Below are 51219 nucleotides of genomic sequence, written 5' to 3'. Positions count from 1 at the left end.
ATCCCCTCCCCTGGCAAAGTCAGAACCCTCAGACTTCAGGATCCACCTCCAGGCACTGCCCCAGCTTGGTAGGAGTGAGGTCTAAGAAAGGAAAAGGAGGCAAAGGTCTAGAGCTTGAGTCAGGGAAGGGCTGGAGTTGGCCAAGCAGGGTGCAGGCTATGAGGGGGAGAGGGAACTCCAAATTCAGATGGGAAGTTGAATTCTGTGTCCATCTCTACCACTAACCTCTCTCTGCTTGGATTCAGGACCTTCTTACTGCTGTGCCCTGGGGCTCTGAAGGCACCAGGCAAGAACACTGACCTGCATTTTGTGGATGTCTAAAGAGGGGCTGCCAGGGATAAGAAATAACCTTGAGTTGGAGTACTATAGAGTACCATACTGCTGTAAAAAAGAATGGGCAGGCTCTAAATATACTGATGTGGAATCCTGTACAAGGTATGTGAAGGGAAAATAGCAAGGTACAGAACAGGGTATAGAGTATGTTATTAACTAGAAGGATAAGTATATGCAAGTGCAGCCACTTCTCCCTACTGCTATTGCTGTAAGCCTGCTCTGAGCCACCAACATGTCTGGCCCCGATTGTGCCCATGACTTCCAAAAAGGTCTCTACTATTCTACCCTTGGTCCCCTAAAGTCTATTCTCAACCCAGCAGCCAGTGTGAGCCTTTTAAATAAAAAATCAGTTCATGCTCAACTGCCTGCAACAGTTCCTCAGTTTACTCAGCATAAAATCTCAAGTTCTTACCATGGCCTACTAGGCCTGCCTCCACTCCCAGCCTTAGCTCGACTTTCTCTTTTTCCATAGAACCTATCACCTAGTAACATCAATGTACTTATTTTTTAATGTTTATATTTTATTTTCTGTCTCTACCCACCAGAATGTAAACTCCATGAATACAGGGATCTATTTTGTTCACTGCTGTATTCAAATCAGCCAGATTGGCATATAGCAGATGCTCAATAATATTTGTTAAATGAAAGAATAAATGTTTTGCTATTTGCAACAACATGGATGAACCTGGAAGGTATTATGCTTAATGAATAAGTCAGACAGAGAAAGACAAATACTGTATGTTATCACTTACATGTGGAATCTAAAAAATAAAACGAATGAATATAACAAAACAGAATGGACTCACAGATATAGAGAACAAACTAGTGGTTACTAGTGGAGAGTGAAGGGGGAGGGGCAAGACAGAGGTAGGGGATTAAGAGGTACAAACTACTGTGTATAAAATAAATAAGTTACAAGAATATATTGTACAGCACAGGGAATATAGCCAATATTTTATAATAACTTTAAATGGAGTATAATCTGTAAAAATTTTGAATCACTATGTTGTACACCAGAAACTAATATAATACTGTAAATCAACTATACTTCAATTAAAGAAAAAACTAAAAAAAAAGAATGAATGACGATGCAGTATATGCATAGACTATCTCTTGAATGCTGTCCAAGAAACTGGTCACCATGGTTACCTCCAGGCTGGAGAGCTGGGGGATAGGTGTGGGAGGGAGATAATTTTTACTATCAGAGTTCATTAGGCATATATTACTTTGACAAAAAAAAAAAAAAAAAAAAAAGAAGAAAGAAAGAGAGAGAGAGAAAGCAAGAAAAAGAAAATAAACCCAGAGAAAAAGGAGTTAACTAAGAAGTCTGAGGAAGAGCTGGTCCCTGGCAGTGAGGGAGGGCCACATACACCATCTCCAGGCCAGTGTCCCAGGACAGAATGGAGGGGGGAGGGCATAACTGGGCCCCAGGGAATGCTGGGTAGAGATCCCAGGGACACTTTGGCTGGCTCTGAGGTCATGGGGGGCTGTGAGTGGGCATGTCATTAGGCAGGAGCAAGACGATGTAAATGGCTGGTGTGTACCTACCACTGGGAGTGATTCAGGGAGAGGATGTGTTGGTGGCTGCCAAGGGGAAGAGTCAATTCTGCTCATTCTGGCTGTTTGTGTCCTATGCACTGTCATAAGCCTGAGGGACCTGTGTGGCCACACAGGTGGCTTTCTCTTGCAGCTTTGTGTGTGAGCTAGAGGAGCAGGGCCGGACTTCCTCCATAAGCTGGGAACTAGCACCAGCTCAGTGCTTTCCCCAAGATCTTCAGGGCAGGGAGCTGGCCAGACCAGGTCTTCTATTTGGGTTCCCATCCTTACACACAGGGCTTCATAGAAGACCCCACCCAAGCTGGACTCCTCCCTGTCTACAAGTTGGGAGGAACCTGGCCTTTCTACCCAACGCCCTCCCCACCCAGGCACCAGTGAGTCAGGAAAACTGGCTTTCATTCTGTTCTATCCAGGAAAACTTCCTTCCCTCCTTGGTTCCCAGACTCTTCCAGTGCTTTTTCTGACTTCCCTGTAGACATTTAGAACTTTTGGTCTCAAGGCTTATTTATTGTACATACAGTTCAGTGATTCTCATACAGAGATACTGGGGGCAGCCCATTCCTGGTACTAAGAGGGTATGGTAAGATCAGCCATCTGGGCCGGTGGGCTCACTGTACCAGGCTTGGAGGAGTGCCAGGTGCTGCTGCAGTCTGACTGGGGTCCTAGCCAGCAGGCCAAGCTCCTGTGCACCAGAGGTGCGCTGGAGGTGGGGCCTGGGAATAGAGGCCCAGAGATGAGGCAGGTCTGACAGATGGCACAAACTCAAAGCAGGATCACACTTCACTCATCGTTTGTGGCCCATCCTTGGTCAAGCACAGCTGGCCCCAGGAGTCTTGATGGGGGTTGGGCTGGGTGCTAAAAAAGAGAATGGGAAGCTGAGAGGCAGGCTCTGCCACAGAAGCTGCAGCCATGCCTCCTGTCTGTTTGCCCTACCCTGCCCACCTGAGCGATGCTGGCCATGGTGCCAGCGGGGAGGAGGCAGCTCCCTGCTGCCATTAATCCAGCAGCTCCTTGATACACCAGCAGCAGAGGAGGATGTAGGCGATTTCCTTCAGGGTCCGCTGCAGGCCCTCCCACCCTGTGCCCATCTTCATGACGGGCACCCGGAGTCCAGTGTCTCGCAGAACTCCTCCAAGGGAGATGGGCAGGGCCTGGGCTAGGGGCTGTGTCCGGGACTGCATGTGGGCAGCAGCTCTGAGGAAGGGTGTGGGAGCTGCCTCTAGTGCCTTTTATCCACATTGTCCCCACCCCCTTCAGACCTCATGACTGTGGGGACAAAGGCCCCAGGGTCTAGCACAGGGAAGGTTCTGGGACCGAGAATGGGCTGAGTCAGCCCCTGTGCCCAGGGATGGTGGGGTGGGGTTAGTAGGAGGAGGGCCTGGCCACTCCATCTTTCATCCTCCACAGCCAGGCCAGCTCAGCTTCCCTTCCTCCAGCCTGGGCCTCGAAGCCCTGGCTGCCCTGCCCGGTTATCCCTTCCCCCAGAGGTTGGCACTGCTCCCTGCTCCTGCCCTCTGGTGGGCTCCTGCTGAGGCTGGCACTGAAAATCATCAATGAGAGCTCCTTTCCAGCCTCCTCTCTCCCCCGCCGCCCCAGAGTGAGCACTGAGGGCTCCGAGCTGCCAGGGCCTGGCCCACTTCTGCTTCTCCCGTCCCCTGAAGCAGGAAGATACAGCCAGAGCGACAGGCACAGGAGAGGTGGTTTATTGACAGGTTAGACCCCAGGATGGCCCCCTTCCCTTCCTCCTGGACAGGGCAGGAGTGGGAGGTCAAATGCGGGAGTTCCGCTCCTCGTCTTCGTTCTCAAGCAGGTAGGCTGGACGGTAGGTGGGCTGTCCTCCTGAGTTCGGGCACTTCAGGGCCGGGTTCCGCACTGTGTTCTCCCGGCTCCCCAGTGACGTATAGCTGGTGGGGCGGGGGAATGGGAATGGAGGGCACGGGTGAGGGTGGTGGGCTCGGCTCTCCCAGTCCCAGCACCCTCACATCTTCCACACACCCATCCTCTTCCCCCAAATCCTTACCCTTGGTCATACAGGATGCAGTATGGGACAAACAGTTGACGCAGAAAGTCCCAGATGTCTCTGTAGGTCCAGTCCTGGGAGGTCAGAGTCAGAGAAGAGTCACACATACTTTCCTCTCCCACACCTACCCACTGCCACCTGGGAAGGGGCCTATCCGGGACTCTTCGGCTCCCTTGGCCTCTGAGGGAGGGCCTGCTACCCAATTCTCTGGTACATCTTGCTCTGTGTAGGCCAACCAATAAGAAAGAGAAAGCTTTTATCCTGTCCCTCTCCATTTCTCAACCCACCCTCCACTGGCATCTAAGTTCCAGGAGGACAGGGAGAGGATATCTATGTCTGTGTAAGCCTGTGCTGTCCAGTAGAAATTTCTGCAATGATGGAAATGTTCTTTATCTGTGCTAACATGGTGGTCGCTTGACATGTTGTTAGTAGAACTAAAGAACTGAATTTTGAATTGTAATTTAATTTAAAAATTGAGATATTCACATGCCATGAAATTCACCCTTCTAAAGTATACAATTCAGTTTTTTTTTTTAGCAATTTGTATTTCATTTCAATTAATTACAATTTGAGTGTAAATAAATGGCTCATGGCTACCATATCAGACAGCACAGGTCTACGTCATTGTTCTGTCCACAGGAGAAAGCAGGATGCCTGCCGTTGAATTAGTGCTCGATAAAAATTGGTCAAAAGGCTGAACGAACAAATAGCACAGCCTCCCCTGGATGATGGGGCCGTTTCATCCAAGACCCAGGGTCTAACCTCCCCCACCTCAGGTAGCCAGGGAGCAGTGACTGATAGGGGACATGAGACTGAAGGCGATAAATCCCCTTCCCCCCGATACCAGTAGCGGGTTGATGCGCATGAATGAAGGCCACCCTGGGTCAGTGGGACTGAAGGGGCAGAGGCTGCAGGAGTAGGGGTCGGTGCGGCGGGTGCCCATCAGCACGGCCTCCAGCTGGGGGTGCTGTGCCCGCAGCTCGCTCAGGGCCTGCTTCATGTCACCCTCAGCCTCCAGCACCTGCAGACTGTACCTGAGGAAGAGCAGTGGGAGTCGAGAGTGGGCCCTGCCAAGCCCCTCTTCGAGCCCAAACCTTCAGGTCCCTAGTACCTCTTGATGGTGTCCTGTAGAAACTGCTCCAGCTCAGGGAAAGGGGAGATGCTGCGGATATACAGGATCTGGAGGGGCTCTTGAGCATCAGGGTATTTCCTGGGGAGGGGGCAGAATCCATTGGCTTGCGAGGATGGGCAGGGAAATGCTCTCCAGAGAGCTTGCCTTTTGGCCCCTGGGATGGACACACCCCACTTCTCCCCTTTCCTCATCCTTCCCATCCATCAGAACCCACTTCGTCTGGGAAGCCCACTCTGACCTCTTACCTCTCAAATCTGGAGCATACACTCCTGTTTCCAGTATGTAAGCCTTACCTCCCCGACAGGACTGTGACCACCCTGTTGTCGGGGATGGTGGCTTGCACGTCCATACCCCGCGCCAGGCAGGTGTCAGACGCTCAATAAATATGGTGGGGGAATGGAACTGAGAAGTCACTATGGCTACCATCCTCCCAAACCTCACCCAGACACTCCCTTTCCTCCCTGCTTCTTAGGATGGGGAACTAGAGAATGGGGCCGATCTATCTCTGGGGTCTTGCTTCCAGGGGGTTGGCTCACTTCTGCACAGCGGCATGGAAGAGGTGCAGGAGGGCAGTGCAGTCCTTGCCCCCGTTGAATCCCACGCAGAGCTGGGTGAGGCTGTACTGAGCCAGGGCAGTCTCAATGGTCTGTAGGGCACCTGCCACCTTTTCTCTCAGAGAAGACCCTGCCAGGCAGGCAGGGAAGAGGGCATCAGATAGAGACATATGGCTGTCAAAGGGCAGTGGGGGCCAAGCTGCCCTTGCTTAAAACCCTTCCAAATCTTTCCAGTGTTCCCCATGACTTCATCTGCCCACTCGGCCCTGAAGTCTGCCCCCAGCCTGTCATTCAGCCACACCTCACGGCACTCTTCACCTCAGTGTCTTCCCTCTGGAGGTCCTGGTTTCTTTCCATTCTCCTAAACCTCATGCTGCTTCCTTTCAGATCCTCTCTCGCACTGTTTACTCTTGCCCACCTCCTGGTCTGACCAAATCCTCCTTAGCACTCAGCTTATATGTCACTCGCCCAGAGAAGCCTTCTCGGACCCCACATCAAGGCTGATCTCCCTGCTATGGAGACCCCCCATCACTGACACCTCATGCACGATTACCTGTTTAACGTCTCCCTCTCCTGTTAAACTCCTTGTCCAGAATAAGGCATACCTCTGTCGAGTTATACCCCCAACAGCCAGCACAGTGTTGATGAAAGGAGGTACTCAATTGATATTTATTGGAAGAATGAATGAATCAGCTGTAGCTATCTTCTACCTTCTCCTGGATCTGTGGGAAGCCTCCAACAGCCCCTGCATTCCTGATACTGAGGGTGGCGCCAAAGGTCTGGTGTATGCTGCCCCTCCCCCAGGAGGCCCCTACCTGACTCAGTGAGTTTGTACACGGCCTCACTGGCCTGCTCCACGGCGTTGGGTACGTAGGGGACCAGCGATCCCTGGGGCAGACGGGCAGTCAGGTAGGCCAGGCATTCCTCCAGGGGCCCTTCTTCTTCCGAGTCCAGTGTCAGCTTCACCTGATAGTAGTTGCTGCCCCAGTCAGGGTAGGAACCCAGGCCAAGCCTGCGCCCAAAGTGGGCCTGGGCCTCAGCCAGGATGGGGGCGATAGAGGCCTCGTTAGCTGCCACATACAGCTCTCGCAAGTGGAACTGAACAGCTGTGTTTTGGAACAGCCCCTTTAGCCCCTCCAGCACCCGCCGCAGCAGCTCCGGAATTCCCGGGAAGAGGTAGACGTTTCGGACGGAGACTAGTGGGAATCTGAACGGACGGCCAGTGAGAGGATCTGTGCCATAATGTAGGCGGGCAGAGGAGGGCACCCGCGACAGCTTCTCCCAGCCCTCCCCCCCTAGGGCTTTGATGGCCCCTTCCAGCTCAGGGTGTGGCCTGAGTTCGTCCCCAAAGGCCTGTGCTACTGCCTCGAAGGTCACATCATCATGGGTGGGGCCAATGCCCCCTGCTGTAAGGACGTGGGTGAAGCGGCTGGAGAAAGACGTGACCTCAGCCGCGATGGTGGCTACCTCATCGGGTACGACAGAGACTCGGCACACCTGGACCCCCAGGGAGCGCAGTGTCCGGCACAGAAAGTAGGTATTGGTGTCCTGAGTGTGTCCCTGTGAGATTGGGGATGGGGAAGATGACAGTGTCAGTGCCGTAGGGATGAAGGGCAAAGGGGGAAGGATCAGGCTGCATCTGCCTGATGATGGGGCACTCTGCTCTTTGGGGGACACCACCTCGGGCTGCCCAGAAGCCCAGACTAGGCACAAGAGTGGGAAAATCCATGTGAATGGAGTCAGGGGTAATGTGATCCCCCTTGGGCCTTCATCTCTGCTTATGGATTCAATCATCAATTGTATGGGGACAACTCATCTACTTCCTCACCAACCCTGACAGTTTTAGTCCTCTGGCTCCAGGTGCTTACTGGGCATGTTCACCCTATCCCTGGCTGTTGTCCCTTTGGTTAATGGCATCTCCAGACACTGTCCACAACGTCAGGTCCTTCAAGCTGTCAATTCTACTTCTGAAACGTCTCTCCATTTGCTCTCTTCCCTCTGTTCCTACTGCCACCAAACGGGTCCTTGGCACCTTTCACCTGGACAGTGGCGGCAGACCCCTGGCCAGAATCCCAGCCTCCAGCCACAGCGCTCTGCCCTGTGCCTCCTGAACAACTTTCCTAACGTGTCACTGTGATTGCATCACCTTTGGCTCAAAAGCCATTTGTTGTTTCCAACCATATACAGAATAAAGTTCAAATTCATTTGCAGAATATTTGAGGCTGTGAGTCTATGGTGTGTGTCCACTCTTCTTTTCCAGCCCCATCTTCTTCTACTTCTCTACAGAGAGTTTAGTGGTTAAGGGTGGCTCTGGAGTAAGTGAGAATCAGGTTGGAACCCCACCTACCACTTACTAGCTGTTCTGTGGGCAAATTTCTTAACCTCTCTGAGCCTCAGCCTCATAATCTATTCATTGAGATTTATAATAAAAGTACCCACATCGGACTTCCCTGGCGGTCCAGTGGTTAAGACTCCGTGCTTCCAATGCAGGGTGCGTGGGTTTGATCCCTGGTCAGGGAACTAAGATCCCACATGTCGGGAGGCTCAGCAGGGAAAAAAAAAAAAGTACCCACATCATGGGGTTGTTGTGAGGATTAGTAAAATCACATATGTGATGTAATAAGCATACTGCCAGGCGCTAGTAAGCACTCAATATTACTATTACAAACCTGATGCCCACCATGACCTCTTGTGACTTCTCTGATTATTCAGAAGTGATTTCCCCCTTCTAGTACTTTCCTTCTATCTCACTTATCTACTCCGTGGAATGCCTTGGATCATTTTCCAAACAGGTTGGATATAACTCTGAAATAATACATGCATTGTCATTTCTGTAAAGCCACCCCTCCCCCTACCACAGTGCTTGGCAAATTGTAGGGACTTTGCTACAAGTTTTTCAACACAGTAATTGAAAGACTGAAGGTCACTTTTCCTCCAATATATTGAACTCACTCCAGGACCCTACTGCAGTAAGGGGGCTCCCACCCTGGTTCACCCTCCCTCAACAGAACGTGGAGCAAGCTCCGGAGGACAGGAGAACGCTGCCCCTCCCCCCTCCTCTGTCCCAGACACACCTTGAGGATCTCATCTCCAACAATGATGATGCCCGCCGTCACGCTGCGCCCTGGGGGAGGTTCAGAGGCCCTAGATGCCATGGTCCTGCCTTCTCTGCCCCTCTGCAAGGCCCTCCAGTAGCCACCCAGACCCCCAAATAGGGGGCGCAAGCACGCGGGGCCCGCCAGGTCTACAGGGCACTGGGGGTCATAGTCTGGGAACTGGGGTTCCGGGGTCGAGGGAACCTGGAGGAGCCAGAAAGGACAATGGGGGAGAGCAGGAGTGCAGTCTTCCTCATCACGCCCTTGACAATCGACTCCTTTATCCATGTCCCTTTAATAAACGTGTTCTCAAACCCTAGCCCATACCTCTTTTAATGTTTTCTATGCTCGGTCCTAGTCTCCTTAAAATGTCCTTCTCTCCCGAACCTACCACTTTAAAAGTCTTCTGTCCGTTGAGCTCGGCTCCTCTAGGGTCTGCTCTATCTTGGGCATCCGCACCTTTAAATGCCTCTTCTCTTTGGGGCACCTGTCCCTTTAAATGTCTGCCTTATCCTGGGCCTTGGCCCCTTTAAGTGCGTTCCCTCCCTCCACCCTCGACCAGAACTCTGCCGCCTTCTTCTGCTGGCTTCCGCACCCTTTCTAGCCCGGAATCCTGTCTCTTCCCGCCACGGTTCAGACTGCTGAGCTCTTCCACGTTCTCACCTGCCTCTTGCCCCTTCACCGGGTCTTTCCCTCTCTCCTTCCCTCCCGTGGTAGCTTCCGTACTCAGAGTCCCGCCTTAGACTCCTATCTACCTCGTATTAATTGGTCAATTTGGCCGTCGCTCAGACAACCTTTAAGGGTCAATTGGTGTAGTCGGCTATCGCTCTCGAGCTTTAGCTAGAGGGCGGGAGTAGTGCTGGGTTGTTATTGGCGACAGCCACGTGGTCACCCCTCGCCCGGAAACATGGGGGCCGGGCCTTAGCCGGGGGGCGGGGCTTATCTCTCAGAGCTGGACTTGAGGAGTCGGAAGTGAAATGACTGGTGGTGGTTGGAGGTGCTTTAAGGACTTTGGGGTGCTCCAGTCTCGTGCTGGAAGTAAAGAGAGGCTTGACTCTAACATCCGTTCTGTGTTCAAATTCTTGTATGCATATGCTGTTATTCATTAACCGTGACTCATTCTAAGGGGTTGGGGACTGGCACTGGTGTCAGAGGGGATTTTATATTGTAGCAAATGGAAGTTGGAGAGACAGCCAAGAAAAATTGTCAGCATTGCCTGGGAGGTAGCAAGATCCTGGAGGTGACCTTTTAGTGTATGGAACTTTCATTTGTCTCTGTTACAAACAGTAAAGCTAATTACCGAAACCTCTTTGACAACAAAGTCTTGCCCCCACCTTGTTCCAGATGGTGCTTTAAACATAACCTCTCCCAGTTAATTGGTCTTGGAGGTACGAGTGAAGGCAGCGACTAGGGAGTGCCACGTGTCCACTTTGGATTCTCACATTATCCTAGCTTCCTCTTATTTCACTTGCCTCTGGTCTAAAAGTACTTCTTAAACTTTAACGCTCCCACGAATCATCTGGGGGCCTTTTCATTTTTTTTTTTAAAATTAATTAATTAATTATTTGGCTGCGTTGGGTCTTTGTTGGTGCGCGTGGGCTTTGCTCTAGTTGCGCGGTGTGAGGGCTTCTCATTGCAGCGGCTTCTCTTGTTGCAGAGCACGGGCTCAGTTGCTCCGCAGCGTGTGGGATCTTCCCAGACCAGGGCTTGAACCCACGTCCCCGGCATTGGCAGGCGGATTCTTAACCAGGAAAGTCCCCATGGGGGCCTTCTTAATATGCTGTTTAAATCTACAGGATTCAGGCGGTTCGGGTGGGGCCTGAGATCTGCATTTAACAAGCTCTCATTGTTGTGGTCCTAACGCGGGTTGAAAAAGAATTTCCAGACACGAGGCAGGATGAAATAAGATAGAATTTATTAGAGGGAAGGGTTGCTGCCAGAACAGCGGGCCGACTTCCTAGTAGTCTGGAAGAGTCAAGCCCGAACATGTGCTATTGATCAGTTTTTATAGCCAGAAAACAAAAGAATGGTCCGGGGGGAAAATTTCGTTTACTGATTGGCTGAGGCACATACACCTTCCTTCTATCTGGTGAGAGTGGGACAGCCCAGATGCCTTTCCTTATTTGGGACAGGTCCCGTTGCCCAGGTGGGTGTTGCCCAGGTGGGCTCAGGAATTTCATAACCATCTCAACATGGTGGGGAGGGCGATTAAGAGTCCGGTAGGGGGTGTAACGCTGCAACTTTTTCAGGCAGGGTCGTTCTTTGTCCTTGAAGCATCATTGTCCTTGGAGCACCACATTCCTTCCCCCCTTCTATTTATAGGGCCAATTCCTTGGCCCTATTGGGTACCCTGATCATATCTACCTAACTGCCTAATTCCCTCTCAGGCATTCTGAAACCCCTTCGTGAGAAGGGGTGATGAACTCTCTGGCTGCTTCCTGCTGAGCAGGGGCATCATGGGGCCCTGGGTTCCAGTTGCCTGCTCTCTGTCAGGGTGTATCTAGGGAGGAGTGTGGGCCCCATGTAAAGTGATGGCGGCTTGTTCAAGGGGTTGTACGAGTGTTGTCTGGCCGGTGTTCTTTTTGCATCACCACTTGTATTCTGGAAGAGACAAATTTAACAAGGAGGTTAAAAATACATGGCCCGAAAACTGGTCTGGACCTTGCCTGATTGGTTAACCAAAAAACAGCAATCCTCCTTTAACACTGCACAAGTCCCTCCCTGATAAGCTGTTAGGAGGCCCTGAGCTCTTCTATTTTGTAAAACCACTCCTGTTAGAGAATTTATTTGTTCCTGTAGCATGTTAATTTGAGCTGCTAGGTTGGCAATCTGTTGTGTGAGTTCAAGAGAGAGCTGTTGGGCAGTGAAAATAGAGTTTAAGAGTCCTGCTGAGCCTGTTCCCATCCCTGTTAGGAGGATCGAGGAACAGCGAGTGGGACCAGAGAAGGAGGTCAGGGCTGAATACGTAGCCCCTGTGTCAATTAGAAAGGTTATATTAGCCCCTGCCATATCCAGGGTTACCCGGGGCTCCTCCAGTCTTATGGGGAACATAGGGTCCTGTAGGTTTAGCCTCAGGTACCTTCAGTCATGCGCATCCAGGAGCCCCAGATCTACAGTGCAATCCGGTTCTTGCTCCTGGTAGTCAATTAACACTGACAGGGGCAATTGGCTTTGACCTCGGCCCAGGGGGCTGGGACCCAAAATACCCCGAGTGTTGGGTGGTTGTGGAATTGGCCTACCCACTTGAGAGTGGCAGGGACAACTCCTCTTCCAATTGGCCCTTTTGATGACAGTAAGGGCACGGGGTATCGGGTGGTGGGGTGTGGCAGTTCCTGAAAGTGTGCCCCTGCTGACTGCATTGGTAGCAGGTCAAGGGTGGTTTCTGAGATGGGAGAGGGGCTCCCGTGGGTCTCTGTTGTGGGAGGGACTGAGTAATGGCAAGAGCCATGTATTGAGCATATGTCATTTTAAGTTTTCCTCCTCTCTTAGTTCTCATCTGTTCCTAGAAGCCTCCTCCCTATTGTTAAAAACCTTCAAGGCCGTGTCGAGTAGAACAGAAAATGGGGTCTGTGGCCTTCGCTCTAGTTTCTGTAATTTCTGTCTTATGCTTGGGGATGCCTGGCTTACAAAGTGAGCTGCAAGTACAGCCTGAACTTCAGGGGTCTCAGGGTCTAGGCTGGTGTATTTCCTCATAGCCTCTACTAATTGGGCCTGAAAAAGGGCCAGATTCTCAGAGGGTTCCTGTGTGACTTCTCTGAGTTTATTATAATTGACAGGTTTGATGATTGCCTTTTTCATACCTTCTAGTAGACAGGTAATCATGTAATTTCTCCTAGTGAGCCCTCCTGCTGGCCCATTTTTATTTTCCTGGTATCTCCATCTTGCGTCTGCCCATGGGACTGCCCCTGCCCCTGCTCGATTCTCACTAGGATTTCGGGCGTGTGCCTCATCTGCCCAGGCCTGAGCCATGGCCCCGATCCCGGCCTTTTCCTCGTGATGCAGCAGGTAGTTAGGACCACGTGAATATCTGGCCAAGTTAAGTCAAAGGCTATAGTTAGGGCCTGGAATTCCCTTATGAACATGGAGGGGTCCTGGCTAAAGGAGGCCAGTTTCCCTTGAATATGAGAGAGATCAGACGTGGGGAAGGGGACATGAACTCTGATAGCACCTAGGTCTCCGATAGCGACCTCTCGTAGGGGAAGCATATTGGGACTCGATTCAGAGCATTGGGCTGCTGGTGACCGAGTGTGGGGAGGGGGTGGAAGGTCTGCTTCTGGGTACAGGGGTGGGGGTTGGGGAGCAGAAGGTTGAGGAGGAGGCTGGGGAGATCGGGGACAAGAAGGGTCATCCAAGATATCTGATGGAGGGGGAGATGGGGAGGGATGAGGTAGTGAAGCTGAAGGTGGGGGGCGAGGACGAGGCATTAAAGCGGCAATGGAGACACACATGTGACAGGAGTCCCTCAGGCTCAGATTCTGACTGAGGGCCATGAAGGCCTGGACATATGGAACCTCGGAATCCTTTGCTAGTTTCCGACAATAGAGATCAAGTTGGAGGATCGTGTTGTAATTTAGCGTCCCATTAAGAGGCCATTGTTCTTGGTCCCCCAGTTTGTATTGGGGCCAAGCCGTGTTACAAAAGAAAATGAGCCTCCTCTTTTTGAGATTGTCTGGGTCAAATTCCTTCCAATTCCTGAGAATACAACCAAGAGGTGAGTCTAAGGGGACAGATGTACCTGAACCCATTCTTAGCCCCAATGCCGTAGAATGGGGGTACTGGGAATCACTGACAGGCAAAAAAAAAAAAAAAAATCACTGACAGGCAAAAAAAAAAATCGCTGACAGGCATATGTGCCCTCTTTGTCTCAGTGACGTCTCCGTGCGACTTAGGCACAAAAATGCCGACTGCCTTAGCAGTCGCGTCCGACTGAGGTGGTCAGAGCAGTGAGAAACCGTGCGGCCAAGGCATCAGTGACCAGAGAGGGGAATCCCCGGAAGCCAGCCGGGAATTGACTCACCAGTTATTAGACTCTCAGGGATGGGAAGGAGCTCCCGGGACGACCTAGAGGCGGTGAGGTCCTTTGGAGTCAGTCCGAGCTGAGGAGAAAGAAGCGGAAGCGACAGAAAAGAGGACTGAGGATTCCACCTTCTATCCCTGCCAAGGAGGCGGTGGCCAAGGGACTGGGGGCTGTGTGTTTTGCTTCGTCCACAATGTGCCTCGCGTTGCACGGAAGTTGTCTTGCTGGGGGCAGACGCTCTAACAGCCTGGTCCGCTCCGTGACCCCCTTATCCTTTCACGGGAGTCTTCAAGCAGCAGGCACCCTAATGGCTTTTAAATGCCTTACTCGTGCCCGCACGATACCCTTCGGCCTAGTCCTCAGTCGGAAGGAAGACAGAGGGATCCTTACCTGCTCTGGGCAGCAGTTACTGGGGCAAAGTGAACCGTGGAGCCTTCGGAACACACAGGGTGTGGCCCTGGCCAGAGTTCCTCCGTTGCTTCCACAGCAACTTGTCTGTTCACAGAGGGTCCCAAGGAATGAGGAGAGGAGGTGGGGAAAGGGATGCCCCTGGAGATCCCCGTACGGGCCACCAAATGTTGTGGTCTGAACGCGGGTTGGAAAAGAATTTCCAGACACAAGGCAGAATGTAAAGAAGATAGAATTTATTAGAGGGAAGGGTCGCTGCCAGAACAGCGGGCCGACTTCCTAGTAGTCTGGAAGAGTCAAGCCCGAACATGTGCTATTGATCAGTTTTTATAGCCAGAAAACAAAAGAATGGTCGGGGGTGGGGGGAAATTTCGTTTACTGATTGGCTGAGGCACATACACCTTCCTTCTATCTGGTGAGAGTGGGACAGCCCAGATGCCTTTCCTTATTTGGGACAGGTCCCGTTGCCCAGGTGGGTGTTGCCCAGGTGGGCTCAGGAATTTCGTAACCATCTCGACATGGTGGGGAGGGCGATTAAGAGTCCGGTAGGGGGTGTAACGCTGCAACTTTTTCAGGCAGGGTCGTTCTTTGTCCTTGAAGCATCATTGTCCTTGGAGCACCACACTCCTGTCATGCTGATGCCACTGTTTTCTGTAGTAAAGCTCTAAAATTCATTCATTTGGAGGACTGCTGAACCACACCTGGCCTCATTTTACTCTCCTAAAACCCCTCTAAGATAGGTATGATGCCCATTTTACAGATGGGCAACAGGCTCAAAAAGGTGAAGGGATGCCATACAACAACCACAAAACACTACAGTGAATGGCAGAGCCAGGCTTCTAGACCCTTCTTTCTCAAATAATAAGCCCCGTGTTTTTTCCAATTGAGAGTCTCAGCTCTAAAAAAAAAGTCAGGCTTTCCTAATGACATAAGCCATATATGCTACATCATCTTTCTTAGTAATGGTGATATTTGACAAGCCCCGCCCCTCTCCCCGAAACATCAGCTCTGGTCTGATCCTTTATAGTGGGTTCTCAAGCTTAAGTATGCACCAGAATCACCTAGAGAGCTTGTTAAAATGTCACTAGGTTCTACCCTCAGAGTTTGATTCAGTAGGTCTAGGGTGGAGCCCAAGAATGGACACTTCTAAGGAGTTTCCAGGTGATGTTGATGCTTCTGGTCCAGGGACCACACTTGAACTACTGCTCTAAGGAAAAAATGAATGGAAGACAGGGAGAAGTGGGAAGATTAATCTCCCTTACTTAGCACTTCTGTTCAAAGTAGAGGGTAAGCTATTATTTAGCGAAATGTTTTCTCAAATAGCCACAGTTTACAACTGTTTTCTCAAAGGTTAGTGCTGTAACTACCTGTGTAAGAATGCTTGAAATTCCCTCATCCAGGCCACATCCCAGACCAATTAAGTCAACTTCCCTGGGAATGACTTAGGCATCAGCCCTTTTAAAGCTACCCAGGTGATTCCAATGTTCAGCCAAAGTGAGAACCACTGAAAACACCCCCAAACCATTGTGCGGAGTGAACAGGCCATAGGTGTGCCTGAGCCTTAGGCTGGTCAGGAAGTGGAGTGCACTAGCAGCCTCTGGCTGACAGCCTCCTCCCTTTACCCTTGTGTACCCTTCAAAAATCAGGACTACGTTAATGGCAGCATCCCTGACAGTAGAAAAGAGTTCATTTGTTTTGATGAGATGAAGTTGTCCCCATATAACCTCTTTCTTAGGCCTGTAGTTAGAGTGAAATATATTTCAGTAGATGTTTGACAGCAAAGTCTGCTTAAAGTAGATTAAAAACCAGTTACCTGAATGTTGAAATAAACCTCATTATTAACAAAGAGCTGAACTTCATTATCTCACTGAAGGGCATATAATTAGAACCATGATAGTGAATGTGATGCTTGCCCTGAGAGGGGGAAAAACCTTTACAATGAGAGAATTAGATTATAAAAACTTCCTCTTTAATCAAGGCTTTTTAACATGGAACAGATTTCTTGAATAAAATGGAAAGTTTCCAACACATTGAAACATAAATCACCATACATACAACACCTGGCAGAAAAAAACAAAACAGGAAGTTTACACAATCCCTGTAACAGCCATGGTCTTATTCTTAGATGCTTCCTCCATCTGCCAAGTGTGTTCTGCTGGATACAGAGCTCACATTGATTTTGGGGGTCACACTTAGCTGAGGCTGCAACCCAAAGAGCAGTCGTCCGGCTGGGCCATGGTCCTGTTGGTTCTGCTCAAGAAGTAAAGCAGTCACCAGCACGCTCAAACAGTGTACTGAACATCCTTTAAATATCAAAGTGAGAAACAGGAAGGCAACATAATAATGTCATCAGAAAGATGTTAGCAAATGAGGACAGCTGTATAAAGCTTGAGGCTGAAAAGTGGCTCCCCAGCTTCATTTCTTTGGTTTCTTGGGCAGTGGCCGCCGGAACAGCAAGATGTGAGGTTCTGAAAGAGTGAGTGAAATCTAAGAGACAAGCTCACATCATCCAATGCACAACCTATAGTGTCTCCCACTCCCACTTCCCAGGTATCACCTGCTCAGATCTTTACAACTAAATTAAGATTTAAGCATATGGCCTTAGAAGCAGACCCCGAAGCCTGGCCTGTGTGCCAAGTACAGAATTGTCAATATCAGTTCTCTTGCTATGTTTGTGCAGCCCTGGGGCGTCCTTTATTAGTTTTGTCTGGCAGTTTGGTGTCTGGTGTCTTATCAAGAAATATACTTTCCTTGGTTTATTTGGAACACATCCCAAAATTCACTTTCTGATGGAGAATGAAGCAGGGGCCATAGTCTCTACCAGCGTATATGTAGCCTTAAAAAAAAAAAAAAAAATTCTCTGACCAAATTAGAGATTAAAGGAGGTTTTTTGAACTTTTTTTTTTTTTTAGAAGATGTTGGGGATAGGAGTTTATTAATTTTATTTTATTTATTTTTGCTGTGTTGGGTCTTCATTTCTGTGCGACGGCTATGTCTAGTTCTGGCAAGCGGGGGCCACTCTTCATCGCGGTGCGTGGGCCTCTCACTATCACGGCCTCTCTTGTTGCGGAGCACAGGCTCCAGATGTGCAGGCTCAGTAGTTGTGGCTCACGGGCCTAGTTGCTCCGTGGCATGTGGGATTCTCCCAGACCAGGGCGCGAACCCATGTCCCCTGCATTAGCAAGCAGATTCTCAACCACTGCGCCACCAGGGAAGCCCCTAAAGGAGGTTTTTTCAGTGACAGGTTGTGTCTGAATTTCCCAGATACTTTCTTATTTTTGGTCACTCCTGTTTTTCTAGATGGCTGGTGAGTTAAGAAACTAGTAAATCATCCCCACTTTCCCCCTATTTCTTTGGGTTATGCAACCTTATCATTCCTTCATTTCCTCAGTCCTACATGGTTGCTTTCTGCCATTGCACTGACCTGGTTCATGGATCATATAATGGACCCATCCCTGACTCTGCTGAACGCCAAGATTCCTCCATTCAGATTCAGACATCAAATGGGTTTTAGGGACCAGCTTGGCTATGTCCTTGGGCAACATCACATGCCTGTAACAGAAACATGGGAAGGTGGGGAATCTGTATCAGTATTGGGTACAGTCTGTCAGACGAGTGCCTGCATATAAAGCCAAGAGAGGCAAGAAAAGACAAACCAGTTCATAATGGCAAAGAGTTAGTATAATCTTATTGTGGGGCAGAGGCAGCTAGAAATAAAGGCCAAGATACGTACATTCTCACAAAAGTATATTAAAAAGTACACATTAATGAATAACACCAGTGAATGAGCACCTAAATTCCAGGCACTGTTGATATATTGACTCTGCCTTCTCGGAGCTTATAGTCTTCTAATTGATTACCCTAAAATAATATAATGGGAGCCCCACAACACACACACACACACACACACACACACACACACACACACACACAGTATTAATAAGTAAAGGCAATTTTGAACAGAATTGTAAGGAAGGGAGAGAAGTAATTTCATGGAGAGGAAAGGCCTATCAGAGAAGAGTTAGAACAAAGGGTGAAATATATCTTATCCTTTAAGATCTATCCTAACTTAATTTTCCTAACTCTGAAAGGATGTGCCATGAGACTTCTTTGGGGGGAACTCCATGCTTTTCTAACCAAGGATAAGTCTCCTTTCATGGCAAAGAAATTACTACTCTGACAATAATTGGGGTGATTCAGACTTCACCATTTTCAATGAAAATGTACTGAATGCTCTCTCTGTGCTAAGTAAAAGGGATTTTCCCCCCAAAGAGTCAATTCTAGTCTAAATGTCTGAAATTAGCTTACATCTTAACAAGCCCCTGGCATAAAGATTGGCTTCCATACCTATTTAGACCAAAAAAACAAACAAACCCTTTTCTTAAACCAAATATCACTGCCAAGACTTACATCTTCCAGGGGATGAAATTAGTGATGTTTCCCTAGCCCTGCAAAGACATTATAAGCACTTAATTTTAGTTAGCCTAGTTCAGATGCAGAGGAAAACAGCTGAGGAAAAGAAAGTTAATTGGGTCCAAACAGGGCCGGGGGGCCTTTCCTAAGGATTTGGCATAAAAATAATACAAATAGTGTGTTTGTCAGCAGACACTGAGTTCTCCAGAAGGCCCAGAGCCCTGCACCAGGCTGAAGAAACACAAGGAAAGCAAGCTTCCAGTTGTTTTAAGTATTACGCTTCACATAGATTGGTCGAATGCCAATATTTGTAATTCTTTGTCTTCCCTAATTTTCTAATCTAGAATTATGGATTTAGGGTTTATCAAATGCAAACTATAGGGAGTCCTTTCTTCACCATGCTTGGCAAGTCGTACGTGCTCCCACCACAATCTGTACATAGTTCTATCATACCAATTATCACCTTCTTTCGGATGTCTATCATTACTTCCACAGATTTTTAGGTTTGTTGAAAGCAGAGCCCATGGCTTATCCTTGCACTTGTAGTAGAACACCTGAAACCTATAAACACTCTATAACTGTTTCCTAAGTAGATGCCCTTCAAATATTTGACGAGAATCTATTAGGTCTATATCAAGTCTTTTCTCAGTGCTCCTGGCCAGTTTTATTCTACTCCAGTTCTTCGAAGCCCCCTTCCTAAAACAAGCCAGACAACCACGCCCCCTTTCCATGAATTAATAAGCAACACTCAGGCTCTCTCAGAACTCCCCTCACTTTGAAGACTCGAGGAAAATTCGGGATCCGCCTTTGCCACCTTCTCCCAGGAGGCTCTACGGTGTTGCCGTGATACAAGTAGTCTCAAGAAGGCAAGTTCAATTTGCTCAATGAAGGTGAGAGAATGATCCAGAAACCCGCAAAGCTGAGGGTGGTCGGCACGCTAACACTCTAACCACGTCCACCCACGCCTCCTCCCAACAGGAGAGCTTACTCCAAATTCTCTACCACTTTAGGGTTTCTTTTACGATCGCCCCTACCCTTCGCGCATGCGCCTTACGCTCTCATTGCTCGCACCCATTCCCTTCATCTCCCGCGCATGCGCCATTCTGTAGCTTCAGTCCCCGTTACTAACTCCTCGTGCCCTCACTTTTCAAAGCTCACGACCTTGTTATTGCCCCCGCGCCGGCACTAACCGGTACTCGAACTCCTCGTCGTCGTATTTGTCCGAATAGTAAATCTGCTTGTGCGACATGATCGCCCTGCCTGAGGACCGTCAGTCCCACACCGCCAACCTTCAAACAACTCCCAGCAGCACACGCTCCCACCCTCTTTGGCCTCGCTTTCAAACACACCGCCCGCGCTTTCTATTGGTCCTTCTGGCGGAAGGCGGGACTACCCCACCTTCAAGCCTCCGATTGGCTTAGATTTGCTTCTCCTTGAATCCTTATTGGAGTGCACTGCTTACGTTGCTCAAGAACAAACGTAGGTCAAAAGTAGGCCTCTTATTGGCTATCACGGCTCCTGTGCGCGTTCTCGTGCTGCCATTGGCTGACACGGGAAAGTGGGATGGGTGAAGGAGGGACGATGAGGTAGAGGGTCAGGGGTTAGTGAGGCCGGAAGTGAGTGCAATAAAGTTTCTCCAGGGAGGCCGGGCCCGGGGAGAAAGTTGGAGCGGCGACCTAAGAAGGCAGTGGCGTGATCCGGAACCAAATCGGCCCGCGGTGCGGTGCGGAGACTCCATGAAGCCCTGGTGAGTTGGGACTTTTTTTCTCCTTAGGTGACCCACTCCTCCTCCCCGGAACCCCTCTCCCGGGACCCTACTTCCGGTCTTCACTTATAAGCCCCGCCCCTGCGACCCCCTCCCCGGAAGTCCCACCTCCCAACTTCAGGGGGCTCCCCGAACCCCGACTTGTTTTCTATTTATTGTCCCCGACCCCACTCCGTCGCCCGACTTTCCTGGAAGTCCCACCCCCAGACATGCTTCCAGGCCCTACTACTAGAAACCCTACGTTAGTCCTTCCAATTCCCCGAAACTCCGCCTCCTAGCGACGATTCTCCGCCAACTCCTGTCTATCAAAAAGCCTATCTCCCAAAAGGGCAGAGCCCTGCCCCTCAAAGAACTATTCGAATTCAAGAAGCCACGCCTCTCTAGGGGTTCCTCCCCTCTAGAAGCCCCGCCCCTTCCTTAATCCACGTCTGATTGTCCAGAAGCCTTGGCTCCTGGGAGTCTCTGATGCTCGCGTCCTGAGAGGGCCACGCCCCCTCAGGAGCGTTATCTCTGTAGGACCCGGGTCATCGCCTCAGAAGCTTTGTCTTCAATCCCAGAAACTTCACCTGCTTGACATTTCCTTGTTCTTTTTCTCTTTGGGGCCTTTGGCTCAGTTTTCCTGAGTTCTCATGCTCCACTGGGTAGGAAGTCAGAAGTTCACATCTCTGGCTCTGAGGAGTAAGAGATTAGAGGCAGCCCTTTTCCTCTCCCTTACCCCCTTCCAAGGGTGGACCTACTTGAAGGGGGCTGGACTTGGGGTTTGGCACGAGAGTGGGAGGGAGACTCGCTCATAGATTCCCAGCCCCACTCCCAGGACCGACTCCACCCCAGAAACAGCTGTTTGTCTCATACCTGTACGTCGGGAGCTGGGTAGGGCCATGGATTTGTTGGTGTGTGACATGTGGGTGTGACAGGAGAGAAAGTTTTCCACCACCAGAAAACGGTGGCTTGGAGTGGGTGTAGGTAACAGTGTCTTTTTTGCTGTTTGATTTTTTTTTTAAGGGACTCCTCAGGCCCCACCACTTCTCTGGCTCTTCCCCTCCCCCTAACCGGAGTTTTAGTCTGGGCATTCCTCCTGGTCCCGCTTGGCCAGCCTTCCCTTCTGGAAACATTCCTGAGCTTTCGCCATTTCCTGATACTTTCCGCCTCTCTTGCCTCCTCCTCCCTGCTGGGCTGAGAAGCCACACGCAGCTTCTTCCAGTCACCCGGATTCCCAGTAGCAATCTCCTTTCTTCCCACATAAATTTAAAAAGCCCTACTTCCTCTTTCTTTTCTAACAATGCTCACACCTGTTGGTCATTCCCTGCTTCTGGATCCTGCAGGCACCCACAGAATGCCCACCTCTAAAGATGAGGACATCCTGGTGTGTGTTTGTGTGTGATGGGGGTGTGAGGCTTTGGCAGAATACTTTCCTCATTCTCTCTATGCCTGGGCGCTGAGTCTTTAGGAAACAGAGTGATAGAATTTCTTCTCGGGAGTGGTGCATGGAGTGGCAAAGCTCTTCTTGGAGGACTAAGTGGGAGGTGATAAGCACAGTATCTAACATGTTTTAAGTGCTAGTGTTGTTCATCGCTATAATCATATGATAATTTGCATCTTTTTATATTCTGAAGTAAATTTAAGGATAGGTAATTCTGGGGTGAGCTTGGGGGGTTATGTGTATCTTTTACTACTTTTTTGGGTCACTTTCCAACTTCCTTTATGGCCCCCTTGAGCAGAGCTGTGGAAGGAAGCTGTGGGCGGAAGGAATGGGTTTGGGACTGTTCCCTGTGTCCATCCTCAGTCCTTCTCCTGGCACCCCTTTCTCCTTAGCAGATTTGTCTTCTGCCCCCTCTGTCCCTTCATGGCCTGTAGCCCCCACTTCTCTTGGAGAACTGTTGCACTCTCCCATTTCCTCCAGCCAGACTCTGCCTCTGGCGTGAGGGGCATCGTGCTCTGTGGTGGACACCTGCACCTTCCTAGTCACTACTGCAAGAGGAGGGGTATGAGCTTACCCGCAGGTCCAGGGAGCTGACCTTAGTATCAATGCCCTGGCCGCCCCCACCCCTTCTACGCTTGACAGCTTGCTTCGCTGTGGAAAGGGGGACAGAAGAGTGCTTGGCATGGGCCGCTGCTCCTTGGCATGGTAGGCGCCATGCATGGAGAACAAGCCTCCACCAGCCTGTCCTCTGCTCCAGCTCCTGCCTGGTGGCTCCCTGATGCACCACTCAGGTTGGACTTTATTCCCCTTACTTCACCAGCTTTGCCCTTCCTCTTGGCCCCTCCCTGCATCCACTGGGACCACGTCCTTCCTTTTCCCATTTCTTTAGCTCCCTCCACAGCTGTGGTAGCAGAGGATGCTAATGGCCCAGGCTCCCTGGGGCTGCCACCCCATGTGTGATAGTGGTGGGGGGTCGCCGGGGGTGGCCGGGTCTGGAGGAGGAGGGAGTTTGAGTGTTCAACTAGGACAGGAAGGGAATTGCTGAGCTCAGGGATCCCCTCCTTTTCTCACCCCCAGCTGCCTCTGTTTCCTCCCTCATTCCCCCCGCTGCCCTCCCTCAGCTTCCTGCTCCCTTTGGCCTGACCACGTCTGGTTTGGATTGATGCAGACCTCCTCTTGCCACCCTCCTTTCCTTCTCACTCCTCCATCCTTCCCTCCCACTCCCACTTTATTCCTCTCCAGATTACTTGTTGTTTGTACCGGGGCGGGGTATGGATCGCTCTGCCCTGTAAGAGTTCTGGGTTGGGCCAGTGCTGGAGGCTTAGCCCCTCAGAGCCTGTGAGTCAGCACTGTCCTCGGGATTGGTCTCTCCCCTTAGCTCCCCGCCCCTGGGGAGGAGCCAGTCAGCTCTAGGTCCAGCCCGTTCTCCTCACAGCCCGAGAAGAGGCTCCACGCTGGGCGGGGATGGGGCCTGAAACTCTCTGGGTCTGAGCCCGGGGAGCCGGAGCCACTTGTCCCTCTCCCTCCCCAGGACCCTTGAGATCCCTGGGCCAGAGAGGTCCGATCAGGCTAAGGGCCTGGGATGCCCCCTGCCTGGCCCCCTTGCCCTGACTGGCAGGGGGGCCAGGCTGGGCAGCAGCCTTCCTCTCACTCCAGCCATGGATCTCCTGCCCCCCAAGCCCAAGTACAACCCACTTCGGAATGAGTCTCTGTCATCGCTGGAGGAGGGAGCTTCAGGGTCCACCCCACCGGAGGAGCTGCCTTCCCCATCAGCCTCGTCTCTGGGGCCCATGCTGCCACCTCTGCCTGCGGACGATAGTCCCACTACCCTGTGCTCCTTCTTCCCCCGGATGAGCAACCTGAAGCTGGCCAACCCGGCTGGGGGGCGCCTGGGGCCGAAGGGGGAGCCAGGAAGGGCAGCCGAGGATGGGGAGGGGATCGTAGGGGCAGCCATGCCGGACTCAGGCCCCCTGCCCCTCCTCCAGGACATGAACAAGCTGAGTGGAGGCGGCGGGCGCAGGACTCGGGTGGAAGGGGGCCAGCTGGGGGGCGAGGAGTGGACCCGCCACGGGAGCTTTGTCAATAAGCCCACGCGGGGCTGGCTGCATCCCAACGACAAAGTCATGGGACCCGGGGTTTCCTACTTGGTTCGGGTGAGTGAACATCCTCCCTCCCACTCCCTCCAGTTCCTCTGCTCACTAGTCTCTTTTTTTTCCTGCTCTTCCCCAGCAACTCCCTTGGTTTCTGTGTCCTGTTTCTTAACCTTTCTTGCCCCTTCTCTGATTCTTTCGCCTCTTACCTTCCAGCTCTGTCTGGGGCCCCTTCCTTCTTGTGACTCCCCCACCCCCATCCTGCCATGCTTAGCACAAAGCCCAGCACAAGCCCTTAGTAAGTGTTGGAATGAGTGACTCTTGACTGTCCCCTCCAGTCTCCTCCCCCTTTCTGGAGATGTCACTCCATCCCACCCAGTGCCTGTCACTCCCCTCCGAATTCTCTTCCCACATGCATGAGGTCCCCCAGGCTTGCCTTCTCTCCTCACCCTGTTGTTCTGCATGTCATGGGATGTATCCACCGGCAGTGGGCAGAACTTCTGCATCCTTACGGAACAAGCAGGGAAGAGTCCTGGGGCTCTTTGTGAAGAGGTGGGGGGAGGCGGCTGACTGTTCTCCCGTCCCTCCCCTCAGTACATGGGCTGTGTGGAGGTCCTGCAGTCAATGCGCGCCCTGGACTTCAACACCCGGACTCAGGTCACCAGGTTGGTGGGGTGGGGGGCGGAGTGTGGGGGTCCTGGGATTTGTGAGGGCAGGGGGGAGTGGGTCACTTGGCAGTGGCGCTAGTGATGGCTCATCTTTGGGTGGTGAAGGGGATTGAGAGAAAGTTACGGAAGGGAGTCGAAGTCTCAATGAAGAGAGGCAACTCTGACCTGGCTCCTTCTTGCTTATGCAGCCTGGGGGGTTGTGGGGGAGGTGGCAGAGGCAGCTGGCAGCTGGAGCTTGAGTGGAAAATGGGGGTAGATGGAAGGTTGCCGCTGCCTTTGGGAAGGGGATGGGACATTTGGTAGCTGGAAGGGGGTGGGCCCAGACCCACTGAGGCTCTAACCCAATCAGCCAGGAAGCGGCCTCTCAGTGTCATCAAATATTAAAGGCCCTTAATTCAATCCACCACGACAAAGAGCCTGGAGTGCCCCTGGAGTCTGGCCTGGCCTTCCCCTCCCCCAGCCCTGTGGCAGCTCCAGCCTGGTGGGAGGCAGGCCGTGGGTCTGAGTACCCCTCTTTCCCCAGGGAGGCCATCAGTCTGGTGTGTGACGCTGTGCCGGGTGCTAAGGGGGCAACAAGGAGGAGAAAGGTAGCTGGGGTCGAGGGGGCTAGGGGTGCTGCTGGGAGAGGTGGAGGAGCAGGGGGAAGGCTGGTGTGGGGCGTGCGGGGAGAAGGCCAGAAGGCAGGAGTGTGCGGGTTTCCTGGTGTGGGGAGCCCCCAGCTTCTGAGATCCTCGGGCCCTTCCCTAGCCCTGTAGCCGTCCACTCAGCTCCATCCTGGGGAGGAGTAACCTGAAATTTGCTGGAATGCCAATCACTCTCACCGTCTCCACCAGCAGCCTCAACCTCATGGCCGCAGACTGCAAACAGGTTGGTAGAGTGGGGCGGGGGGACCAGAAACATTGATGGGAGGGCTAAGTGAGGACCCGGTTATGAGGGCAAGAAACTCAGACGGAAGGCTTGGGAGCAGCAGGATAGTAGGGAAGGAGGAGATTAGGAAGACATAGGTTGAGAAGCCAAAAGGATGAGACTGGGACCCCAGGGTCCTGGGCCAATGGTGGGGGGCGCCCAGTGGGCCCTGAGGCTGCCTGACACACATCATTCCCTTCCTTCTCCATCCCCTGCCCTAACCCTCAGATCATCGCCAACCACCACATGCAATCCATCTCGTTTGCGTCTGGCGGGGACCCGGTGAGTTGGGGAACAGAGCACGGGTGGTGGGAGAAGAGTACAGGGCTAGGGGTTGGGAAGACACTGGCTAGAGAATAGAGCCTGCTAGGATTGAGGTGATATCTGAAAAGGACTGGGTTTGAGGGGTCAGGAGTGAGTTGGGGCTATTAAATTTAGCTAACTGGCCTCTTCTGACTCTGTCCACCCCAGGACACAGCCGAGTATGTTGCCTATGTTGCCAAAGACCCGGTGAATCAGAGAGGTGAGGCGTGGTGGGGAGCACTGGGTGGGGCCAGCTGTCCGAGAGGTAGGTGAGCAGGACCCGGTGGCTCCTGGCTGTGGAGGACAGACGACAAGAGCCCCTGTCTGCGCCTCCTCCTGGCCACGCTGCCCCCGAGCTCCCTGACGGCCTCTGCTGTCCCCCCAGCCTGCCACATCCTGGAGTGTCCTGAAGGGCTTGCTCAGGACGTCATCAGCACCATTGGCCAGGCCTTCGAGTTGCGTTTCAAACAATACCTCAGGAACCCGCCCAAGCTGGTCACCCCCCATGACAGGTGAGTGGGCCAGGGATGGGGGAGCAGCCAGCTTTTGGGCCCCAAACCGGAATTGGAAAAGTAGGTCTGCTCTTCCCACACTTGAGCTCAGAGAGGTGCAGGGAAGGAAATAACCTGTGCGCCCCTGCTTCCCACTTCCTGCTATTCTTAAGTTTCCTGTGGCCATCAGGAAGGTCTTTCATGGCCCTGCCTGCTGCAGGGCCAGCTCTTCCTGTCGTGTGCCCGTGGTGGAGCTGTAGTCCAGGACGTCCACGCTGCAGCTCTTCCCTGGCTAGATGGGCTTTTCTTTTCCCAACTGTCTCATTGCTGGTCTGTCCTTTTGTGCATTTCTTCATATTTAGTTTAGTTCTTCGTTTCATTTTCTTGCCTCTAGAAGCCGTCAAGAATTTGGGCGAGGGAGGATGGCTCTTTCCTGAGATCCTTACCTTTCCCACCTCAGACCAGTAGTATTGAGTATTTAGAGGAGGTTAAACTATTCTGGAGCACCCCCCTCCCCGGTACTTAGCGCTCCCCCTCCCTCTTGGGAGACAGCATAATGATCAAGGGCATGACTTTAAAGGCAAATCTGAATTCACATCTCAGCTCCACCACCTTTTAGTTGTGAGACCTAAATCCTTTTTACCCCTGACCCTCATTTTCCTCATCTATAAAATCGAAGAAGGAAATAATACCTACCTTATAGGGTTGCCAGGAGGATGAAATGATTATATATATGAAACACCCAGCCTCAGGCCTACCCCTCAGGGAATGCCCAATATGTGACTGCTGTTCTGTCTGTTCTCCATCCTCCTACCCATGCTCTTCTCTTCCTCCTGTCCCTCCCAGGATGGCTGGCTTTGATGGCTCAGCTTGGGATGAGGAGGAAGAAGAGCCACCTGACCATCAGTACTATAATGACTTCCCTGGGAAGGAACCGCCTCTTGGGGGGGTGGTGGACATGAGGCTTCGGGAAGGAGCCCCCCCGGGGGCTGCTCGACCCACTCCACCCAGTGCCCAGACCCCTAGCCACCTGGGAGCCACGCTGGTAAGTTGCTTGCATGGAGGTGGGCTGGGCCCAGGATGGCAGCGTCTGGTTAGGGCCTCTGGTCTCACCCTATTTTTGTCCCTTCAGCCAGTGGGGCAGCCTGTTGGAGGAGACCCAGAAGCCCGCAAACAGATGCTGCCCCCGCCACCCTGCCCAGGTATGAAGGGAGCTGAGAGGGGCAGAGTGGGGCGTGAGAAGCAGGACAGGGATCACTGTAAAGCCTCCCTTTCCTCAGCAGGCAGAGAGCTCTTTGATGATCCCTCCTATGTCAACGTCCAGAACCTAGACAAGGCACGGCAAGCAGGTGGTGGGGCCGGGCCCCCCAATCCTGCCATCAATGGCAGCGTGCCCCGAGACCTCTTTGACATGAGTGAGTATCCTTTCTGCATCTTCGTCTTCCCACTTGGCTCCTCCTCTTTTCTTCCTGGCCTCCCCTCCCTGAAGGTCTGGCTCTTGAGCATGTGTTGTGCCAGCTGCCTCTTCCAGCCCTCTCTCTGTACCCCCAGAGCCCTTTGAAGATGCCCTGCGGGTGCCTCCACCTCCCCAGTTGGTGGCCATGGCTGAGCAGCTTCGAGGGGAGCCCTGGTTTCACGGGAAGCTGAGCCGGCGGGAGGCCGAGGCACTGCTACAGCTCAACGGGGACTTCCTGGTGCGGGAAAGCACGACCACGCCTGGCCAGTACGTGCTCACTGGCCTGCAGAGTGGGCAGCCCAAGCACCTGCTACTGGTGGACCCTGAGGGTGTGGTGAGTATTGCAGGAGTATGGGTGGGTGAGGCAGAAAGGAAGGTGCAGTACCCTCCTGTGTAGCCCTGTTCCTGCCTCACTGCTTCCTAGACTTCGCCTGCTGGGCACCTCTATCTGAGCGTCGCCTGCTCTCAAGGTGCCTGGCATTCCCCCTCTAGTGGCTTAGGGTTCCTTCCCTTCTCACATCCCTGAACTTGAGCTGTTTTCCCTTCAGTCCCGGCCAATCCCCAAACCTTATGCCCACGAGTGCTGGAAGTTGCTCATGTCACCTGAGTCCCTCTTTTTTTTTTTTTTTTTTTTTTTTGCGGTACGCGGGCCTCTCACTGTTGTGGCCTCTCCCGTTGCGGAGCACAGGCTCCGGATGCGCAGGCTCAGCGGCCATTGCTCACGGGCCCAGCCGCTCCGCGGCATATGGGATCCTCCCAGACCGGGGCACGAACCCGTATCCCCTGCATTGGCAGGCGGACTCTCAACCACTGCGCCACCAGGGAGGCCCTGAGTCCCTCTTTTGACAAATGAAAAAACCATCCTTAAGAGGTTGTGATGCTCAATGTCAGATGGTTAGAGGCTAGGCACCCCAAATCTCCTCTCTCAAGAGGAGCCAGGGGCCTCCCCAGCTTCTCCAGACTCAGGGCTCAGACCAGTGCTCTGTCTCCTGTCTGCACTGTCCCTCTACCCCTCATAACTTTGGTCTCTTTTCTACAGCAACCTCAGCCTCCTTTGCATGTCTTTTTTTGTACTGTATACCCTCTTCGGAGACATACCACCTTCTTCCAGGTCAGGGGAGGAGTAGCTCTCCCTCAGCTTCATGATTTCTGGGCTGATGTCCCCTCTGCCTTTTCCCAGTTCACTGACCTGCCCATTCCCACGGCTATCTCCAGCTTCTCTTTCTAGAGAAGCCTCAATGATCAGGACTGATGGCCCTCCCGCTTCTGCCACCTTTTTCTCCGGCCTCAACCCTCTTGAATATTCCAGCTTCCTCAGCTTTGGGGACTGAGGTCTTATTTGACTTCACCTGAATTGACCTTCTCCTTTCCCACTTCCCCAGGTTCGGACAAAGGATCACCGCTTTGAGAGTGTCAGTCACCTCATCAGCTACCACATGGACAATCACTTGCCCATCATCTCTGCGGGCAGCGAACTGTGTCTCCAGCAACCTGTGGAGCGGAAACTGTGATCTGTCCCCGTGCTCTCTCCTAGAAGATGCCCTGCGACCCCTTCCACCCTATTGCCCAACTCTCAGGACCTCACTTGGGAGTGTTCTGGGGGCTTGGCCTTGTGTAGGGATGGGGGTAGTGTGGACATTGGGTTCAGCATCCAGCTGAGTGAGAGGGTTTGAGTCAGGAGCCAGGGGTAGAGTCCTGCTTCTCCCCAAACCTCACCAAAGTATTAATGTACAGAGTGGCCCCCTTCCCTGGGCCTTTCCTGTGCCAACTTGATACCCCCTTCCCCAAGGTGGGTGTTGGAGGCCTGGGCAGTATGCCTCCTTGTAATGGAAAATGTCCTGTGCTGATAGGCCCAGTGGAGCAATCACCCTTCCAGGGAAGGGGGAATGAATCACACCTTTATTCTACCCCTGGGCTCAGGGTACCCCAGACCCCTCTCAACAACCCTCCCTTCCAGCGTTTAAACTTTGTGCCTTTGACCATCTGCTAGGTCTGAAGATATTTTATGCAAAGAGTTCTTGGGCCCCTGAAGTCGAGCATGGGGGTGCTGACACCTTGGCTTCTGGGACCCCATCCTCTCCTTGCTCAGTACCCCCTCCCGTTTAGGTTGGGCTAACAGAGGCAGGAGTGGCAGCTGTCCCCTCTCCCCCGGGATATGCAGCCCTTAGAGATTGCCTCAGAGCCCCCTCCCAGCCAGTGGGGAGATGGACTCGCCTCTTGCTCAGTGCCTCGAGTGGGGCCCCTCACCCCAGGGGGTCTATATATACATATGGCAAGTCCACCCCCCCCCCATGTTGCATGCATGTTATACTCTAGAGCCAAAGTACAGCCCTTCTGTAGCCTCTGCCCTGCCTCCCCCTGCTGGGGTGGTGGGGGGATGACTGAAGTGTCATCCTAGGTGGATTTTGTGGAAGTGGGAACAGGGGCACTGAGACTCTAAAGCAGTAGACAATCCCCAGGTACCATCGGTAGATTTGGAACTGCGTTTATTTTTTATTTTATATACATATATTTTAGGGCTGTAGATTTACTTTACTAATTTGTTTTCCATAGCTTATTCCTGAGCACAAAATGATAATCGATTTATACATCACCTTTTTGACTTTTCAAAGCCCTTTTACAACTATTGCCATTTCCCTCACCCTGGCCTTTGCCGGTAGCGTTATCTTTTCTGAGAGACCAGAGGCCGAGTGTGAGCTAGGACTAGAGAAACTTGGACCTCCCACCGCGAGGCTGGGAGGCAGAAGTTGGGCTGAATGAGTATTAGTTTCACACGGGGCGGGCGGGGGCGGGGGCTGGGGGACACTTAAAACCTGCAGTTATTGAATCCCTTCTCCAGGCCGGGTCCTGCCGCAACGACAGAGGAGCCGGCCCTGCTCTGTCATTAGGACTTGTGGATAAGGGAGCGTGGACTATCTAAATCCTCACCTCCCTTTTTTTTCTTTTCTTTTTGTTTGGGTGTTTTCACGGGTCTCACTTATACCAAAGGGAAAGAATCTTCATTAAAGTCCATATTTCTTCTACCTCGGCCTCCTGGTCCCTGTCGCTGCCTATTGTTGGCTGTGGGCCCCCCGGGGTGGGAGGCCGAGGCCTCCTCGGGGCGCGGTGCGGCCCGGCCCACCTGGCCTCGCTCGGGTCGCGCCTCCTCGCGGAGGAGGGGCGCCGGGAGGGCGCGGCGGGGTGGGGAGGGCGGGGCCGTCATCCAAGTAGGTGTTAGTGTCTGCGGCTGGGGCCGCGGCGGCGGGGTGGGATCGCGGCCGGCCGAACCCCAGGCGGCTCGGGCTTCCCCGACGCGCGCTCACGCCCTCGCGCACCTCTGCGGCAGCCCCTCGGCGGGGGATGGTACGGCCCAGCCGCAGAGCCCACGGCCACCGCCTGCCCTAGTGAGCGGGCGCGCAGCGCTCCCGGGCTTGGGACGGCCCCCTGCCCCAGGGTCGTGCCTTGGTACCGCTCTGCCCGCCCGGCGCTCGGGGGAGGGTGTGACCCGGGCCTTGCTCCCCCTCCTTGCCGTGCGCAGTGGTGGCTGCCACGCCGAGTTCCGGTTCCTGTGGCTGCGGCCGCGGGCGGGCGGTGAGGCTGGGCGAGAGTGCAGTTGGCGCCCGGGCTCGCAGCCCCCGCCTCGCCGCACCTCCAGCTTGCTGCCGCGCGGGGGCCTGCGCCGCCCCTGCCTCCCCTTCCGGGCCATGGTGCAACCCCAGGTCGCGTCCGTCCCCCGCCGCCGCTGACCCCGGTCCCCCACTCCATGGCCGCCTCGGCGCCGCCCCCACCGGACAAGCTGGAGGGAGGTGGCGGCCCCGCACCGCCCCCTGCGCCACCCAGCACCGGGAGGAAGCAGGGCAAGGCCGGTGAGAGCGCTGAGGGGGCCTGGGGCTGGCGAGGCCGAGAAGTCGGGGACCTCGGAGGGAGGGCTGGCGGGCGGGGGAGGTGGTGGTCTTCTGACTGAGGGCCCTGAAGGGAGGGGAGGCTCAGGTGAAAAGGATGGGTGGGTGAAGCCCTCCAGGGGTTGCGGTCAGGGGTTCACAGATTGCGGATCCTAGAGTTTGGGGCACCTGGAGTTCAGGAGCCACTTGGGAGTCTCAGGGTATCGAGATGGGGCGTCTCATTTGAAGGAGGAGGCAGCTGAGAGTGTAGCGTCCAGCTTATTTTTCAAAGTGTACCATTGTTCGTATCTGTGAAGTAAATAAACAAGAGTATAATGAAGTTAGAAGAGTTCCTTGTATCATGGCTGCGAGAGAGGAGGTTGGGGAAACCTCAGGGAAACTTGTGTCTGCCTTTTACTACTTTTCCAGGTCTGCAAATGAAGAGCCCAGAAAAGAAGCGAAGGAAGTCAAATACTCAGGTGAATGGTGGTTGGTGGCGGGGTGTGTGTGTGTGATTCCTAGTAGCCCCTTTGGGTGCTCTGCTCTGCCCCTCCAATGTCTCTACTTTGCATAAGCCGCGGGGAGAAGAGAAAGTTGTCTTTCTTGTTCTGTTTCTGGTCCTTTCCTTCAACTTCATAACAGATTTTAGGGGTAGGGGTGGGGATGAGATGGTTTGACCAAAGGTCTTATCAGTCAGGATTAGAATCATTCTCTCCCCCGTTTGTGCTGTCGTGTTTCCCACATGATGATAACAGCTCCCACTTACTGAACCTTTTCGAAGTGTCAGGGATTGTGCTAAAATGCTTTTAACAGTTTGGGGAGATGGGCATTGTCACTATTTTGCAGATGAGGAATCTGAGGCTTAAAAAAGTTAAATGCCTGCACCAGGGCCTTGAACTTACTTAGTGTCAGAGCTAGGATTCCAGCGTAGTTCTGCCTGTTTTCAAAACACAGTTACTGCACTATGCTGGTTCTGCTCTCCACTCTCAGTTTCTTTGTTGCATTCTAAGGTCCATCTTGATTTAAGGTCTGAGCTGGCCAGTACCAGCCTCCAAAAATGTGTATTGTGTTTCTGATGCTCTCTTGGTTTAGCTCTCCGTCTCCCTCCATGACCCTCTTTCCCTCCTCTTTTCCCCCAGGGCCCTGCATACTCACATCTGACGGAGTTTGCGCCACCCCCGACTCCCATGGTGGATCACCTGGTTGCATCCAACCCTTTTGAGGATGACTTCGGAGCCCCTAAGGTGGGGGGCGCAGCCCCTCCATTCCTGGGCAGTCCTGTCCCCTTTGGGGGCTTCCGTGTACAGGGGGGCATGGCAGGCCAGGTACCCCCAGGCTATGGCACTGGGGGTGGAGGAGGCCCCCAGCCTCTTCGTCGACAGCCCCCGCCTTTCCCTCCCAACCCCATGGGCCCTGCTTTCAATATGCCCCCACAGGGCCCTGGCTACCCTCCCCCAGGCAACATGAACTTTCCCAGTCAACCCTTCAACCAGCCTCTGGGTCAGAACTTTAGCCCGCCTGGTGGGCAGATGATGCCAGGCCCCGTGGGGGGATTTGGCCCCATGATCTCACCCACCATGGGACAGCCTCCCAGAGGGGAGCTGGGCCCCCCTTCTCTCCCCCAACGCTTTGCCCAGCCAGGGGCACCTTTTGGTCCTTCTCCTCTCCAGAGACCTGGTCAGGGCCTCCCCAGCTTGCCCCCCAACACAAGTCCCTTCCCTGGTCCGGACCCTGGCTTTCCTGGCCCTGGTGGTGAGGATGGGGGGAAGCCCTTAAATCCACCTGCTCCCACTGCTTTTCCCCAGGAGCCCCACTCAGGCTCCCCGGCTGCTGCTGTTAATGGAAATCAGCCCAGTTTTCCCCCAAACAGCAGTGGGCGGGGTGGGGGCACCCCAGATGCCAATAGCCTGGCACCCCCTGGCAAGACAAGTGCAGGCTCAGGGCCCCAGCCTCCCCCAGGCCTGGTGTATCCATGTGGTGCCTGTCGGAGTGAGGTGAACGACGACCAAGATGCCATTCTGTGTGAGGCTTCCTGCCAGAAGTGGTTCCACCGCGAGTGCACGGGCATGACTGAGAGCGCCTATGGGTTGCTGACCACTGAGGCCTCTGCTGTCTGGGCCTGCGATCTCTGCCTCAAGACCAAGGAGATCCAGTCTGTCTACATCCGCGAGGGCATGGGGCAGCTGGTGGCTGCTAACGATGGGTGATGCTGGCGAGGTGCCCAGGAAGTGCATACGTTCCTCCCTGCTCTTCCAGGGTGGTTGTTTTCCTGTCTGGCTCTTGGTCCTTGTTTCCACTGGCTTCCCATCCCCATGGGGCAGAAACACAATGTCTCCTGGGGCCAGAAAAGGAACTGAGATGGGCAGGCAGAAGAGCCTGGATTGCTCACTTTTCTGGAAACTTACGTGTTGAGATCTACAGAGGTCCAGGAAACCAAAGCCCTGCCAAGCAGAGCCATTTTTGGTGGCTACCTCTGGAGGCCTAGGGGTGTGGCTGCAAGAGAAAAGAGGCTAGAGGAAGATCTGAAGGGCAGGGGTGTCCCCTCTACAGATGATGGATACCCCCAACACCTGTGCCTAACGCTCCTATCTAGCCCCCCAGCCCCAGCCTTAGTTTTTGGAGTCCAATATTAAAGGTTTCTGGCCAGAGGAGTTGGGGGTCTCTTCCCATCTCTGCAGTAGCCCTTTCATGGGTGCTGGGAAACAGCTTTAGGGAATAAATGGCGATTTTCCCCTTTTCTTACCTTCCCCTTGCCTCCTCCAAGACCTACCCAACTACTCCCCCCTCAGAGAACCAAATAGCTTGAAGAAGCAGGAGAGTACGTGGCTATGGCAGTTTCTTGGTGATTTGGGGCTTCAAGACAGTAGGTAAGAGATGCTGTCAGGACATATCTTCCTCATACCAAAGTCACTGGTCCTTTCTCAGACTCTCTTGTGCTTTTTCCCTAATGACAATATTTTTGTTAAAAATTGGGATATGTGGTCTGACAGAGCAGAATATTTGATGTTTGGACTGTCCTGGAAGCCTGGACTCTGGCTATACACGCCCCCCCATCTGTTGCACATTATTCGCAGCGCTGGTCCTCAACTTTTGGCGCCCTTACTTCCCTGCTTCCCTGGCTTGATTGAAGGAAAGCTTGAAGAGGCTCAGAGCCCTTATACCTCATTATTTTCTCCTGATGAAAGGATCTCTGTCTCAGCCTGTGGGTGGGGAGGTGGCAGGACCCTTATTGCCATGGTACTAAAATGCAATCCAGAGCCTGGATGTTTTTTGTTTCTCTTTCCCTGCTATTCTTTATATCTTCTCTGGCATGGTGATCTAGCTGTTCTCATTCCTCTCAGCCAGGGTCCTGCACTAGGCTTTGCTTTTATTTTATTTTGTAAGCACTGCCTGCCAGAGATGGGCCAGCGGCCTCATCAGGAGCCCCTCACAGCTGCTGTCTCTTCTTTACAGCTCGTGCACACATTCCTCAGTGGGGTGGGGAAGGCAGGCTTGGGGTGTGGCCCTGAGAGGAGCTGGTGTTCCCCTGCCCCCACTTCTCTTGGGACCCTAGCGTGTGAAGAGAAGACAAAGGTATACTGCAGAACTCTTGCCTGCCCAGGTGTAGCATGCAGCCTCTGAGGCTGTGAGAAAGAAGGGAGCGGCCTCTGGGCCTCTCTCCTCCAGTGTTCCCTGCCGTGGAACAGCAGAGATGGCAGCCCCCCCCGCCCCGCACCCACTGCTGAGCTTTGTGTTGTGTTTGTGGTTCTGTTTGCCCCTCTTTTATCGGTTGCTATTTTTGTGGTCTCCCCCATCTCTGCATTTGGTAAGATGGCTATTGCGGGGGGGGGGGTGTCTGCTCAGTCCCTCTCCCTCTCAGTCCACTGCTTTTTGGAAGGAAGCGGGGGTGGCAGAGATGTGGTGGGGAAAGTTTTGTACGGTTGGGTTAATAAAATGACTTGGAAAATCCAGACCAGGACTCCTTGCTGCTGGGGTGTACAGGGCTGGAATGAGCCAGTCACTGCTGGTCAGGATGGTTGTGGGGTGAGGATATGTATCCCTCAGGGTCCCTGGAGGTGGGAATGGCAGAAAGACTCAGGACTCTGTGCTGACCCTGGTACAAGCCGCAGGGCCCAGGGAGGCCTCTTGGCTCCACCTCTCCCCCTGTGTCCCTGCTGCGAGAAACAAGTTTCCTTTCTGAGCACGTTCCTGGGGCAGGCTTGGAGCCAAGCAGGAGTTTTGGCTCCAGGGCTTCAGGGAGACAACTGCCTTTAGAGCTTCTGGGGTTAGCGCCCGCGCTTCCACTCCCGAGTTGTTTGGGTTAGGGGTCGAGCGTAGCTCCAGGGGTGGGAGAAGGGGCTGCCTTGGTCTAGCAGATTTCATTTTTGGATGCTTTTCAGCCCCCCATCCCCCTTTAAAAAAAACAGCGGCATCCTTAATCCGCACCGGAGCAGGGTAAGGAGAGTGGCAGGAGGGCTGTTTCCAACCCATAATTTGCCACTCTCCCCTCCCCCATCCTGCAGCTGTCTCTGTCTGTCCTGGAACCAACCTGGCCCCTTGTCCTGGAGATGTCACCCCTTGCCTTTCAGTTTTGGGTCTTCCCTCCAGAAATTGTTTAGACACTGGGAAAGGAGGGAAGGTGACCCAGGATTCAGTTTGTTGTAAGTCTAGTGTCCCACCGGGAGGTAAACCCAGGTTTAGGGGCTCTGCAGGTACCCCCTCCCCTCCCCTGGCTCTCAAGTTTAGCTGTTATTGGCCAAAAGGTTCCGCCCCCCTCAGGGAACTTGACTTTCCATTGGCCAGTCCCCAGTCACATGACCTTCCTTTCTCGGGGCTGTAAAGCTGTAGAGCCAGCAACAAGTTCAGCTGAAGACTGAAGCAAGAGCTGGCTCAGGTAATGCCCTAGCGGGGAAGGGGCCATAGAGATCCGTAGGAGACGAAGGATGGAGGAGAGGAAGGGCAGAACTCTGAGGGGTTGGGCTCCACCGAGGATCTGCAGAGCTGTTTGTTACTTCTGGGCCGGCGGAAGGGGGATCATGGGCGGCCGTTTCCAAAACAGAAACTTGCTCTGGGTCCCCCAGACAAGTCCTAGGTCCTTTGCATTAGAGGTTTGGGGGAACAACTCTTAGAGGGGTTGAAATTAGCTGGGTGAGACTTCCCAGCTTTGTACAGAGAGGGAGAGCTCCCCCTTTAGCTGCCTTTTAGAAATAGCACAAGTCCCTGACCGTCCTTACAGGACGTTTTTGTTGAATCCTGCCTGAATGAAAAGAGAGAGTAGTGAGGAGGGGGTGGAGGTGGGTTTTCTTGCAAGAGGTTGATGAGAAGAAAGAGATCTGAAAATAGCAGGGAAGGGTGGAGATTAAACAGCAGAAGGAACTTCCTAATAAGGCGGTGAGATGCTGGCTTGGGAGAACTGGGAGATCTTTTGGAATGCGGGGTGAACCCAACCAAGAGAGAGATACCAACCAGGGTTTGGAACAGACTGTCTTCTGTTCGGGTCTCAGAAGTGTTTGTCTTGTTGACCCAAATACCGTTGCTGGTTTCCATGGAAACAGTGTGTCTGACATCACCCTGGTTGCCATGGTGCCTGGTTCTGGAGGACCTGAGCAGGCTGTACACAGCCAGGGATAAACAGGGACTTCAGATCAAGCTGCTGCTACTTCCTTCCTGCCACCACCTGTTAAGAGTCACACGCAGCAACTGGGGATGGGGAGATGATGACAGAATGGCGGGCTTGGGGCCTGAGACCAGAAGGCAGCACAGTGATGGTTCTGTGGATGCCTGTAGAAACCAGCCAGGGGTGTCCTGATGGACGTGGTGTGGGGAAGTCACTGCAGCCATTCTCCTGTCTCCTTGTGGGATGGGTGCATGTGTCTGGGAGGCATGGGTATTGGGGGATGCTGTGAGGGGTCCTTCATCTGTCCTGGGCTTGGATCTTGATTGGCAAGGGCCACAGGAGGTTTTTAGGGCACCATGTAGGACTCACACTAGCTCAAACAGAAGGGGAAGTTGTGGTGGTTTCCCAAGGTAGAACTGCCACACTTCTACCCCAGCCTCACTTCCTTTTCCCAGGGTTTTCTTTCAGAGTCCTTTTCCACTTGCCACCTTTCTAGTCTGTCAACAAGCGGTCATGTAGTCTCCTCTAAGGGATCACAGTCCAAGATTCGAGGGGGTCAGCTCCTCTGTCCCTCCACCTTTATGCCAGGTCCCAATTGCCAGCCTGGGGGAATAGCCTAGGCCATGGATGGAGGGGTAGGTCCCTCTCTTCTTATCCTGCCTTGTGTCAGGCTTTGGAAGCTGGAGTAACTTCCCACGCCCACCCGGCCAAGTCAGAGCAGATTAGCAGGGGTTAGGACCACAACCCTGATTTTTGTCCGTGCTTTGCAAACTGTAAAGTGCTTTATACATGATAGCTGCCATAAATCCCTTTTGCCAGTCACCTTCAAGTTCCCTAAGATGAAATTCTGGAGTTTACTAAGAAGGGAAACAACTTAGAATGGAGAGTGAGAGTGACAAAGAGATTTACTAAAGGTACATTCAGGTGGATCTAAGCTATGCCAGTTGTTCTCAACCCTGGCTGCACATGAGAATCATTTGGGAGATTAAAAAAAAATCCTTGCCTGAGCCTGACCCTTGAACACAGTTGTATCAGAATCTTAGGTGATTCCATCGTGCAGCCAGTGTACAAGACCCCTGAACTAGACCACAGAAAGGACTTATGGTGGGTGATGGGTGGGAGGCTTGGGGGTGAAGGAGGCCATTGAGTCTTCTTTTCTAGGCCCTGGGGAAGAAGGTGGATTATGGGGGAGGCTGGGGAGGTGAAGGGAGGGCTGGGTTGTTCCTCACTCTTTTTAGCTGTTCATCGTTGTCAAGTCAAGTCAGCCAATTTTCTGGCCTTCATTTCCCTTCATTTTCCCTGACTATAACATGAGAGAGTTGGCCTGGATTTTTCCCAAAGCCCTTCCAGCCCTATGCTTCTCTGACCTTTCAAGGTCAGTTCCATTTCCCAGTTTACCAAGGGCTCTTTCGGTCCCTGGCAGAGGCAGGCTTCACTGTGGCTGTTGGTACTTTCTGATTTGAAAGGCAAATACTGCCCAGAAGAGCTGAGGTGTTGGGGTCGGAAGACTGGAACCAGGCTGGTTGTGGAAGTGGCTGCCCAACCCTTAAACCTTGGAACCCGGTCGAGGCTGCTGTCTCCATCCTGCCTCCCCTGAAGGGAGCTGGGGTCCTTAAGAAAGACTTTCTCTGCAGGTGGCAGCCTCAGTAGCCTTGGGGACCTCAGCAACTATGGCCTCCTGCCCAGACTCGGACAATAGCTGGGTGCTTGCCGGCTCAGAGGTAGGAAAAGCAGGCATGGGAGCCACATGGAATGGGGGTTCCTGCAGGGCTGGGCTGCTTGCTGGGTCTGTCCCCTTCCTTGGTCTTGGTGATCGTGTGCGTCTCCTCCTGCTGGCTGTGAGAGGAGCACTAGTGGCAGGGAGAAGGCCATCAGGCCCCAGGAGTCAAGTGTTGGGACTTGGACCATGCCTTCAAAGAAGGAAATTGCTGGGGTAAGCTGTGAGAAGCAGGGAAGATATTCTGGTGGGGAGACCAGCATGAGCAAAGGTTCTGAGGCAACAATGGGAGAGTGTTGGGGGAGACCAAGGAGGTCCGTTGAAGGAGGTGGAGACATGGGTCAGACGGTGTTGAAGTGAGGTTGGGCCAGAGCCTGGGAACCTCCAGAAGAAGCCTGAAGGGCCTGGCTCAGGCATTCGGGCCTCCTCTTTGATGGGAAATCATGGAAGGGCTCTGAGTTGGAGGGAGTCAGGACCATCACTGCCTTGGGCAGAGGGTGCAGCCACTGTGTGGGCTGGGCGGGAACTGGGGGAGAGCGTTTTGAAGGTCCTGCAGTCCAGGTTGTAGTTGGTGGAGTGGGATCCCAGTAGACCACTGTGCCCTGAAGCCACTGAGAAGGGGGCCAGCAGGATTGGGGGGCTGAGTGTCTGGAGAAGGTTTATCAGGGGCTTGGTATGTTCATACCGCAGGGAGGGAGGAGGGTGAGGAGCTTGAGTTAAAGGCGTCGGGTTTGAGTGGCCTTGAGGAAACCAGCTGGGGTGAGGGAGCTGCCCTCAGGATGATGCTGGAGCAGGACCCATGGACTAGGGCTGGCCGGCAGAGGGGACGGACACAATGCTCCCAGCCAGAGCCCTGGCCCCCTGTTGAGGTGCCTTTGCTGACAGCTGGGGGACCTTGGGCCAATCGTTTCACCTCTCTGTCCTCCCCTGTAAAAGGGGAGCTGTGATTCTTGCCTGGTAGGAGGGGCCATGAGAAAAAAGTGACTTGAAAATTGTAAAGAAACATACTAAGGTCAAGAATTATTCTTGGAAGGATAGCGGGAGCCATGGATGGGATGAGCGGGCGGTGGCCTGTCAAGGGGGCGTAGGCGGAGAAAGGAGAGGCCGTGGCTGGACGGCCGGGCCGAGAGCACCTTTGGGAGACTGGCTGTGGCTGGGGTGAGTCAGGTTTCTGTCAGCTCCTGGGAGAGGAGTGTGTGGGGAGGGGGGAAAGGCCAGAAAAGCTTGGAAGATGTAACTAGAGTGGGTGGCCCGTTGTGAGGGCAACTGTGGGGAAGCCTGCGGAGGTCGGGACCATGATCCTTAGGCATCCAGGGCACTTTGTTCTCTTGCCATCCTCCCGCCTTCCAACCAATAACTGAGTTGGTCACTTGTGGGGAGGGAGACCCAGGCTCTAGCCGGCTTATCTGGGGAAGTGGGGGGCACCAGGTTTGTACAGTGGTCCACCGCCTTGGTCCAGTGGTGCGTCTTCATTTAACAGAAACTTGGCCTCTGAAGGTTCTCAGAGCAGCAAGTGAGGTTAGGGAATGGCCGAACACTGCGTCGAGCTGAGATGCTGCAGTGCCAGCTGACCCCTGCCCCCTCCCCACTTTGGAGCAGCCCACTACTGAGTGTATTATATTTTTGTGAGATGTGGGTTGAGGTCCCTGAGCAGTGCGGCTGGTCCCAGGCACCCCAGTAGAGCACCCCTTTGTTTCGTCCTGCTGTCCTTCCTCTGGAGCAGCCCTCTGCTTGTGCCCCTCCCCCCAGAACCTGCCTGTGGAGACCCTGGGCCCTGAATCCAGGATGGACCCAGAATCTGAGAGAGCTCCCCAGGCCCCTTGGAGCCCCTCCAAGGCAGCTGCTGAGGAATTAGCTGGGACCTTGGATGGAGAAGGTAACAGGGCCCTACTGAGGGTGGGGTGCAGCCACCTCTCCTCCAAGTTCTGGTGTTTCCCAGTTTCCTCAGGGAGAGGGAGGCTGGTTCGTCTTATTTCTGGCATTAATCTCAATTTAAAACCTTCCCTCATTCCACCCTGGCTTTCTCCTGCCCCTTCCAACCTGGTTGGGGCCTGTGGGAGCCAGAGGGCCATGTAGCACATTCCGTTGGGGGGTAGTGGTGTTTCTCCTTAGCCTTTTCTCCTGCCACAGAGACCCTGTTCCAGAGTGAGAGCTCCCAGTCCAGGCCCATTCTGCCAGAGGAGACTGAGGTCAAGGTGAGGACCTTCACTGCGGGAAGCGTAGGAAATGGGGAGGGCTGGGAGCTGCTCACGGCTGTGTCTGCATCAGGGTGTCCTGGAAGGTGATGATCGTGGAATGGAGTCCCCTGGCTCAGGGGACGCAGAAGCCCAGGGAGACTTGGAGGAGACCCCCGAGGCGGTAGGCCTGGGACCGGACACACAGGACCTGGAGGATCAGAGTCCCCCCAGCAGCCTGCCCTCATCCCCCCAAACAGGTGAGAGTTCTCCTTGTCTCCCCCTGTCACTATCCTTCTAGAAGGTAGGGGAGTGGGAGTAGATATCGCTACTGAGCACAGCTCTGGGCCAGGCCCTAGGGCTTAGCAGCTTGGTGCCCTCCTTAAATTGTATCAGTGAAACCTCACCACCACCCCTGGGGACACTGAGGCTCAGGTTAAGTCACACAGCCGGTAAGGGGCAGGGCCTAGGTCTGGTCGACTCTTTTGTCTCTGCTGTGGGGCCTCCTCTTTTCTTGCCTCTAGATGCAACTCTCATTCCCTGGGTCCCTTCCGTGTGTCAGCTCTGGGGAAGGAGGTTGGCTTCATGGCCTATGTAAGAGGTGGACTAGACTGAGCCAAGATGCAAGTCAGACCTATGAGGGGTGCAAAAAAGGAGGGGGAGGGTGGTCAGTCACGGGACAGGTCGAGGGGAAGGGAGAGGCAGGGACAGCGGGGGAAAGGGGCACACTGGAGGCGTCATTTGAGTGGAGCCTTGAGCAGAGTAGGAGTTTAGTCGGTAGGGTAGGAGGAAGAGAACATTCCAGGCCAAGGCTGCAGCATCAACAAAGGGATGGGGCCCCCTGTCCTGTGCTGAGGAGGCTGTTTCCAACGCTGGTGGCAGAGGAGTGTATGAGTCCATCTCTGTTGAGGGGTGACAGGGTGGAGGGGGAAGCCGGGGGCTGGGGCCATTTTTAGGGGGCAACTGACGAAGCCGAGGAAGACCTGAACTAAGGCAGATACAAGGCGAGTGACGTTGAGATGTTTAGGTGTCGAATTGTCGAACTGTCTGCGTGTGGGGTGAAGAGGGAAGGCTGAGGTTGGCTAGGTGGGAGCAGTGGCGTCTTGCCCTGCAGTGGGGGTACACCGGAAGAGAACCAGTTTGGAGGACAATGTGTTGAGTGTTTGATCCCCAGGGACACCCAGGTGGGAGTGGCCAGGAGGCAGTCAGACAGATGTCCATGCCTGGAGCTCCAGGGAGGCCAGGTTGGGAGTTACTGATGAGGGACTCATCTACTCTGCCAGGAAGCCAGCGGGGTGGGTGAGATAGCAGGTGACTGTGTGTACGGTGAGAAGAGCAGAAAAGCAGAAATGGTGCCAGGGGGACCTCTGCCTCTAGGACCAGGAAGAGCCAGGGACTGAGAGGAGGCACTGGGAAGGAGTGGCCAGGGTTCGGGCAGAACCCAGAGCCGGGAAGGTTCTCCACGTGAGGCACGTGTGGGAGGAAGGAGTGCACTTTTAGGGTGAAAGCTGCTCTTGTAGTTTGCAGATTGAAAGGACTGGTCTCCCCCCAGATGTAGAGAACAAATGTATGGACACCAAGGGGGCAAAGTGGGGTGGTGGGGTGGTGGGGTGGTGATGGGATGAACTGGGAGATTGGGATTGACATATATACACTAATATGTGTAAAATAGATAACTAATAAGAACCTGCTGTATAAAAAATAAAGAAAATAAAATTCAAAAATTCAAAAAAAAAAGAAAGGACTGGTCTTCCGTCTCCAGACTAGGCGGGGGTGGTCACTGATGCCCTGGCAGACGTGGGCAGGGTCTCCACGTGCCCTCTCTGTGGTCAGGGCTGGGGGCCTCTCGTGTTTTCTTCTGTTTCCCGTCTCTCTGTATGTCCCATCGCTTCCGTTGCTTTACTGCCCTGTCCCCATCCCTTCCTCCAGCTTGGATCAGGGAGGAGGCCCACTGCTCCAGCAGTGAGGACGACACCGACATGGACCTGGAGGGTCTGCGGAGACGGCGGGGCCGGGAGCCCAGCACTCCTCAGCCTGCGGCCCCACTGGGTGTGGAGGACCAGGCCGGGGGTGAGGGTGCGGGCAGGGAGCTGGGCATCTCCCTCAACATGTGTCTCCTTGGGGCCCTGGTTCTGCTGGGCCTGGGGATCCTCCTCTTCTCCGGTAAGTGGTCCCTCTCCTGCTGAGGCCTTAAGCCTCCACTCTGGCCCCTTCTGCCCTCCTGCTGCACTTTCACTCCATTCCACCCCCTCCTCTGAGGGCCTGACCAGACTCCTCTGTCTCCATTTCAGGTGGTCCCTCAGAGGCTGAAAGTGGTGAGTGAGGACGGGCCCTGACTGGTTCGTGTCTGTCCCCTTACAGCCCTGAGGGAGGATGATGGGGGCAGTTCTCTGGGTCAGGAGTAGGGATGCTGGGGGCTGTACATTTTTTGCTCAGTTATAGGTCTTGTCGGCTATTCAGGGTGACCCTTGACCCTTTACCTCGCTGGACTCTCAGCCATAGGGCGGGTCCAGGGCAGGAGGGTGACTGTGTGTGTTGGGGGGTGGGGGGTGGGAGGGGAGGAGGGGGCTCTGTGTGCCTTGGGGCCAGTTTCAGGATTTCACTTTCCCACAGGGCCCATGGAGGAAGCGGACCTGCAGGTCTTCCCAGATACTGGCTCAGATACTGAGATGCTGGAGGCTGAGGGGGATGGGCAGGCATGTGTGACACTCTCCATTGGTGTGAGGGGCCTGGTGGGGGAGATTCAGGGCTGCGGGGGTGACTGGCTCCTTTGCCCTTAGCATGGGCTAAAGCAGCAGCTGCAGACCTCAGCGCCCCCTGACAGTGTTCCCAGCCTGCAGAACATGGCCCTTCTGCTGGACAAGCTGGCCAAGGAGAACCAGGATATCCGGCTGCTGCAGGCCCAGCTGCAGGTGGGCACAAGCAGGGGGGGTGGGCTACACACCCTCCCTAGCCCAGGTGTCTGTCTGTCCTAGTGTCCTCCCCCAAAAGAAGTTTCCTGTGTTCACCCACACACCTTGATCCCCTCCCTTTCCCACTATAGTGAAGTCATCTTCTCAGTTCTCTGTTCATGTCCTGCATGCTAAGGGTTAGGCCAGGACTGGCATACCTGCTTCACGTGGCATGCCACCTCTGCTTGATTGGCATGGTCCACCTGGAGCATTGTGTGGAGAAGCATTTGAAGAACATGCCAAAGCTCAATGGGAAAGAAGTGCTGGGATCAATTAGTAATGTCTGCTCTGGGTATAGGAGGTGGAAATTGGGCAACGAGTATGGGAGGTGGAAACTGGGCAACGAGTATGGGAGGTGGAAACTGGGCAACGACAGCCACATCTTGGCCATCTTTTGGTGAATCGGAGAAGTGTGTGCTTAAAAAGGACATAGAAGCTGAGGCCTATGATGGAATTTGGGGATCCCAGGGTCTGGTGAAGGGTGCAGATGGGGCAGGGGATGAGAACCAAATCCTCTGAGTTTCCCAGGCCATAAAGTCTATGATGGAATGGAATCAGGGTAGAAGGCACTGGGGCCGTCCTTGACTCCTCCTGTGCTCTCTATCCCTACTCCCGTTCCAGGCCCAGAAGGAAGAGCTTCAGAGCCTGATGCATCAGCCCAAAGGGCTGGAAGAGGAGAATGCCCGGCTCCGAGGGGCCCTACAGCAGGGCGAGGCCTCCCAGCGGGCCCTGGAGTTAGAGCTGCAGCAGCTGCGGGCCCAGCTCCAGGGCCTGGAGGCTGACTGTATCCGGAGCACAGATGGGGTGTGTCTCTATGGGGGCAGAGGCCTGCGGGCTGGCAAGGTCACCAAGGAGCAAGGCCCAAGGGGGCAGGTGCCAAGCCCTGGCTTCCTGGAGCAGAAGAAACAGCTAGAGGCTGAGGCCCAGGCATTAAGGCAAGAGTTGGAGAGGCAGCGGCGGCTGCTGGGGTCTGTGCAGCGGGACCTGGAGCAGAGCTTGAGGGATGCGGGCCGAGGGGACCCAGCCCATGCTGGCCTGGCTGAGGTGGGTCACAGGCTGGCCAAGAAGCTGCGGGGCCTGGAGAACTGGGGCCAGCGCCCTGGGGTCCCTGCCAATGCCTCAGAGGCCTGGCATCAGGAGCCTCACTTCCAGAGTTCCAGGGAATGGAGCGGAAAGGAAAAGTGGTGGGATGGGCAGAGGGACCGGAAGACTGACCACTGGAAACATAAGAAGGAGGAATCTGGCCGGGAAAAGAAGAAGAGCTGGGGGGGTGAGGAGGACAGGGAGCTGGCGGGGAGGTGGAAGGAAGGCAAGCCATGGGTGGAGGAGTGGGCCAGCAAGAAGGATGGCAAGCGACAGGGTTCTAAGGAGCCCCCCAGGAAAAGTGGGAGCCCCCACTCCTCCAGAGAAAGGCAGAAACACCCTCGGTGGAAGGAGGGGGCTAAAGACAGGCATGACCCCCTGCCACTCTGGGCAGAGCTGTTGAGGCACAAGTACCAGGCACCCCAGGGCTGCTCGGGTGTGCACGAGTGTGCCCGCCAGGAGGGCCTGGCCTTCTTTGGCATGGAGCTGGCCCCTGTGCGGCAACAGGAGCTGGCCTCTCTGTTGAGGACGTACCTGGCGCGGCTGCCCTGGGCCGGGCAACTGACCAAGGAGCTACCCCTTTCTCCTGCTTACTTTGGTGAGGACGGTATCTTCCGCCACGACCGCCTCCGCTTCCGGGACTTTGTAGATGCCTTGGAGGACAGCCTGGAGGAGGTGGCAGTGAGACAGACAGGTGATGACGATGAGGTGGATGACTTTGAGGACTTCATCTTCAGCCACTTCTTTGGAGACAAAGCATTGAAGAAGAGGTGGGCAAGCTGTGGGGGAGTTGGGTCGGTGGGACAGAGCAGGAGGCAGGAGGTGTGTGTAGGGGGTGGGAAGGAGCCAGGGCCCTGAGCTGGGGCAGGGTGGCGGGGTGTTCTTCAGTTTGAGGTTTTATCTCTGCTTTTAGGTCTCCCCTCCCCCCTAGCCAGTACTTTTCCTGTCTTCCCTTGGGGTCAGGAAGCTGCCTGTGCTTACCCCAGAGTGGTCCTGGGGAGTCCCCTTTTGGGCTGGGGGGATTTTTCCTCCCGAGTTACCCTGTACTGCCCATACCTGCAAGAGAGATTGCTTCCCACCTTCCCGCCTGCCCAGCTGGGGCCTTCATCCTGGGAGACCAGGTCTGGCCACACTCCCCTCCCCCCCGTATGATTGATGGTGACTGCCTGTGTTGCCTGTCTTAAGAGGAACAGGGTCCCGTCTCCTCAGGGAGCGCCTTCTCATCATGTGGATGTGGCGTTGTTGTCTAAAGGCCTCTTACTGCCCCCCACCCCCCCTCATGCCTCTCCACAGGTCTGGGAAGAAGGACAAACACTGGCGGAATCCCAGAGTTGTGGGACCCAGGGAGGAACACAGCCACCAGCGCCAGGGCTGAGGCCCCGTGCTGTCTGTCCCCTGGGAACCGTTAAACTGCCACCTCCCTTGGCTCGTTTGGTGTCCTTGGATATCCTTCACCGAGGAGAGCGGAAATCACCCAGCCCCACACTGAAACCACTTTTGCTAGAAAAAGGTCTTAGCTGGACCTGCCTTGCTATCTATGCAAATGTATGCAAACGCTCAGGGCCCTGGGCCGTGACCCTTGCAGCCTGATTGTGTCACGCCAGTGTGAAGGGGGGAGGGGAGAGAAGCCTGTTTTTTGGGGGGTGGGGTGGAGGTAGGGGGGATGGGGGCAATTCTAATTCTGAAGCCAGAGAACTTTCCTCCTCTGTGTGTGTGTGTGTGTGTGTGTGTGTGTGTGTGTGTGTGTGTGTGTGTGTGTGTGTGTGTGTATGTCTGGTGGGGGGGGAGTGGGCCCCTTGGCTGCACGTACTGACCCAGGCCGCCTGGGATTTGACTGGCCTGGCTGGCTGGGGGCCCAGCATGAGGGCTTCTCCTGGCGTTTTGTTAGATTTAGAAGGAGCTGTCCCCAGGGGGGTAAAACCCCCTTTTAAGCCTTGCTGCTCACCTCCCCATGTGAACTGTAGACTCAGATCCCAATAAAATGCTGTTGGAGCTGTGACATTGGGTGGAGGCTCTGTCACTTGGGGCTGTTTCTAAGCACAAGGGACATCCACACCCCCTGCCTTGTAGGCACTGGTGCTCACCTTCTCCCATATACTCCTCTCCCAGTCACCTCACCCTCGCAGCAAACCTCAGGCCCTCTGGGCTGAAGCTCCCCATTTTGCTCACAGCTGCCTTGGCTGCACCCCTGGGAGATGTAGAAATATGGGAATGGGTTTTGGAGTCTGAGCCTTGGGCTCAAATCCAGTTTGAGTGATTTTGGGCAAGTTAATCCCTGGGAGCCTTGGGTTTCTAATCCTCGAAAAAGGAGACTGAGGGGCTGGAGAAGAGATTAAATAAAGCAGTGTAAACCAAATACCTGTCTTGTATTTGGCACTCAAAAGTGATTTCACTCCCTTCAGGGTGTGGAGGAGGGAGGAGAAGGGGACCCCTGACCCACCCCTGCACCTCCCCCAGGATTGGGGAGGTGAGGGAACCACTAGGTGGTGCCTCGGCTCCACATTTGCTCCAGACATCACCTCCCTCACTACTTAGTACCCCAAATCTTGGACCCACCCCCACCCCACTGACTTGGGCTGGCTCTCTGGCTAGCTCTCCCAGGAAGACCCAGATTTCCCTGGGCTTCTCTTTAGGAAGTCTTTCCTGAGTGGGATTCTTGATTGGCCTAGAAAGCACCTTGGGAGTGTAGGGGACAGAATGATGGTGTGACTTCAGGCCAGGTCAGAGGAGTGTGTTAGTAAAGCTGAGGGGGCCTGCCCAGAAGGGGGCCTGCCCAGAAGGGGGCTGTAATTGAAAGCAAGTGCTTCTGTAACACTACGACTGATGGGCCGCTCACTGTTAAAGGGCTTTAAGTGTATTAGCTCATTTAATTCAGCTGTGGGGTGGGGCGGGGCAGGCTGGGCATGGAACCAGGTCCACTCATTCAGCAAACATTTACAGTCTATTGTGTACCAGAGGCAGTGAGGCACTGAGAATACAGAGGCGTGTTAAGGAGTTTCTAGTCCAGTGGAGCCTGCTTTCTGCAGCATGAAGGACTGCAGTTAGACCTAAGGAAGAACTTCCTCCAAGGCAGAGGGTCAGTGAAAGAGGGCTTTAGGAAAGGAGGCTTCTATTTCTGGAGTGAGGGTCAGGAGGAGGAAGTACAGGTTGGCCCAGGGCCAGGGTCTGGATTTGGCATCCTGGCTTTGTGGAACATTGTCCACGTGAGGAGGCCTATTTTACTCGGTTCACATTGCTCACCTTCTGCAGGTGCTTAAAATTTATGCTGCCTGGATTCAGGCTAGGCCTTAGACAGTATTCCGTGTCCTGGGAGGGGGCTGTGCTTAGGGGAGGGGACACAGAATGGCCTCCTGGGTTCCCAGAGGGTGTGGGCTGCTTGGGGCTTCTCAGTTTCATTTCTAGGGCCCATTTCCTTCATTTGCATAACGAACTCTCAGAGACGCTAGGAAGTTCCCCCAAGCCCCCTCCTCTTTCTTAGCCACTCAGGAAGTAGATATGCTGAGCTGGAGGTTTCTGACACTGCTGAATCAGGAAGAAAAAGCCATGAACCCAAGGGGTATGTTGGGGAGGGGCCAGGACACCAGGGACACTGGCCATTCTGGTTACCCTGTCTCGGTGATCCTCATGCCCATCACAGGCCATGAGGCCACCCTCTCCATCACACCCATGCACCCACAGCAGCACTGGTAAAGCGGGGGGACCCCAAGTCCCAGATCATAGGATGCTCTCTGGTGATAGGCCCAGCATGTGGAGATGAGCCAAGGGAGGCTGGAGCTGGGGGACAGCACTCCCTCCTTCCCACATGGCCGGGGGACAGCTCCTGGCCATGCAGGGGCAGGGAGAGCCTGTGTGTAGACCCCCTGGACTCTGCCACATGGCCCAGCTTGGCCTCCAGGGTCTGGGCTGGGCCCTTCCAATTTAAGCACTTGGTATTTTAAACACTTGGCTCTTCTGCCCTTTCCTCTGGGAACTTCCCCAGCTAAGAGCTCAGCTCTGGGGTGCCTTTGGGGAATCACTGGAGTTGCGGCCCAGTGGGTCCTCTTGGGCCTTGCCCTCTCAAATGGAAAAATTCTGCTTCCTTTGGCCAGTTCCCCAAACTTATTTCCCCGCTGTCCCCCAACCTGCTGTTCCTCCCTCCCATCCCTGCCCTTCATTCTTCAGCCTCACCCCTCTTTCCCATTGCCCTCAGCTCAGCCTTCTCTCACCACTGCCCCCTCCAGCCCTTACCTCCTCCAGGATCTTCTCCATCTCTTCCTGCCTCCCCAGGTTCTCCAGGCCCCAGCTTTTCCCTCCTGCCTTTCACTCCCACCCATCCTGGTGAATGGGGGCATGGGGGTGGCGGCTAGAGCACGGTGGTGGTCACCTTCAGGCCTGCACCATGCCATAAGCTCCTTGAGGGTCAGAGGCATGTGTTCCTTTTGAGAACCACCCCCAGCCCCCTCTGCCGGGCCCAAGGACATGCTGGATTGGCGGGCTCTTGCCATGGGAACCTCCCAGGGCCACCCTGGTGTGGGGACGTCTCCTCCTCCCATCTTGTTCTGGGTCACAGACGTTCCTGGTCCCTTCACACTTCACATGCTCACAGAGGGTCTAGAAGGGACACCGCAGGGTGCGGGTATGGGGCTGTTGCCCTGAACCCAGACAACATCCAGTCCCTCCTCTCCGCTTTCACCACTCAGCCGTCTGAACCACAGAAGCTCCTTATTACTAATTCTTGGTGAGTTGTCTGAGTTCCCTATACCTCCTCTGTGCGCCTTCCCTTAAGGTTGCTGCCCGTCTCTCTGGTAGCCCTTGGCTTCCGGAATAGACCCTGCCCATATAGAACCAAAGCAGGCCCCTTCCCCGCTCACCCGTTCTTTATCCTGGGCCAGGTCTGTTCTAACTAGCTAGACCTGTGGCCCGGGCAAGCTTTCAATCAGGAAACTGTCTCCGGTCTCCATCACTGCGCACCTATGGGCCTCCTCGCTTTAGGGCTAGGCTTTCCCATCACTGAAGTGAGACTGTGGATCCCCCTTCGTGGGTTGTGATGTTGGAGTGGGTCACCCAAAGACAAAGGAGAAGACTTTTAAACTGTAGTGTACTGTCAAAAAAGTTTTATTTTTATCTTACTTAACCTCTAAGGGGAAGCCGAGGCCTCCGTGAACTACTGATGTGGGAGCAGAGGGTGTTGGTTCCCAAACCACGTAGCAGGAGCTGGCGGGGAAAAGATGCCAACTAGCATTCAAGACCCAACACTGTGCTAGGTGCCCGGGGGGACCACAATCCTTGCTCCTGAGGCTAATTGGATGAGTTTAACACTGAGCAGAGTTTTAAAAGTACTCTCTTAATGGTGCCAGGGAGGTGGAGAGGAAGGAGGGGGTGGCCTTTGAGCTGAACCTTGAAGATAATAGGATAGGTGATGGGGAGGGGATTTCAGACGGTGGAACAGCCCAGCGGGCAGACGGTGTTAAGTTCATGTTCCTGTAAGGAAGCAAGTTCTCCCACAGGCCTGCCTGCAAGTCTAAGGGGGAGCTTTACCATAGCAAATGGGGAGGGGTGCCACTGAAGGCACTGAGGGGCAGGGGCCACGAAAAGGGAGACACACACGGGTGCAGGGCAGCTGGCAGCCGGAAGGGTGGAATGGAGAGATGTGAAATTGGAGGTAGTTGGGAGGTGTCAGCCAGCAGCTCAGGAGGGAGATCACACAGGCCTGATTTAGAGCTGTGAATTAGAATGGACTGGCCTTGGATGGGACAAGGACAAGGGAGAGGGAGGAGTCAAGGACAGCCTGAGCTTCCCAGCCTCATGACAGGTGGATGACTGCATCCTCATGCAATATCAGGAAAGAAGGAGGAAAGGCTGAAGCTGCTTTTGTAGGCGAGGGGATGGGGGTGGGGTGGAGGTGGGGTGTGTGGGCAGGGTGGGGACGGGAAGCTGCTGGGCTTGATTGTACAGGATGTGGAATAGGGATAGAGCCAGCCTCCTGGCAGGTCTTCCCTCTGCTCCATCAAGTTGCACGTCCCCACCTCGCAGTCCTTGTGTCTCTCCTACCCCCCACCCCACGCCCACGTTCCTTTCCAGGGCAGGGGCCCTTTGGAGAAATTCTTACCAGTCTGTACACTTACCTTTACTGGAACTGATGGGAGACACCCAGCAGAGGGGAGTGACTCGTCCACTGAGGTCATCACTGAGACCCTTTTCAAAGTCAAAGTGACAGGTCATTGGGTGGGG

At 54.0% G+C, this 51219-nt stretch overlaps 5 protein-coding genes across 6 annotated transcripts; 2 read left to right on the top strand and 3 right to left on the bottom strand.

The window, feature by feature from the left end:
- Positions 1–2389: 2389 nt before the first annotated feature.
- LENEP (lens epithelial protein) lies at positions 2390–3071 on the bottom strand (the record flags this gene model as incomplete). Its single annotated transcript, XM_079698471.1, has 2 exons — positions 2390–2745; positions 2833–3071. One exon carries the CDS (start codon positions 3069–3071, stop codon positions 2886–2888), a length of 186 nt encoding a protein of 61 aa, XP_079554597.1. The 3' UTR covers positions 2390–2745; positions 2833–2885.
- Positions 3072–3577: 506 nt separating this feature from the next.
- On the bottom strand, positions 3578–8766 carry FLAD1 (flavin adenine dinucleotide synthetase 1). The gene is made up of 7 exons (XM_079727683.1): positions 8671–8766; positions 6412–7156; positions 5579–5726; positions 5022–5120; positions 4755–4944; positions 3911–3984; positions 3578–3794 (listed from the first exon to the last, which is right to left on the bottom strand). The coding sequence occupies exons 1-7, from the start codon at positions 8749–8751 to the stop codon at positions 3659–3661; spliced, it is 1473 nt and encodes a 490-aa protein (XP_079583809.1). The 5' UTR covers positions 8752–8766; the 3' UTR covers positions 3578–3658.
- A 7297-nt stretch (positions 8767–16063) lies between these two features.
- CKS1B (CDC28 protein kinase regulatory subunit 1B) lies at positions 16064–19825 on the bottom strand. Its single transcript, XM_079697124.1, has 3 exons — positions 19720–19825; positions 17541–17668; positions 16064–16584 (listed from the first exon to the last, which is right to left on the bottom strand). Exons 1-3 carry the CDS (start codon positions 19776–19778, stop codon positions 16532–16534), a joined length of 240 nt encoding a protein of 79 aa, XP_079553250.1. The 5' UTR covers positions 19779–19825; the 3' UTR covers positions 16064–16531.
- A 3532-nt stretch (positions 19826–23357) lies between these two features.
- SHC1 (SHC adaptor protein 1) lies at positions 23358–29606 on the top strand (the record flags this gene model as incomplete). 2 transcript variants are annotated; one of them, XM_079724325.1, is made up of 12 exons in its annotated part: positions 23358–23867; positions 24399–24469; positions 24996–25059; positions 25220–25339; positions 25607–25660; positions 25850–25901; positions 26067–26193; positions 27019–27217; positions 27305–27374; positions 27453–27587; positions 27724–27962; positions 29011–29606. In XM_079724325.1, the coding sequence occupies 12 exons, from the start codon at positions 23373–23375 to the stop codon at positions 29137–29139; spliced, it is 1755 nt and encodes a 584-aa protein (XP_079580451.1). In that variant the 3' UTR covers positions 29140–29606. The 2 variants fall into 2 exon arrangements, with proteins under 2 accessions (XP_079580451.1, XP_079580450.1); XM_079724324.1 differs by having other exon boundaries at positions 23373–23867; positions 27456–27587.
- Positions 29607–31370: 1764 nt separating this feature from the next.
- On the top strand, positions 31371–46477 carry PBXIP1 (PBX homeobox interacting protein 1; the record flags this gene model as incomplete). Its single annotated transcript, XM_079696587.1, has 12 exons — positions 31371–31473; positions 31918–31967; positions 32628–32732; positions 38719–38805; positions 40551–40677; positions 40932–40996; positions 41070–41235; positions 42905–43138; positions 43571–43671; positions 43756–43887; positions 44548–45779; positions 46303–46477. The coding sequence occupies 12 exons, from the start codon at positions 31371–31373 to the stop codon at positions 46382–46384; spliced, it is 2484 nt and encodes an 827-aa protein (XP_079552713.1). The 3' UTR covers positions 46385–46477.
- Positions 46478–51219: the final 4742 nt, after the last annotated feature.

This window comes from Hyperoodon ampullatus (genome assembly GCF_949752795.1).
Source record: "Hyperoodon ampullatus genome assembly, chromosome: 2".
Taxonomy (NCBI): domain Eukaryota; kingdom Metazoa; phylum Chordata; class Mammalia; order Artiodactyla; family Ziphiidae; genus Hyperoodon; species Hyperoodon ampullatus.
This window is presented reverse-complemented; position numbering and strand designations above follow the sequence as displayed.

Bases quoted from the DNA above. Each gene is read 5' to 3' on its own strand.
- FLAD1 (XM_079727683.1), bottom strand. From the start codon at position 8,751: ATGGCATCTAGGGCCTCTGAACCTCCCCCAGGGCGCAGCGTGACGGCG. The intron at 7,157-8,670 runs GTGTGTCTGGGA...CCAATCTCACAG, and splicing joins TTGGAGATGAGATCCTCAAG to GGACACACTCAGGACACCAA. The intron at 3,795-3,910 runs GTAAGGATTTGG...CCGCCCCACCAG, and splicing joins TGCATCCTGTATGACCAAGG to CTATACGTCACTGGGGAGCC.
- CKS1B (XM_079697124.1), bottom strand. From the start codon at position 19,778: ATGTCGCACAAGCAGATTTACTATTCGGACAAATACGACGACGAGGAG. The intron at 17,669-19,719 runs GTTAGTGCCGGC...TTTCTGTTACAG, and splicing joins GACGAGGAGTTCGAGTACCG to GCATGTGATGTTGCCCAAGG. The intron at 16,585-17,540 runs GTCAGTGCAATG...TCACTCTTTCAG, and splicing joins TTATATGATCCATGAACCAG to AACCTCACATCTTGCTGTTC.